At 34.8% G+C, this 59,214-nt stretch overlaps 2 protein-coding genes and 1 non-coding gene across 3 annotated transcripts; 2 read left to right on the top strand and 1 right to left on the bottom strand.

The window, feature by feature from the left end:
* Positions 1 to 8,239: 8,239 nt before the first annotated feature.
* Positions 8,240 to 26,969, top strand: Phb2 (prohibitin 2). Its single transcript, XM_067283735.1, has 8 exons — positions 8,240 to 8,396; positions 19,708 to 19,789; positions 23,512 to 23,591; positions 23,663 to 23,787; positions 23,857 to 24,042; positions 24,353 to 24,460; positions 24,857 to 24,934; positions 26,676 to 26,969. Exons 1-8 carry the CDS (start codon positions 8,270 to 8,272, stop codon positions 26,787 to 26,789), a joined length of 900 nt encoding a protein of 299 aa, XP_067139836.1. The 5' UTR covers positions 8,240 to 8,269; the 3' UTR covers positions 26,790 to 26,969.
* LOC136986571 (small nucleolar RNA U85) lies at positions 24,505 to 24,797 on the top strand. The gene has a single exon (XR_010882498.1). It is a non-coding gene; the product is annotated as a small nucleolar RNA U85 (small nucleolar RNA).
* A 668-nt stretch (positions 26,970 to 27,637) lies between the features above and the next one.
* On the bottom strand, positions 27,638 to 46,401 carry LOC136986080 (kelch-like protein 17). Its single transcript, XM_067283539.1, has 11 exons — positions 45,913 to 46,401; positions 34,013 to 34,248; positions 33,808 to 33,929; positions 33,503 to 33,724; positions 31,415 to 31,531; positions 31,127 to 31,340; positions 30,918 to 31,062; positions 30,568 to 30,824; positions 30,429 to 30,502; positions 29,189 to 29,370; positions 27,638 to 29,089 (listed from the first exon to the last, which is right to left on the bottom strand). The coding sequence occupies exons 1-11, from the start codon at positions 45,972 to 45,974 to the stop codon at positions 28,876 to 28,878; spliced, it is 1,845 nt and encodes a 614-aa protein (XP_067139640.1). The 5' UTR covers positions 45,975 to 46,401; the 3' UTR covers positions 27,638 to 28,875.
* Between the last annotated feature and the right edge of the window lie 12,813 nt (positions 46,402 to 59,214).

The raw sequence follows: 59,214 nt of genomic DNA, 5'->3' as shown, positions 1-59,214 counted from the left end.
GGGTTTTTTTTATTTATAGCGTGGTGTCATCTATATTACTCGGGGACTGTCCGTAAATCACGTCTACCTTCTCCTGTACTATTTTAAATGCGGTTTTTTGCGTTTATGCGAAAAATCGAACATATTTTTAGATCCATCTAAAAATTCTCCAGTCACTCTCGGAAGAAGAAGACCTAATTCTTGCATCCTGTGAAAACGAATAAGATCGGCTATAAGCTAATATTCTTAATCTTTGATATCGTTACTTTTTGCCCGAGAAACGCCGGGCTCATCTGATAGTATATTAATAAAAACGAGCAAAAGTTATTGTGACATTATCACAACGTCGGGCTGCAATTTTTAATTAATTTGATTTAAAATATTTCATTACACTCAGAATATACTATTCTCGAAGTTTTTCAACAACATGTACTTTACAATTTACTTCGGTTTGGATGCACTTCCATCTAAACAAACGATTTAACATAGGCATATCGCAGTTCACACAAAATTTTCGCTGCCAATTTCGAACTAATCGAATTTCTTAACACGTGAATTTGTATATCAACGGCGCGAACAAATAGTACTGTTCGAATACACGAGGATTTCCTGTATTATGAATCACAGCAAAATATGCACTGTCCTAATTACTGATCGAATAAATTAACATTAACTACGCAAGTGTCGATGCAACGATTTTTTATTTAAGAAAGTTTTTATGTGAAACATTTTAATTATACATTAACAATTCGGATATTGAAGTTATGATAATGTGATTCAATAATAACGAAATCTGTATTGAACAAGCAATTACGTCTGAATATGAATATCGTGATGTCTTTTAGTTGAAACTATTCGGAAATTGGAAAAACATCGTTTTATTTTAAAAATCAGTTTGCTTACATCTTTCGATCATTCTACGTCAATATAAATTAATATTTTTTTTCGAAATTTTTCTATTTTTAAGTGTGAATATTCTAATGTACTTTTGGATCATAGTTTTAAACAAATTTCGCTGGTCATAAATTAACATTCATACATTCATTTTCGTGTGTCTCCAGTGTGGATCCGAAGGTGTTCAATTAAGATTCCCTTTCGTGTAAACTTCCGTTTACACTCGTCACACGTGTAAAGCTTCTCTCCTGTATGGATTCTTTCATGCCATAGCAAAATTTGTTTAGTTTTGAAATTCTTCTCGCAGTATTTACATGAAAATGTCTTTTGGTTCCCTTTTCCTGCAATTAATAGAATTGCTTTAAATAATATTTTATCGATATGTAATAAAAATTTTCTTACATAAAAAAACAATAATTAAAATCAATAATATTTTAAATATAAAAATTATTATTTAACTAAAGAACATTTCTGTATCAAAACAAAAAATTAATTTGAGATAATAATGTTAGTGTATAAATATATTATATGTTACTAATATTTTCAATAACAGCAAATCAGAGACGACACATTGAAGTAAACAATTTCTATAAAACATTTTAAAAAGGTGTATTTATATCTTCATGAATTTTCTTTTTATATCCCTGCAGTAGATCCTTTGCTTCTTAAATGAACAGCATTGATGTAGGTAATGCAATATATCTAAATATACACTTTTTTCTATAAACTTGGAAAATATTTTCTTCTAAACTGTGTTTCGTCCAAAGAACAACTGAAAGTAATAACAACACACACAAAATAAATTGCATAAAATTTAATTTTTCATGACTTAATATTAGAATGTATTATTCATATTCTTACTCATTCGTATTGTTAAATGTAAACTTGTATAATATGTTAGATTTAAAATTTAAAAAATATATTGTATTTTTACAAGACTTATGTTAAGTATACTTTCCTCATAACTCCTCGATAAGAGGAACTCACAACGTTAGAACGTGTGAATTACAAATTGTTAAGAGTGAATCGTGGATTTCATTCTCGCAAGATTAAAAAGAACGAAATTCAGTTTGTTTTTGTATTTTCAGGGTGAAGATTACCTAAATGGAAAAATAAAAACGATCTTAATTAAATATCAGACAAATTCATATTTAATGGATGCTGTACAGCGATGAAAATTTCTATTGTCTACGCTAAATTATTTAAAATATATATAAATTCTATTTTTAAATTACGTGATATTTACAGATAAACAGTGTACACATTTACTAAAATACTATTATAAAAAATTATTAAAGTGTAATTCGTGAATTTTTATAAAAATTCTTTTAAAAAGTTGTCTATACGAAAAATGTCTATACAGAATGCAAACGGTATGTAAAAATAAGTCTATATTCGAATTATTATTGTAGACGTTTACGTCGACTGTAATATGAAACAGACAATAAGAGATTATGGACTAGTTCAAACTTGTAATATTTTCGGTCGACTGCAAACTTAACATTTCTTGCTCTGTTGGTCGAACTGCGAATTTATTCTAGTCACAGTTCGACCAATGAAGCCAAAAACGTTAAATTTGACACAAGCTTTTTCTTAAACATGCAGAAGGAAGTGTTATGGTTTGGGCATAAATGGTAGTCTATGGGGATGGAAGACGTGTGTTTACTGATGAGATATGTACGGATAATGTGGATATATTTCAAAACAGAATGTAAAAACTTTCGCTGGAAAACTACCGATCTCGAATATCTTCCATTTTAATCGTGATAATGATCTAGAACACAATGCTGTAAAGTAGCTGCTGTACATTTGCCAAAAAATGATTGAGTTATAGACAGACTTTAATCCTAAATGTAATCGATTATTTCTAGAATGAATTAAGTCGAAAAATTCGGAGACTTAAAATTACTAACAAAAATGAAGTGAAAAGCACGTTGGAAGAACCACGATCAGAAAATTGGTGAACACCACAGAAAACTTATTTTAATTTAAAATTTATCTTGTATACTAGTACTTTATCAATTAACAGGACTTATTATACTGAAATTATGAATGCAGATATTTAGTCTTACAGATCTGTAAGACTAAATATATTTTTTTATTATTTATTTAGTTCACCTGAACACATACACTTTAAACTTGTGTTTCGGACTTGTTCGTCTCTCCTCAGCGGGCATTCAAATAACACTTTCTGTAATTAACAATTAAAAATTTGTTTGTTACAATTATAATTAAAAATTAATTTAAATCACAATAATTTCCCCACAATAAAATTCTTACAAATTCTATATTTCCGAACTTCTTCACAATTCCAAATAAACTCGTGATCCACATTAACCATATAACTTGATACGCATGCCTATGTTTTTTTCTTTTTATACATTATAATTAATCAGATTAAATCTATAAATTTAATTTTTATTTAAAACTTACATCTTTGATTATTCTTTTTCACTTAATCTATATCCCAATTCATTCCGATCTCTCCTTTTATACTTTTCCCATCCTCCCCCTTCCATAATGCTTTTCCATGATTGGTGGATCTCCCTTTCCGTGTTGTTATTTATTCTATCGGTTTGTTTAATTATATTTATGTGTTCGTATAATTGTCTTTTATGATTATATTCTTCTTTTTTTCTTGTTTTCACTGTATTTAAATCAATTTCGCAACCTTCTGTATAACAGTGTTAAGCCACTGCTGAATTTGCATAATTTCCTTTAATTGCTCGGATATGTTCGTATTGATTTTAATTTTATTTATTTCTCCAATATATGTTTTCTTTGGGTTACAATTACAATTAAATGAATACACCATACCTTTTTCCTCTGTTATATCATATTTTTCTTCTTTTCTATAACACAAATATTTTTTAGTTGAATTTAGTTGAATAAATGTGATCTGTTCTATTACCATTGTTACGTAGAATTGCCTAAAATTGTTTATTAGAGGCGCATTCCCCAAGGAGCATAATCAGTAAATCTTAGTATTCGAATGCGGTTTATTGAATAGAGTTTTGACGGCACGAAATCAATCTTTCCCTTCACGCTAATGACCCTAGCTGCGAGACTTCAGAACATCATACAAATTTTTCAGGTCTTCTAATTTTTATATCATGGATTTAGTATTTAAAAATAAGTACTTTCATTCGCAATCATAACTGGCCCGTTTTTATATAGTTGTTTGTGAAGAGTGAAATTTTAAAGTGAGGCCCCACTTGCGCCTCGTGGTACATGCGGGCCGTACCTAATAAAAGGGGCTGTGCGTAAATGACGTCCACATTTTTCTTCAAACTTTTACTTCCTCTCCCTCATTGTTCCAGTTTGTCCAAGTTTCCGTAACCTCTCCCCTCTTTGAACGTCCAACAAAACTCAAATCCCCCCAAAACTTTTATCACTATACATATAGGGAAAATCGACAGTTTCCGACCCGCGCATCTGCTTCTGATAAGCTAAACACTCGATTTTCAGTAAGAAGCCGACTTACAGGGGCAATCAATTAATTGCGCTTCAGGGCCCGTTGTATTCGTTTGTTCGATAAGCCAGTAAAAACCGTATACTTCTTTAAATGTATTTTTTAATAGATTATCTGACGTACTTAATAAATAAGAAAGTTCAATATACATTACCTCCGTTATTAGATTCAATAAATTCCCTACGCCCTCTAAATGCCAATTCTCGCTTTGAGAAAAAACATATAACGTCTATTAATTTAGATATATCTATTAATCGTAATTATCTTGTTATAATTTTCAATATTTATTTTATATTGTCTACCAATGCTAAATTCTATTCCTCTTTGATTTCCAAATTGCTTCAATTTTACGAAAGAATCGTCATTCGTCATAAATTTTATCGTCAAAATGTCGAAATTTTTTGTCGACGTATTTATATTTAATTTAGACATTGGTCTTTCTCTTTTAATAATGTTTTCTTTTTCATTATACGGTCTCGAGCCAAAACTTTTTTAAAATAAATTTTTGAATCACTAGCCACGATATAAGGGCTAAAATTAAAATTATCAGAAAAACTTACTTGGTAAAACAAAATGTGTGACGAATATACATACCTAGTACAAAAAATTCTTCAATTGTATGAATATACTTTTAATGAAACTTATAATTAAATATAACTTTGTGAAGAAACGTACATAAAAATAACAAAATATTCTTTACTTTTTAAATCTTAAAACAATCCACTTAGTGAAATAGCTCCCTACGAGTGGCTAATGAATGGAGTCGGAGACGGTCCAGGTAGGTGTGTTCGTGCCAAATCCCGAAGGGTGCCGATACCGGTCAATGTCAAATGCCTCTTTTGTCGCGTCACTAGTATATATCAAAGGACGCGACGAGGGTTGTTGTAGATTTTAAACGTTTCTCACCATAGCTGTAAAAATCTAAATATGTTAAACTTAGCACATTGTCCGTCGTTCGTTTTCTAACTAATTCGTTTTAGGATCGTGTGTTCACGGAAATTTCCAAAATTTACAACTTTTCGGTCACTCTCATTGAACTGGAGAAATTTCTGTCTTTATTACATCTAATATTACGAAGAGATCAGACCCCACTGTACTCGGCAAGAGATTGGTTCTGTTAAGCTTTTGTTGAAGTAAAATTCTGGCTCTTTCAACAGGGTTTTATTTATGTCCCCATTCCCTAATCTCTTAATTATTTAGTCACTTCTTAAGTAGAAATAAGTCGAAACCAGTTACTTTGTACCTGAATATCTGTAGTCTTGGGAAAACATTGGAAAGACAAATTTTTATGACAATGGATATATAAATCGTAAATTTAAGGAAAATAAATTCTAGAGCTTTCTTTTGTACCATTGTACGTCTCATTCATTAAATTTGGTTGTAAATGATGCTGCCAAAGTAACAGTTAATTTTTAACACTGTACTAGAATTGTACACGTTTTTTCTGCATCCCCTTACAGATGGAACATACTAAATCGTAATATCACCGGTTTAACATTGAAATCCGTAAGTAATATAAGATGGGAGAGCGGAATAAACGCGGAATAAATATATCAAATATTTTAATGGATTTTTTTTTTTAAACTCCTGTCAACTATACAGAACTATCATAAAAACATGCCAGTAAACTCCTATCGGTTGGGTTAAGTTATAAATCTAGTCCAAGGGTGGGCAACCTTTTTTATAACATGGGCCAGAATAAATTTTACGTTTTTTTCCGCGGGCCGTAGTAGTTAATTGACGCCTTCTTGTGACTTGTAATTTTTTTAGTCTGCAAATACGAAATAAATAAATAAAAAGTTAATTACTACATTCATTTCTCTTATCGTTTTCGAAAATTACAAAGAATTGGAAAAATAACTATTAATTAGTTATTTTTCCAATTTAATAATCTATTAAAGATCTCGCAGGCCGGATAGAAACTTTTCGCGAGCCGTAGCTGGCCCGCGGGCCGGGGGTTGTCCGCCGTTGATCTAGTCTGCTCGTGATTCACATAATCGGACGAGGGTGGCCGAATATCTAGCAGGCGGCTAACAGCCCACAACCGCTCCGGGATATAAAGTCGGACTCTTTACGCGTGTGTTGCTTCTACCAGCTAAACCGTGACGTTGGTGCTCTGTAAAGCGCATGCGCCAATGCCTATAATCTAGCTGCTTGGAAGTTGACAGGCAGGCGGCTAACAGCTCAGAACCGGTCCGGGATATAAAATTGGACCCTTTACGCGTGCGTTGCTTCTACCAGCTAAACCGGGTGAGGTTGGTGCACTGTAAACCGCGTGTGCTAATGCCTATATAATCTGGCTGATTAGAAACTGACCCGGTTTCGACATTCCTTCCGCCACTGAATTATTCGAATATACAATAGCAATCTTATCGTTTTTTTCACATGTAGTATAGAAATTTGTAAAAGATACATAATGCAGTTATGAAAAAATATTAATTTTAATTAATGCAAAGTACGTTAAAATATGAAAATTTATATTTTATAAAATACAAGGGAAGGTCATTGGAAAGTGGAATCGGCGCTTCCATCGCTTCCAATGACGGCACGCCACTGATATAGGGAAAATCGACAGTTTCCGACCCGCGCATCTGCTTCTGATAAGCTAAACACTCGATTTTCAGCGGTACGTTATAGGAACTAACTGAAATTCAAACTCCTAATCAGAACTCATTACTAAATGGTAATTTTTATCGCTCGAGATACTTCGAATTAGCGCTACACTTGATTCAGCGCCAATCTTACAGCCGAACAAACAGTGGCACTATATCGAAGTTCAATTACACATTTAGGCATGTGCCGCTTAACGACGAACCCAATCAGATTATGACAGAGTCTTGGTAAGTTTTAAGAGTCCCTAAAAATTCGGTATCCGCCTATAACTTTTCTGTATTCAGATGTATGTAAATGCATAAATACTTACCATTGTGTTACGTGTAGCGTATAAAACTCTATACGAATAGTAGAATATATGTATCATGTAAGTTTGCCTACTCTATCGTGATCCCTTGACATATATCTTGGAACATATACCCTTCGTTAAGGGGCATACTGTATGTTATATGGACTATGTTACTACAGTACGTTAATATATATATAACTTTATTATAAATAAACATTACTATAATTTACCTGTTAAAACAATGGCACAAAATCGTACAGAAAAGTCCAACCTTCTTCAAAACCTATCAATAAACAGGTTTGATGTCCAGAAATGTCGGAAGAGCCGCCTTCTGAGGGTTCTTCTTGTTCCATGAGGCCTTTCATCCTCTTATTATTACGGAATCTAAAATAGTCCAAGTTATTTAGATTGACCATTCCGTCCATCTCCACGCATCCATTTAATCTCGCCCCAAATGTGGAAAGAGAAAATTCATAATACAATTAAACAAATTATCTCTTAGAGCCTTGTACTTTTCTATCTATTTGGAAGAAGGGAAGGGCCCTTTTTAAATCATAGCTTAAGACCCCAACATGTGTAAATTCTTTTCTGGTTGATGGCCGGATGGCCGAGCGGTTAAAGTGACAGCCTACCGCTCTAGGGGACCCGGGATCAAATCCAAACGAGTCGGTGTGGTCTGTTCGGATATGTGGGGCCCTGTTCCTCACCCATTATGGGTCTGGCCGAACTCATAATGGAGTTACTGAAAGAGGCCCTCTTAGTACCCACAGAGCGGAAAGAGTTAAAAAAAATAAATCAGTACCCACAGGGCGGTATGAGTAATGAATAAAAGAGGCGAAAACAATTTTAAAAAATTATTTTTCTCATTTAGAACTAATAAAAAATAATTTACATAAATTTATTTGTAATATTTAAAAGTAGTAATTTAATAAAATAGTTTAATATTTATTTATTACAGATGCTGATGCAATTTCTTAAAGAGGGAGCGTCATTCGCACATGTGCTTTGCTTAGGAAGACAAGATGGCGGACAAGCTGAAGGATTTTATGGGAAGGTTTTCTAAAGGTCCTAGAGGACTTTCCACCGGTTTAAAGTTATTAGTGGCTGCCGGTGGATTAGCTTACGGCGTTACTCAATCTGTATACACGGGCAAGTGTCTTATTTCCTTTCTAATTCTCCCAGAAAGTTTTTATATTGTTTTCGTCCTTTGTAGTTCTGAAGATAAAATGTTACGCGAGTGTATAATGGGAACGTTCCTTATCAGTTCCAGAATAATTTATATTATTACAATATTTTCTATAATTGAAAACAGGAATTGAGTAGAAACAACCGATGAGGCTATACGTTCGGAGTTGGTAGAAGTTACCTTTCTGTACATTATTTATAAATATACACTGTACGTAGACCTAAACGTAACGATAAGATTCCGCCTGAATGAAACGGGTGTGATCTTATCAGAGCTGTAGATCATGCCCATAAAATTTCGGGGCTCCAAACCTTCCGTTCAGAACAGCAATTTTACCTGAAAGAGTGACTTGAACCAGTTTCAAAAGTAAAATCCATTCCCCTCCAAAAACTCATTAAAAAACTGGCCCACCAGTGGCCAATCAGTTCCATTCCCAATAACGTATTCGTCTGTAATGCCTAAATAGGGGCCAGTTACCCTTATAAAGAACTGGAAAGCATTCCCCCAAGTGTTACATTGCCATAACTTAACAAACATTAAAAAACGAGATGAATAAAAGTTGTGAAATATAAACAGACTTTACCATTTCTCAACAGGAGTTATTTGAAATTTGGGTTGAAGTTTACTATCTGGGACCATCATGGCTGCCCTTCCGGAATCTCTAGTACAGACGCGATTAGAAATGGTCAGTTTTGGGAAACAGTGGAAGGACACACGTTCTAACCAAACCTATTCTATTCTAATAATTTGGTTGGTAATAATTATGGTAATTTATTAGAATAGGTTAGGTAAGAATATGTGTCCCCACTGTTTCCTTCTGTTTGCTGGAATCAGAGACGAGCTACCATTTTGTCCATTATAAGTAAATTTAACCATTTATTTATATTTGTAGTCTTAATTCTGTAGTTGCACTCGATAGTATATTAGAATAAGTTAGGTTATTTTATCGCGTGAATGCGTTAGGTAGTGATGATGATGGTCCCAGATAGTAAACTTCAACCAAAAATCTTAAAAGGTAAACTTTGGGCACTGTCTTGTATGAGCTGGTATAGCGATACGAATCTTTAATAAAGTAATGTTTTTGGTCATCGAATATGACCGAATTGAATCGATTATGTGTATTAAATTAATATAATAATGTAACGAGAATTTTATAAATCGTAAGAATTAAGAAGGAAATCCTAAAACTGTTTAAAAATTGGTAGAGAAGTAACAAAACTTGTCTTATGTTATAAAAGCTACGAATTGAAACGTGATCTATTTTTATTTTTCTAATTAAATCTTTTTGAATTTATATGTAAGTAATTAACAATGCTTCTGATTAAACAAGAATTAGAAGTATTAATTAATGACTTGCTTAAAGGTAAAACTACAGGTGTTTAATTCCCATTTTGAGAGAACTGCACTGTTAATGATTATTTATTATTCTGAAATAGAAAACAGAATGACACATGACCTGATGCGACAACTTCATTAAGATTTTACAATAATAATATGCATTTTGAGTATCTATGGCATATCGGTCATTAATCTCTTAATATAGTTACAAGTTCATATAACATCTCTTGTTAACAGAATATACTTCTGTTTATGAGAGATGTCATAAAAATGTATTATGGGTTGTTCGGAAAGTAATTTCGTTTTTTCCATAGAAAAATAAACACAATATTCTTATAATAAATAAATATTCTATTGAATTATATATTGACCATTTTGGTCAAATACCTGTTGTCATTGTTTCTGGTAGTAGCATGATTTCACATTCATAAAAATTTTGATCGTTTACAAAAAAATGATCCAAGTGATTTTTGACATTGTCATTTCAAGTAAATGTCTTACAGTTAAAAAAAATTTGTATAGACCGGAACAAGTAATAATCTGAGTGTGCCCGATCTGGCGAATATGGTTGGTGTGATAACACATCCCATCTAAGCTATAACAGTTTCTGACGAGTTACCAAACTTGTGTGAAATTTCGCATTATCATGGTAAAACAGTACACTTTGTTTGTTGATCGATTCTGGCCTTTTCTGTTTGATGATATTACTCAATTTGTTTACTCAATGGCAGTACACTTTCGAATCAATTGTTAAATTGTCTGGTAAAAGCTCAAAAACAAATTTCTTTAAAATCCCACCATAGAGAGCATCTCTCTTTAATAACATGTGGAACCCATATATCGAGCTTTGAAACGAAACCAATTCGTTTTAAGTAATAATAAATGGTTCAGTTTAACAGATTTAATCTCTTAGTGATTTCACGTGTTGTTGTACGGCAGATTGCTTCAATCGGTACCTTTATTTTGTTTTCATTGGCTTCAAATGGCCATCAGAATGTGGTGTTTCTTCGATATTAAAATTGCCAGAATGCAATTTTGTAAACCGGTTTCGGCACTGTCTTTCTCTCAACACATCTTCTCCAAACATGTACCACAATTTTTTTTTCTTGTTTGAACAGCATTTTGGTTTTTTAGTTATAAAAAGGCAAAATATGCCGAAAATGATGCTTTCGATTTTCCAAATTTGACAGGACACCGAAAAAAAACAATTGTACAGAATCAAACAAAATTTTTTACAAATAAGCCTTAAAATGTCAGCAAGTATATAATGAAAATGTGGTTTAAAATAATATTGGCCGGTAAAAATACATCTAATTCCTCTAGTAATAAAAAAACGAAATTACTTTCCGAACAACCCAATAATTACGTTAGGTCATGCATTGGTTCTGTCTTTTATTTCATAAGAATAAAGGTAAAACTACATTTGATAACTGTATCAATGCTTATAGAACAATCACTAAGGTGTTTGCCATTTGTATTCCCTTCTTTATGGCAGTAGTATAAAACACTAGATTTTCAATTTCAATTGTCTTCTAATACTAGTTGGTATATAAATGTCATTTTTACTTATCCTCTCTTATAGCCTAACAGCTGGGAAAGTATGACAATATGGTCAAAAAATGACCCCCATTATTATTATTATTTTTGTACTCTGACCTTGAAATGTTGAGAAATGCAAAAAAAATTTAGGGTTTTTCTGTATGTGATGTTAATGTGCATATGTACTACATGCACATGTGTAGGGCATGATTTTGTTCACCCATTTTAATAACTGTGTCTTTTGTTGAAAATTTCTGAAATTCTGCATGAAGGTTTGTGTATTAGGAGCATTGATGCTATTAAATTTTGGTGGTTAAAGGCTGAGTAATGCTTTAGAGTGACCACTGCTTGGTTTAGTGCTGTCTGGTTAGGCCCCTTTTTTCTGGTCTCAAAGTTCTGAGCTGTAACAAGCTTTTGTAATAAGAATGTTTATTGATGCTACTATTTGGAACATTGTTATGATAGGTGCTGTATATAGTAGCAGCCCCTTTCGAAATCCCAACGTAAACATTTTTTTGATGTTTTGGAGTAGGATAGTCTTTGAAATGAACAATCTCTGAACTGAGTGTTGAGTAGATTCTGTTACACTCAGATGTTGAGAGTCATATACATACTAACAAGTATGTTACAATGCCTGGTCGGAGTGCTGTTAAATAACAGAAAGTGCTCTAAAGTCTGTACAAGTTAAGAGACACTGAATAGAATGTTTTCTAAATAATAATGTCTATTTTTATTGTTCATTTTTATGTCAATTTGATATTATTCCTTCACTTTTACTACAGGCAAGTTTAAAAACTGATTTAAACGTGCTAACAATGTACATGGAACCAATAACTGGTGTGAAATAGAAAAAACAAATGCAAATGTTTCCAACTCCTTCCGAGTTCTTCCTCGGGTGTTATAATGGTTGCCAGATGGAACGTCATAAAAGCTTTTTATGGAATATAAAATTTATACAAGCATTTGAATTAAAAGTCAAAAAATTCAAAATAACTAAGTTGTGCATGCATATTTCCGTGTTTAACCTTTGGTTGAATATCTGTTAAGCACAGGAATACGCATGCGCAACTTAGTTATTCTGAATTTTTGTACTTATAGTTCAAATGCTTGTTCAAATTATATATTTCATAAAAAGCTTTTACGACGTTCCATCTGGTAACAACTATAACACCTGAGGAAGAACTCGGAATGAGTTGGAAAACGTTTGCGTTTGTTTTTTCTATTTCACACCAATTATTGGTTCCGGTACATTGTTAACCGCATCCTGGTGTGGTGTGTTGTTATGTAAAAGTGCTATATAGTAACCAACCAAACAATATTCCGTTGTGATAAATTGAATACTTACAGCTGATAAAATGTTATAACAATTGGAGCAAGAAATTGGGGACATTTGCTGTATTTTGCAAATCACATACATGAATAGAATGATATAACACAAAGGATATAATAGGATGGTCGAGTTAATTTAGATGTCGGCCTACCTCTGTGAGGAATTCAAAATCAAATCTTTTTGGGTTGAAAACCCAATCAGGCTTCATCCTTCACCAGCTGACTGCTCCATTGTTGACTTGACTCGATACCTTTATCAATTACTTGTGTATTATTTGTGTTTCTGCCATGTAAATGCCATTTACTGTTTTTTCATTGCTATGCTCATATTAATTTTGTATCATTAATAATGTTCATGTATTAATTTGTAAATATGAAGGTCATGTCACAATTATTGATCATTACTGAATAAAAGAGTATTAAGTCGGTTTTATTTAAATTTTTATAGGCCTTCGCATAGTCTCTGACTACGTAAAGCACCTGTTTCCAAATGTCCAGAGAGCACTTTACTCTGCTGGCAGAGCCATTTTCATGGATAGAGCAACTGGACTACTCTATTGCAGCTAAAATGGCATCTGTCAATGGGAATCATTGCCTTTGTAAATACTTAGTTTCTGAAACAAGTCAAAATTACAGGGAGACACGTCAAGTGAATAAGGCAAATGTGCAAGAATTGCCCAACCTTATTTCGGTTGCAGTTAGGGTTTGGGAAGTCTCGACATTCTCAAAGTCCCGGGACACGAGACAGCAAGTCTAAACAATTCGTATGTTTAATTCTTATAATCATAGATTCATTTTTTGGCAGTAAAATCTTATAATTATAAAACCAACTTAGTAATCATACTAATCATTAATAATCATCACCTATTCTCTATTCATTAGTCATATAAATAATATAATGAACTAGCAATTAGACTTCTTTTCTGATTTAATAAAATAGGCATTTAAAAAAATCAGAGCATTTACAGCTTTATCCGATAATCTGTTTCTGATTTTTGTGATAATGCCTCCGGACAAGGAGAACACACACTCGTTTTTAACAATGTCGGTTTTATTGTGTTTAAAGCTTTATAAAGTAGTTCCAAACTTTCAGTACGTTTTCCGGTTGCTTCAAATAATTGGAACTCTCTTTTAATGTTGCTTTTGATCTTTTTGCAAGAATTTCGGGTACATTTTCTTCGATTTTTTTTTATTGCCTGTTCCATTTGACTTTGAAACGACTCATCGGGTTCGTTGTGTACTGTAGAGCTACTGGTACTGGGTTTGGCGTCCATTATTTCCAAATCTGGCGTTTGGATACGAGGGATATTTTCAAAAAGTCTGTAACATAGATCTTCCGCAAAAGCAATAAGTGCAGTTTTGTTCAAATTCGAAGTAAAAAAATCCATATTTTGCGACAGCTGTGGTGGCCAGTGTGGCAAATATTTTAACAAACATATAACCCGTTGTGACCTTTCTTCTAGACGGGCTTTCAATGTTTCAAAGAACCATACTGCCAGATTATTATTTGTCGTCGTCGATTGAATTTTTTTCAGTAAAACTTCAATTATTGCTTCGGCTGTGAGTAACGAAGAGTTTAGTCTGCTTAAGGCTTCTACAGCTATCTTGACTGGCTGCAATAAAGTAATGATTGACTGCAAAAGAAGAAGATTGTCTTCATTCCATTTGTCTAGCATGTTTAAATCAATCAATGCTTTCTTTATGCAATTTTTGAGCTTCAAAAACCTTTCTGCCATTACAATTATAGAATTCCACCTCGTTTTGACATCCAGTAGTAAACTGAGTTCTTTTCCAAATTTTGATTTAACATATTTCTGTAATTGGCTGTTTTTTAGTGGACTCTTTCCAAACAATTTCACTAGGAATCAAGTTTCATCAAGCACTCTTTTAATTTCATCAATTGGTTGTAATTGGCAGTTTGTTTCGTAGCTGGCATTGCAGTCCTCTTCTTTATCAGAATAGTTTTTGTTCTCCATGATTTCATCATCACTATCTTCGGTGGTAGAAGTTGCGGATGTGGCAGTAGCCTGATTTTTTTATTATAAAATGTGTCTACAACTCTTAGATGTATTGCGTGGTTCAAGCATAGGATCATCTCGCTGGGACTATCCCTTCCAAACTTCTTCATTACATTTGGACCATCGCTGGTGGTGGCCACAATATGTTTTTCAAAATCCAATTGAAATCTTTTCAATGTATCTTCGACTATTTGTCTGGTCTCTTCGGCACCGCACTTTCTGGATATATACACTAATCCCAAATTGAAAACTTCTCTGTTCACACCATGCAGACACAAATTAAAGTACCTCCGGTTTCGGACGCTGGTCTATTCGTCAACTGAAAGACTGAAACGTGTACCAGAAGCAACAAAATCTTTTAAAATCTGAATCATTTCTTCTTTTCTCTCTTCATAATAACTCAATATGATTTTCACGACATCAGTTTTATTCTTAGGCATTTTATAACCTCTCTCGATAATACTCTCACGAATGAATTTACTCTTTGTGATTGCCCTTATTGTAAGTTTAATAATTCCCTTATTGTAAGTGTAATAATTTCCCGCTTGGAGGCAGAGGATGCTCTGCCGCCAAGTGGGAAATTATTTCAGGCAAAGACTTTTTTGCAGCATATCCTATTATTGTAGACTGCTTTTCAGTTTTTATTTTTTTAGATTCCATTTTGCAAGATGTCCCAGGTTGTGTAACTGATTTTGATTTTTTCGACTGATTTACAAAAATATTGTGAACTCTTTGCAGGTGCCTGTCAAGGCCTGTAGTATTCGATCCTTTACATGAAATTTGTTTTGGACATAATGAGCACTGTGCGGTTGATTCGTTTATTTTTTTTATAATGTTTCCACACTTTTGCTTTACGTTCCATATTAAATGAATAGATTGGTATCTATTTAAATTTGTTGACGATCTATAACAATAACAATAATCCAAAATTAATGTTATTTTTGTTTACTGAGTATCACTATCATATTAATTATTTTTTTAATAAAATAACAATCTCATCCAAGGTAAACGTCCAACTGAAGTAAACAAAATGTAGTGTTTGTTTAAACTTACATAAGATGGGCGTCGTTTCCACAAGAGCGTCGCAACACAACCGCGCACAGCACTTCACTTCATAAAGTGAAATTGATAACTGACTGAACTGACAGTGCTGACAAAGACAGCCACAAATATCACAATCTCATAAACAAACATCACAAAATAACAATATGGCGGCAACATATTTGTAAAGATTGTCTCTTAACAGAGTAAGGTTAAGTCACACGGCCTTGTAAATTACCCCCACCTGTGTTGTTTATTTGTAAACAGGAGGGAGAACAAAAGAAGTATCGCTGGGTTAACCTTTTTAAAATAAAATTATTACTATACAATTTCGACAAGCGTGTCTTGAGTTTTGACCCGAAAGTCCCGGGACTCTAGACAATTAAATTTAGAAAAAGTCCCGGGACTTCGAGACACGAGACGTCCCGGGACCCAAACCCTAGTTGCAGTGTTGTTACCACACTAGCAATATGACAATAAGTATTGTTGAGTAATAAAATCAACTGTTCTTGCACAAATACAAGTCTCTCTTGCCAAAGTGTGTGTGTTGTAAATGAGGTTTAAAGAATATTTTGTAATGCTGTGCATTAGCTATTGTCTCAGAAGATAAGCTTGTTTGAAGATAACAGCAGCCACATACAATGATAAGCATCGTTTTACATCTTTAGGATACTGTATAACATTCTTGGGTATCTATATGATAAGCATCACTTTAACGTTACTAAGAGATTGCCTGAGCTGCTTTGCTCTAGAATGGGTCAGCAACCTTTTCGGAGTGTTGTGCCAAATAATTTTTACAAATGTACCGTGTGCCGACATGATTCTACGAATTTTATTTTGAAACTTTTTGTTCTTAGAAATTAGAATTCTCAAAATTCTGGTTCATTGAATAGGACAGGTTTGCAGTTCGTGCAATTTGTTACAACGGCTTTATTAATGATGGAAACCAGTCATTTAGGTGTTAAAAAACATAGGATAGCAATTATAAATTACATTTTTAATGTAATAAAACATTGAACATAGTTTGAATACAAACAAATTATCAAAAAAATCTGTTATTAATCATTTTCTTTATTAATTACAACTATTAATCGATTAATGTGAGCCTTGTCCCTGTATTTCTTTGCTTGATTTCTCAACATCAGGTGTGTAATTTGTCACTTTTGGCTTCATGCAGGTTTCTGAATGTTCAAGTGGTAGACAACAACTTTGTGAATTCAAAATACCTGTCATATGTGAGAAAATTTGTTCATAGAGGTAAGTTGAAGTTAGTAGAGCACAATGGATTGTCTTCAAACAATTAAAACTTTCAGGTAAACATATCCAACAACTGAAAATGACAGCCGGCTTTTTCGGGCAGTCACTTTTGAGAGTTTTCCACAATTCTGACAACATTAATTCTATAAGTTCCATTTCAAAATTATCAGTGTCCATCTGCTCAAAAAGGGATAAATCAAATGAGACCATTTTTAAATCAATTAAGTTAGGTTTAATAAGGAAAGGAAATATGGGTGCATGAATTTCAGTCTCCATATCGTTTGGAAAATTCTACTTTAAGACCTTCAACATACATTTGTAGTTCATCTTTATTAACAAACCTTTTTTTCTTTTCTAACTATTGCACGGGCGGCATCAGTAGAAACAGAAAATATTTTTTTATATTATTATTCTGATTTTCAAAATAATTTTAAAATGCTGTGGTAATGTCTTGTCCTGTAGTTGTACCAGTAAGAGGAATCAAACAACATAATTTTTTATAAATTTGATCTTTCCCACAATATCGAGCAACTATTGCTAGGTGTGCCACATCATTCACATCAGTGCTTTCATCAATGGCGACACTGAATATAGAGGCTTCATGTAATCCAGTTTTCTGTTTAGTTGTCACGTTATTGCCCATATCTGTTATTTGTCTCTCAATTGATCTCGCAGAGACAGATATAACTCGAATTCGAGACAGTATTGTCTCTTTATTTAGTAAATCACTGATTAAAATATTGGCACTTTTCAAAAATGTTTGATGAATTCACCATATGTGAAAGGTTTGCCTTTGGAAGCTATACATTGAGCAATTGTACAACTACATTCGGTAGCTTTATTTTTAGTTCCTTGACTAAAAAAAGTAGTTTGTTTTTTAAAACTGGAAACAGCTTGTTTAATTGCTTCAGTTTTCTCATCAGTGTTCGTAAACGTAGAATGATGTTTGCTTTGATAATGTCTTTGTATGCTCGAAGTACAGCACACAACACTTTCGTAACATTAGGAACAAACAGCACGACCCTTTTGTTGTAGAAATAAATCCATATTCTTCGGTCCAAATGTCTTGAAAAGATCGAACGTTAACTTTTTGTCTTTTATGAGCCATTCTAGGATGGTATATTACTTATTAATAACAAGCAATTGGGAATAGGCAAATTGTCCGGATTCAGACATGCAGAATATGCCGACTATTGCATGTCTGGCCTCGGTAGACACAGATAAGAACACAGAACATGAACTCATGCGCATTACATATGCAAAATGTAGCCGACATGAACGCTTGCTACATAATTTCAATACCATTTTAATTCATTCAGCATGCCACTGAAAATGGTCTTGTGTGCCATGTCTGGCACGTGTGCCGTAGGTTGCCGACACCTGCTCTAGAGGAACTGGAAAGTCATCATTCAGCTAACATATCTCCCCAGAAACTAAAGGAGCCTTTAGGAAATTAATGATTTCTAACAACAGATGTCATTCTAGCTGCAATAGAGTGGTCTATGCAATCTAGCCATGAAAATGGCACAGCTCTGCCAACAGACATTAATTTATTATTCATTAATAAAACCTGTAACCTCTTACAAAAGTATAAATGTATTAAATTTGTCTCTTAAGTTCTAGTATGACAATCAAATTATCTACTATTGGTACTATTTATGTGTTTTAGGGAGCACTTTATTTTCGTTATTCTTACTAATTCATTTAACTCTCAAATTGAGGGTAGGTATTAAGAATATTTATTTATGAGGGATTCAGAAAAATTTTGTTATAGCTCTTAGGATATGCCAGACATTTATATTGAAGTGTTCAGAATGAACATATTTTATAAGCTGTGTTTATACTGTCATACAAACCACTATGAAGAATAAAACAAACTATTGTCTGCATCGTACTACGCAACACAAACTAAGTCGCGACGTGATTGGTTAAACCAGTGTTTCTCAACGGGGGCGATTTTTCCATGTTGGGGCGATTAGTAACAGTTATATTTTGGGGGCGAAAAACAACTTTCTGCGGGCGATATAGTAAAACATTATATTCAGAATAATTAGATATTTTATTCATTATATCATACAATAATTAAACAAATAGCATTCCTATAATCCTTCTTCCTTCCACTTTTAACCCTTTTTGTATTGTCCAAACAAAGAAATCGGTTACAATTAACACAAAAGGTGATTTACGATTACTTTTGACAAATTTCAAATCAAAGGTAAACAAATTGGCCCAACTTAATGAGCCTCAAACTTTGCGCTAACAATAATTTTTCTATATACTTGTAACACTTTATTGAATATAAAATGTTTGTTTTATTATACAGTATTTGTTAAATTTGTTAACACTTATGTTAAGTTTGTTAATTATATTAAAATGTAATACATATTTTGAGTAAATAAATGTTTAATTTTTTACAAAGTATATAATTATCAAATAAACCCAACAAAATTTTTTTCGAAGAGAATGGGGCGATACTACGTAACGGTTTGATTGAAGGGGGCGACGATTCGTTAGAGGTTGAGAAACACTGGGTTAAACGAACCGCAGTTTGGCAAAAGTTTAGATATTCTCAACTCCTAATGTGAACCACTTAAACACTTACCAAAAGATAACAAATTGGCAGTTTGTATCTACATTTTGGTGATTTGTATGCTAATGTAAATCTTGCTTAACTGGAGAGATTACTCTATTTATTCTTATAGTTTGTGATTAGTCATTTAATGTAAAAATTTGACGTATTATAAATTTTCAGTTGACGGTGGTCATAGATCCATCATCTTTAGTCGTATTGGAGGCGTTCAAAATGAAGTTTATGCCGAAGGATTACATTTTAGGTGAGTTTTGTTTTGTTTTCTAAAGATAATTAAATAATTTTTTTTAAATGTTTTTCACTTTGTGCTCAATACCACGTTTTAAGAAGTCCGTCGTGGGTTTGATCACGACTGCGAAGGGAAAGGTTGAAAAATGAGAGACGGGACCCGACACACTCGGATCTGTGCACCTGTATATATTTCTGAGAATTATCTTCATCTATAAGTCCCATTGTTACCGTAATTGAATCTGTGATGAGAATAAAAATAGCATTTTGGATGCTTAAAGTGGAAAGGATTCAAATAAGATATCAAATTTATTTTTTTGAAGTGAATACCGTCATTGGCTTGCTTTAGTATGGTCGACAAATCTTATACTCATTAATATAAATAAGCTTCAAATAAATTATTGAGTATCACAAAAGTATGTGGCACCCCTAAAGCCAGATTGGAAAATCAGCTTTAAGGATGCCCACAGCACAGATCGGAAAATCGGTGTTCTAACACTCTCTGAGAATAATTTATATTAACTCGACGTTGTATTTTCTTTCAATCCAAAATCACTGCACATGCACACAAAAGGGAGCTACTTTATATGATTTCCAAAGACAGTGTCTCGGAGATTCACTACTAAGTGTGATCACTTCAACGCTCGTGGCGGGTCTCGTTCTCATTCTCCAATCTTTTTTGGTATCGCTAGTTTTGAGTGCGATCATTCAAATTTCCACGGCCATGAGGTCATCCACAATGCATTTTTGGGGAAATTAACCTATCCAATTTCAAAATTTCTCTCCGTTGCGTGTTGCCCCCAGTTGAATTTTTGTCAATGCCTAACGAAAATTTCCCATTTTTGAAAGAATAATCATGGCTATTGTATTGTTTGAAATTATTTTTTTATTTTGCACAAACAAAAATAAATAAATATATATATATATATATATTAATAAATGTAAAAAGGAAAAAAATTATAGTTCGGAAGTTAGTTTTGATATAAAATTATAACGACCATCGCCATCTACTTTCAACAACGTTCCAATGCCGAAACGAGATATCTCAGGTCAACCAGTCAAGATTAGCGGGTCGCAACCAGAGATATTTTGGGAATAACATGGGATAGGTAAATGGGTTTTTTCAAAGATTTGTTTGTCAAAATTCGATTTTGCAATGCTTGCATTTCCAACTTCCCAACAAGTAACGCATGCGCAAATCTCGCACTAGTGCCTGTTTGTAGAAAGAGTGTCGCCATTTTGTATTTTACTTTAACTCGGTTCTCGATCCCCCGAGTACCCCAAGTATGGTTTTTTTATGCGTGCATGATTTAGGCGCCTAATGCTCTTTGCCAAATTGCAACTCCTGACATGTACTTCTTTATACCTCTAAGCTGGTAAGCCAGGACGGCACCGCAATTTTATAAACAAGACATAGTTTTATCGTCTAAAACATTATGCCAAGGTAATTGTTTATATCCTAACCGTATTGCTGCTTCATGTTCTGTTGAAAATGTCTAGAATTTTACAGGAAAGATTGTGTATTAGGGGATCGATGCTGTTAAATTTTGGTGGTTTTAGGTCGAGGGGTGGAGAGATAGAGGAGGTTCGTGTGTTATATCTCCAGTATGGTCACACTTAATGCTAATAATGAGTAAAATCTTTTAGTTTTTTTTTATAAAACCCATCTTTGACTTCAAAATTAAGCTTATTGCTGTTTTATAATAATTAATAATATAAAAAGTTTTAAAATAAAATATCGTAACAGATGGCACCGTATGCAATTTTAAATGTTGTTTCCGAGATAGTAAATTTAAATTGATACGGGTGCTCTTTACTTACAAACAAGTTAGGTCCCTGAGGTTTTGTTGTAAGTAACCTAGAAAGTATATTTGTACACATAACAACCACTTATTGTTAATATTTGATTGTTTGATGTACTTAATAAAATACATTACGCTTGTTTATCCGCTCTCTACTGCTTATTAGTGGCTGTTTCAAACACGGATTTTTTCATCCAGCACATTTTGTTTTGTAATATCAATGTAATCTATTTCCACTGCTAGATTTACTATTAAGTTTTGGACACATTTTTGAAGCACCAATAGTAAAAAATTATAAAAATTGCAAACAATGGTGATGAACAGAGTTACTCTGTTATCAACTTCAATGCCACCTGACGGGTGATGATGGAATGTCAGAATTTGCACAAAAACAAAAAAATGACAATACTAATAGAAATAAATTCTCATTAAGTATTCATTAAAAATTGATTATTTATTACTGGCCAAAGACTGACATTGACACAAGTGCCAAGAGAAAGGATGTTTGTTTGTTTGTTTGCTTGTTATACATTCCTAGGCTATTCAACCGATTGCTACAAAATTCGGCAGTTACATTCAAATACTTTTAACTTAGATTATGCCGTACATCCCACCCCAAATTATCGATCGGATTTCTATATATCGATTATTTTCTGTCTACATTTGATTGCTGGCTTTATGTGTGGTGCCATCTATTGGAAAAAATTTAACAAAATAATTAACTAAATATAATTCTTACAATAAAAGGATATAATTTTAAAAAGTATATATTATATTCACTGAATTACTGCGACAATGGTATAGCATGAAATAATGTGCTATTATGCCTTTACTGCGACAGGTAGTGCATAGCACTTGCCTGCATGAAATGTAGTATTTTGCCCCCGTTTTTCATACTTAGTTTCTTAGAGTTAACATTAGAAAATATTATACTTTAGACCCCCTATAACATGGTAGATACGTTCCGTGTTATATGAATTCCATGTTGTACGAGTCACTTAGATTTTACAAATACATGAGCCATTCACAGCCCAGTACTTATGCAGTTTAGGAAGTACAACTGTTTGAAAGGTTTTCTTCCATAAAATTAATCGATTCTAGACTAATTTGACTCGAACATTTTCAAAACATGTATAATTTTTTAGGAATAATCCATATAAACTATGCTATAAACAAAAAATTGTAGGAATACTTACCGAGTGCGCACCGTTCGAAGACGCCATTGCTTAAGCTGGTTTTCGTCGAACGGCGGACGCGTTTACTGATAAGTTATTTTTCTGCAAACTTTGGAGACATCGTTAATAGAAATATAATTTTTATGGCCGTTGAATAATGTGTTTTAGTAGGTCCGCTGCTTGTTTAAACCCATTTAAAGGTAGATTAAATTTTAAGCTAAATTTACATCAGTTTTAGCTGGATATTAGAGTATTTGATGACACCTCACAAGCATGCCAACGTGACTTAGAGGTTACATATCTTAATAGGAATCGGATCGTGCTTTCTTGTTTGTATGTGCCTAGTTTGAGGACCTACTTATCTCTCTTTTGAGTGATCTTGAAGGATGATTGCATGTTTCCAATAGTACTCACTAGCCACCAGTACACGTAGTAGCAACTGAGAAGTTGTTAGATATACATGTCCACTACAAAGGCCATTACAAGGACAGAAATTATCTCGCCTGACTGGAAGCTCCTTTGTCTGTATAACAGCATGGAGAATAATTTATTTGAACTAAAACACGTGCATAATCTATTAATCCTACTGTTGTGTCCAATAAAATTAATGTACCTTATATGTCCACTTTCTCGGCACATTCTAATAGCATCCGAGAAAGACTAGTTTTGTCTTTTACTTTTTATTTCTCTTTACAAAATTTTTTGTAGTTTATTAATCATGTTATAATTTTATTTTAATTAGTTTCTTTTTATATTTCTAGAATTCCTTGGATTCAGTATCCCATTATATATGATATTAGAGCAAGACCTAGGAAATTATCGTCTCCGACTGGAAGCAAAGGTATTAAAATTCCTTTTATAAAATAAAAATTTAAAAACTTCAACTTTAATAGATACTCTTTCTTAATTTAGATTTACAAATGGTTAACATCTCTCTTCGAGTTTTGCAACGACCCGATTCAAACATGCTGCCCCTTATATATAAGATGTTAGGAACCGATTACGACGAGCGCGTGTTGCCTTCGATATGCAATGAGGTCTGTCTTTTTTTTATCGTAATAATTAAGAATTATATTCGAAAATTTATAAACGTGCTTTTATTTTAGGTTTTAAAGAGCGTCGTAGCTAAGTTTAATGCTTCTCAGCTGATAACACAACGACAGCAAGTATCTTTATTGGTCAGAAAAGAACTGACAGATAGAGCACGGGATTTCAATATTATTCTCGACGATGTTTCAATTACCGAATTGAGCTTTGGAAAAGAGTACACTGCGGCAGTTGAAGCAAAGCAGGTTAGTTTATTTACATTTTATATTTTTTTGGAGCAACTTTTCTTCTAAAGTTCTTCCGAAACACCAATCGTAAATCTCGGGCTTAGAACATTAATTTTTTTCTAAGCTCGAGGTTTGTAGCTGGTTGTACTTTGACACAAAAAGTGACGTTCTAGTCATCAAAAACTTCAAATATAAGACCAGTACAACCACCAGTACAACCATAAGACAGTACAACCTGTACAACCATTCATGAAACATGAAGTTTATTTAGGCATAAATTTTGAACAGTTTACTACCTGGAACTTAAAAAAGTGCGTTTCTAATATAGGTTGCCCAACAAGAAGTTCAACGAGCCGCTTTCGTAGTAGAGCAAGCCAAGCAGGAACGACAACAGAAGATCGTGCAGGCGGAAGGTGAAGCCGAGGTCGCAAAAATGATATCCTTTAGAGTCCACTTTTTTTATTTTAGATTTGATTTCCCACCAAATGATGAAATCCAAAATATGAATGCTGCCACTTAATTTTACAAACCTGAGCTTTTTATTCTGTATGTTTGTGAATCTTGGTGCCTGCAAGCGAGAACTTTGCTAGCATTGTAAACGCAAACTGAACATTATGTTCACTTTCTTGAAATTCATTGAAACTACAGATTTGTTTCTTTGTTTAAAGCAAGTGATACAGGTTTCTCTCTAATTGTTTGATTCAACTGGAGAGAAACTATTTACTTTCCTGAGTGGCAGCAATATTGATAATATCTTTAGTAATCTGATGGTGAAAACGCGTCATACTATTTCAAAATATTACAAAAGTTTGTCTCTTTAGCTTTGATTTACTTAGGAGATGCCATTGCCGCTAACCCGGGATACTTGAAACTTCGGAAAATTAGAGCTGCACAGAACGTGGCAAGAACGGTAAAAACATTTTAACTGTTTCATCCAATATTTTAAGTTAATATAGTCGAACGATCTTGCAAGAACATTGTATGTGGTGTATGTTAAAATATATCAGTGTTCTTTCGGGATCTGACTTCACCAAGTAAATAAAATGCTTTTTAATTTAACTGTAACTGCAATTTATCAACAAGAGTTATGATTGTTAAGTTTGTTAAGTTACGGCAACTCAACGCTTGGACGATCTGTCTAGGGAGGATGCCTTCTGGAAGATCGCCTTCTGGGAGATCTTTTTAAGGGTAACCGGCCCCTATTCGGGCATTACAGACAGAAAAACACCTGGTAAACTCCACGTAGTCAGTCAGTCCTGGCGAGGCACAAACCCACGACAACTCCCAGTGTTCAGGGAATGGAACTGCTTGGCTACTGGTGGACCATATTATTATTAAGACTCAAAGACTAATTCTGTAAAAGTTATACAGCATTTTGTTCAAACAGCAGAAAAACAATGACTTAAACTGAATAATTTTCATAATCATTTTATTCAGTTTTTGTTAACACTTAAATGTGAATGGAATTAATTGTCATATAAAAGTAATTTACTAGATAATATGTGGCAACTTAAATAAGTTTCTTTCCTGGCTTGTTATAATGTAACATAACAAGAGAAAGTATTGTAATTGTGTCAAATTTCTCTCTCCGATTCTTTGCAAATCTTGATATTTTATGATTCCCTGAACTCAAAAAAAAAAAGAGTAAGAGAATTCCGTGTGTTTTGTTGGCATTTCTTTCATTTAACATCTCAGGATGGGATTAAAGATTAAGAAATGAAATTTGGCATGGTAACTTGTGTATAAGGAGCATTGATACTACTAAATTTCGGATTATGGAACTCGAGAGGCTTGCGTGTCATATCTCGTGAGGTGGGACCAATGAAAACTTTACTTGTTATTGGCATTTACAAGATATTATTAAAGATGAGATTTAAAAATATTCTAACAGATGGTGCCTCACATAATTTTAAGCTCTTGTTACTACTAAAATTTTGTATTATAGTATAACTGAAAATTATCAGACTTCCTAATGTTCCCATTTGAGAGCCAGGAAAGTTGAGCAAGAGCCCTTGCCCCCCTTTCTTTAAGAGAGAGAAGAAATTACGAGATTATTACCCAGAAATCCAGCGTGATCTGAGCAGAGAGGTCTTAGAATATGTAGTTAAGTTTAATATTATGAGCCCAATGTGGGACTAGCTAATACAAACTAGTCTGTGTGGAGAGTCTTAAAGTTGCGTGTGTTTGTTAAGTAAAACTCACGACCCCTACATATTTTATGAAGTTTTTATAAATCAAATACTTGCAAACCTTTTCCGGATTGTCCAAGGCAGCAGCTGCTAAACCACTGCTAGACGGATCTAGCAGTTTAGAATAAATGCCTTAATTTTGGCAAATATTTATCAATAATTTAGTTATTCTTCTAAATGTTCCTTAGATTCTCAAACAAAAGCTTACAAATAAACTTGTTGGCATTTTACTATGGTAATTTTTTTCAAGCTTCCTCTAAAAACTTGTGACATCAATAGTTGGCTTACATGTCAATTTGACAGAACTTGTTTCTTAAATTAAACAGTGTTTTATTCCTGATAAAATTCCATCTTCAGATTATTCATTGGAGAGAATAGTTGTTCTCTCCAATGGATGATCTTAAACTTATTTAGAATCTTATATCTTATGAAAATAAATAATCTTTTTAATATACTTTTCAGATCGCTGCTTCGCAGAATAGAGTGTATTTGAATGCAGGATCGTTGTTGCTGAATATTGCCGATAAAGATTTCGATATAGTTAGCACCGACATTCTACCGGGAAAGAAGAAATGAAGTTAAGACCGTAAATTTTTTTCGTACTTTAAGCAAAATATAACAAATTATATGGGAATTTACGTTATGTATAAAGGCAGGACAAAAGTATGAATTGTACGAGACCTATACTTGTCTCGATATGCAGAAATCTAGTTTAAAAATTAGCGAATACAAATAAACCATTTTTCAATAAAACTATTTGATATTGCGTAACAAAGAGAAAATTAAGAAAATACAGACAGACAGACACACGATTAAACAGATACAACACACTTTAATCGACAATTTTTTTCTTCTTATCCAGACAAATTACAATTTACTTTATGTACAGGATCGTGATCACTTTTAACAAATTAACATCGTCCGTTTTTCTATCACCAGTATTTTACACCACTTTGTGGCCGTTTTACATTAACACCATTTTATAGCAGTTCTTTACAAGAATACGTAATCTATTTATTTATTTATTTTAATACTGTCGCAAACAAAAATAGACTGTATAAATCACGCAAACACAGATGTTTAATTAAATCTACGACAACTACGGATATTGTAAAAATACAGTATCTGTTAGGAATTAAAAACTTGATTAGCATTCATCCAAATTGGACCCACTTTTTCAGGACTGTGAATATTGTTAAAATTTTACAGAGAATTTTTCGTTTTGGGAACGGGATTTTAGCATTTAACTAGATGACGACTGCTGCATTCGTTTGGTATATCGCGGAGTTGATGGCAAGAAATCTGTGTAGAAGTGGGTATGCAGAATTTTGGATGAGGTGCACGTTAAATGTAAGTTAAGTATACAATTAATCACTTTAAAATAAAGATATGTTAATTAAAATTAAAAATTTTTAATGATAATTTATACATAATATAATACTGAGATAGTTGATAATGTATGATATGCAGATTCAAACGTTTAACTTTCTCCTTTCTGATAATTTAAAATTATCACAGTTTATGCTCTGGCTTACTGTCGATCAGTGTAAATTTGTTGTTGTTTAGTATTAACCCCTTGAATTATGTTTAAAAATGAAATTCTTAATGATCACGCGATTAAATTTCGTACGGGAAAGTGACAAATAGTGATAACACGAAGATATAGTGAGGGTCTATAATGCCACGAGGAGAATTTTCATCCACAACAGACAACATAGAGATTTAACACATAATCAAAGGGTTAATTTTTCATTTTTAACTTACTAATTTAAACAGTTCGCATCAAGCAAATTTTCACACCAATAATTTTTAACAGATAGCAGCTTTAGAGCATTTTCTGAAAGACAAAGGAACACTGCATACTTCTAGGTAAAGAAATGAATCACGCAAGACTTTGAACTGTTTCGTATGCAGAGGATGTACGTATATAAAATTAACAAGGTAGATTTTAACAAGTAATATACTAATCTCAAAGTTAAATCACATCACACACTAGTCTATGCACCATAGATCGTAATTGCATAGTAATGACGACATGCTAATTTATCCTAGCATAGTAATCATAATTAGCAAAATTCTTTAGCTGTTCTAATTATTTATGTATCATTGTGGCACGACATACACGTATAAAATTTAAGCAGCTTTTGGCTGGATTTAACAGTTTGAACGAGAGGTTAAAACTTTTTTTTTTGTAAGAGCATAAAATTTTAAGAATTTTTAATTAAATATGCAAGTAGTTTTACAAATTCTGATGTATCAAAATGTTTTTTGTTGGCTTTCGGTTTGTCTTATGAAGTGATGCCATGTGTTTAGTTTTGATCGTGTGTGAATGAATCGGTCATCGTGATCGATCAGACTTATACAAAATCTGCACTAAATTAACTCGTTAGCACCACGACAGCTTTACTTCGTAAATAAGGAAATGTTTAGAGAGTAAGGCAGTGTTGATTAAAAGTCGTACTTTACAATAAAAATGACTATCACACAAATATGGCTAAATGTAGAAAATTCATAAACTGTACACTAATATATGTTACAAAATATAAATAAATAGGAATAATCTAGTCTTTCCCCCTCAGAAAATGTGGTAAAGAAAAAAAAAACAACCCATTCTCTGATTTTTCAACTATACAAACGTGTCTTATAAAAATTATATTTTACTTCACTGACCAGATTTACGTGTTAATATTAATTCCATGCAAGGACTGTCTACAACTGCAACGCCTACGCTGCTTCGTCGTAAAGTCATAGAAGTAACGAGCATCCATTTGTTGTGTCGAGGATTGTAGCGCTCGACCGTATTTAGACTGGAGCTTCCGTCGTTACCCCCGACTGCGTAGAGATAACCTTCCGCTTCGATAACTTCGTGCGTTGTTCTGAAATTGTAAAAGTTAATTCCAATTTTTTGCAGTAAAATGGAATTTCCATTGTTACCCTGATCACATACACTGGATTGTCAAATCAAATTTACATACCTCCTGGACTGCATCGAAGGCATTGCTTCCCAAGCATTTCTCACTGGATCAAAGCGCTCCATTGTGCACATACACAAACTGCCATCGTTTCCTCCAACTGCATAAAGCATACCATCTAAAGTAGTGACTCCACAGCTACTTCGTCTGTTAATCATTGTCTGTAAAGGCCTCCATTTTCCTTCCTATGATGAATTTTGTAATTCAAAAATAAAATGACGACTTGAGAATAAACAGAACCAACACACAAGTATAATTTCTGCAGATTTAACAGTAAATTTAATATACGAGGGCTATTTTTTAAATAAGGTTCGTTTGTGAATAAGAGTGAGAATAATGTGCAATCACGGCAGTACGCATGCACTTCTGCTCTGAGCAAGCTTGGCGCGCGTTTTGACACCATTTGCAGCCATATCGTCTGTCTGTATGCTGAGCTATAGAAGTTTAAAATGTTTAAGAAAATTGAGTCTCCCGCCGACTAAGAGATATGATCTGTTATTAGATTCTTGAGTGCAAGAAACTTGGCAGCAGCGGAAATTTACCGTCAGATTTGTGAAGTTTACGGTGATAATGCTATGAGTAACAGTAAAGTTCGAAAATGGATAAGAATGTTCAAGGATGAGCGAGTTAATGTGCACGATGAACCACGCCCTGGCAGACCTTCTCTGATTTCTGAAGATTTGGTTCGTGATGTGGATAACAAAATTCGAGAGGACCGACGATTCACGATTTCAATGTTATCAATTGAATTTCCACAGATTTCAAGATCAGTTTTGTATACCATTGTTTCGGAGAAACTGAATTATCGAAAATTGTGTTCTCGGTGGGTTCCAAGATTGCTTTCTGACTATCACGAAACAAAAAGATTGGACAGTGCTTTATCATTTTTGACTTGATACGATCATCCACGCAGTCCAGACCTTGCACCCAGTGACTTTCACTTGTTTCGGTACTTAAAGGAGTTCCTTTGTCGTCAACGGTTCAACGACGATGAAGAAGTGAAAACTGCAGTCATGGATTGGGCTTCTTCACAGGCGGCAGATTTCTTTGAAGTCAGAATTCAAAAAATTGTTGAGCGGTACAACAAATGTTTAAACAAAAATGGAAATTATATAGGAAAGTAGATAAAAGTATGTAGAATATGGAAAAAAATATATTTTAATGATATTTACAGTATTTTTCTTCTTATTAAAAAATAGACCTTATTTAAAAAATAGCCTTTGTATATTTCTTCATTACTCACCCTTGGATCATATCTTTCGATTGAAGACAAGTAATTTGCACCATCGTAACCACCAACAGCATATATACATCCATCTAAAATAGAATACATGGGTATTGTAAATTTCTCTAAAAACTTATATATTGTTTGTGTGATTTACCTAAAACTCCTAGCCGACAGTATCTCCTTCGAGTTTCCATAGCAACTACCGACGACCACGTCCCGACTAGAGGATCATATCTCTCCACGCTGTTCAAACAAGATGCACCGTCATATCCTCCTGCTACATATATCAAACCGTTAAGTGTAGTTATACCGAGACAACTGCGCTTTGTTCCCATTGCATTTACAGGAATCCATTGACTAGTGTGGGGATTAAAATATTCTGTCGATGCCAGATCTTTAGTGCCGTCGTATCTATTAATACAGAAGCAGTATTCTTGGAAAGTTTCCATCGACAGCAGAGACATAATTTGGATCGATAAAAAGGCAGAAATAATTACAACTTACCCACCAACGGCGTAGACTAATCGATTAACTGCGGCCACTCCCGCTCGAGATCTGCGCTGCAAAGTCGGAGCAGTGGGATACCACCTGTCGGTTCTGGGATTGTAGCATTCACATTCGGAATGTATTGTGAATAATGAACCACCTCCTTGAGAATATTTACTGAATTAATGTTTAAAAACAAACGTAAACTATCGTAGAAGAAATCTTACCTATAGCAAATATGTAGGGCCTCAATTCTTCGGGTTTTCGTTGCGTGGTACGAACAGATATCATGTTAGTTCTGTGTTCCGGCATTAGATGATATTTCATTGCTTCAATTAGTAAATCTTTACTCTCTTGATTCGATTGGATAAGCGGTTCTTCTCCGATCTGCGTGAGCAGAAAGTCTCTGCCGATTAAAGGAAGTCGTACATGCTGCATCAACTGAAACAGTTGCAATATATATACGTAAATATATAAAATAATTAATTTTAAAATTTCTAAACTACAGAACTTACTTTTCCTAAATATTCTTCTCTCATAGTTAAGTCATGTTTTATCCAAGTCATCACGGCATTATATACACATTCTTCGGAAGGAACGTTGAGTTTGTTACTCGACATCAAATCTTCCACCTGGAAGGAAATTTCAGATTTTATAATTATTTTAAATTAATTTATTTAACTTAAAATTGTTCTGTATTTTATCATAATTTAGTGTTTTAGGATAATTAACTAGTCTTATGTATTATTAAATGTGATCGTTTGACGATATATCGCCAGTTGAGCATTATGGAAAACAGTCACCTGACGATACGTCATCATTTCAAAAAGTATTTGATTTTAATATGAAATTCCTCTCTAAGATGGCAGCACTATATTGCATGTTATTCTGTAGACTGCGTTCCACATACTTTCAACCAGGTGGTACCATTTATCAGTTTATATGTAACTTTTTGGGGCATGGAATTCATTTAATACAATATTTATCAAAATGTAGATAAGAATATTCTCCTTAATGCCAGAAATTAAATATGTAATCAAATTGATTTAAATTTACGAAAAGTTACGTCATTATATATTATTTTTTTCTTAATACTTTTTATTACTAGCGAGTACAAACTATGCTGCCGGAAAGTAACGAGTATGATTGATTTTTTTCACGTGTCTGCGATAAAAATTGAATTTTCCGTTAATTTTTAAAACGAGACATCTAAAAGTTTACCTAAGAGATGTGAAAAACAGGTAGATGTGGCGTACTTTGAAATCAGATAGGTCAATATTTACAAATCTTATATCAAAATGTAGATAAGAATATTCTCCTTCGTGCTGGCTTGGTGCCAGAAACTAAGTATGGAATCGAAAATTTTTTATCTGTTGATAAAGTTACGTCAATAATGAAAATAGTTACTATACTGTCAAAAACCTATGTAATGTAGTGAATATATGTGACTTTATTTCTTATGTGTACGACGAAAACTGGATTTTTGGCAAATTATTAAAATAATATACGTAGAGTGACCTTTAATGAGTAAAGTTTGCCAAGAGTGTTTTGCAAAGTAACGGTACAACCTGTTGATTATATATAGGTTAATCTCACTCTTAAATTAGAGATTAACTGTTAGTACCTACAAGGTATAAAGAGAGCTTTTTCCCATGTTTGTTATAGGTTTTGCTAAATGGGATGGGTCCAATCACATTCTAGGACAGATTGCCGCAAAAAATTTGTAGTATTGCTTTCCCGAACTTGATCTCGAGACCTCTGGAGTTACCGTGGAATTGGCCTTGGCTACCGTGATACAGAGAAGTGCTGTTTTGTTTGTTAAATATTTTGATATTTCTAAATTATTAATTTTGTTTATTCAGACGAAAAACATTGAACTATATTACAATCCAAATTCACTATTGTGTACAAATCGGGCAGATAAACTGCCTGTTGTTGAATTAAATCTAATAATTATTTGTGAGTCCTACTGCTCTTGGGCAGAGGGTACCTTACGGGCTTGACTAATGTTTCTACTGGATGATCAAATGGAAAGTCCGGTCGTGAGGAAGGACTTGGTTGATGCTCGATCTTTCTTTGACTGTTACTGCATCACAAGTAACAAATAAATTACTGGTGTCCGAACTTCTTGCACATCTCAGACTCGACAATGCCAAGGAATTAATCCCTCGCAAGTAAACTTTAAACACTGCTCTTGATCTGTAAAACCTTTATCAGATAGTCCAAGTTAAAACTTATAATACAAACCGAAAGATGACCGGATGGTCAAGCGGTTAAGATGGCAGCATACTGCGCTCAAATCCAGATTGGTTGAAAAACCCCAGGAATTTTTCATGTGAATAATTTGGGTCCCATTCCTCACCACCTGGCTGCCCCATTGTTGGCCTGTCCAAACCCATAATGGTTTTGCTAAGAAGGCCCTCTTGGTGCCCATAGGGTGGAAAGAGTTAAAGGACAAACCGAGAATTCGGGCATTACTTGTTTTGTTAATTTGATTACCGTGCATTTCAATTACAGTTTTATGGTCGTCCGATTATTAAATACTGGCTTCTTGTTCAATGTTTATATAGAATGAATTATTAAGAGAGAACTAAAATAGTAACCTGACTAAAAGGTAACAAGAGGAATTCTTCCGTCAGTGCAACTTCTTGAAAATTCTGTAATGCATATTTGTGAGATTTACGCTGTAACTCTTCACAAGCATGAGCATCAGCAAAACTTCGTATACCTAAACAATTGGAAGGATGAAGTTGCCTGAGCAAAAATTTGCAACAAGCATCTCTCACTGTCGAAACTTGCAATAAACTAGCTACAGGAAGAAGTGCCTGAAAACAAAATCTAATATAAAATTTATTTCGCAAACAATATTTAACCGTAGAGAGTGGACGAAAAAATGGCTAAAACCAACCTGAACGTTTTCTTCGGTAATGACGATTTCGCCCGTGTATGCAAACTCTATTAATTTTTGCAGCGCGGACGCGTCGACGTCGTGCATGGTGATTTCGGATTTGTGCTTTTCTGCCATTTCATCTGTTGGAAAAAAAGTTTGTCAACTTAAATGCTAATTCTATTTGTATAGAATTTTTCTTTATAAAGAACAAATTAGACCAAACTGTTAAACATTGCGTGAAAATAGGCACTGGAAGCAGCGAGAACGACTTTATGGGCATGGATCATTTCGTCTCCCACCTGGAGCGATATATCACATAACTGTCCTTTCTGGCGCATGCAGTTCATAGCAAGAAATGCGCTACTCTGATGATCCGTGTAGACATGATGTATACGATGTGGATGCATTGTATTTCCATTAAGTGTTTCCATGGTGTCTCCATCCATTACCATTTGATAACTGTATAAAACAGAGAGAGGAAAAAAATGATTATTTACATAACAGTATTATTAAAATATTTAACTTTAAACAGGAAACATCCTAAATATATTTTTGGAGTTTATAACGACAACAAGTCATATTTTTGAAATGATTAACAAAATTTGGAACTAAACTCTTACAATTGCACATAAATCAAGGAATTAATTTAATTATATCTGTCAACTTAAGGAACTGATGCATTAAAACTACAGGGTTATCTGTAGTTTTGACAATTACGAGCAGACCTGAACTGTGCTGGAGTGGGCCAAGGTAGAGTAATGATGCCCCTACCCTTTCATAAATTATGCCATCTGGAATGGACCTGGAGTTTGATATTCGTTACTGCTGGACTTTGATACCAATTCTTTCAGACTAGAAACAATTAGAATAGCCAGTCATAAAAATTCCGCAAACATATCGCGGAACGTGTTACCAAAACCGAGACATTTCCAACAGAGAATTGACTTATACATTTAGGAAAATGGCGATGTCTTTGAACATTGTTTACAATAGAAGAAAATGTGAAGAGGCAAGGAGATTCACTAATTACAATTATTGTTTAGGCTCTATTTTATTCAAGTATTACTTCAACTTGTTTGCAGTATGACATTTTACAAGCTGCTAATTTGCTAGAGATTTTTATGGTGAAAAAGTAGCTTTAAAGTTCATTACTATGAGAAAAATGATGGTGTATAGCAGAGGAATAGTGATTTATAGAGAGAGAATTTATGAAAATAAATCTGATATTTATAATGGAATGCAGAATTTAGTAGAGTTATTGGGAAATGAGATATACTTTGGACAGGGAAAAAATCAATCACTAAGGAATGGTTATCAATGTGATTGTCCAAAAAATTGCATAGAAATGTGTTTTTTTTATGGCTGCTAGAGGCTTAGAGTAAATGTCACTTGCTGCCTGTTTACAACAAAATGTGTTAGCAATATAAAGATGCACATGAACTTTTTGACCAATAAAAGCATCTTGCACATCTTGCATCCACCGAACAGCCCAGATTTGGCACCTTACAACTCTCTCGGCACCAAAGTAGAAGTTACGAGGAACCCAACACCGTCCACAATGGTAGCGACAAAGCATTAATGTCAATTCTGAAGAACGTCTCACGGGACGGGCTACTACACATTTTTGAGGACCGGTAGAAACGATGGCAGAATCCACAGTAATCAATTACTTTAACTATAAATTCTTGTCTTTTTCTTAGCGGCCACAAGCTTTTGTCATAGATGTGTTAACTTCGAGGGGACCACACAAGACGGCACTGTGGGTTTTGTCGTAGACGATGTTAAAATTGGTGAAAATGGGTACCGGTCAAGTTTGTTTTCTTAAACTCCCAGTTTTTCATTGCTTGTTTGTTTCTGCATAAACAAACTGGAAGATGTACTCAGAAGTTAAAAGCTTTTCAACTTTTACGCAGCTGCCACACCTGTGGATATTTGTGAAGTTTATTGAAAAATGACATGGACCAGTAGAATGGCCCCCAAGATTGCCAGATATGACTTAGTCTGGCTTTTATTTGCAGGGATATTTAAATAACGTCTATAAATAGGAACCAATGGCCAGAGAATATTGTTTCAAACAAACCACCCGACATATTAAATACGATTATTAGATGATCAAACAATTTTCTTGCGTACAAAGCTTGACACCAAGTCTTTGAAACATAAGTATTGTACATTTTTTCAGGAGAGAGAGAGCATTTTATACTTTGAAACAGCATAGATTTGGAATCTATTAAACGAGTCATTCAAAGATGCATAGGTAATAAAATATTTAAAACCGTATTTTACTTGTTGCGCCGAAATAACAAAACTTGCATTAAATAATGCATTTTAAACTAGCTAAAAAAGTGTTATTCACTCTCACATTGCATTTATGATCTTCACATTTTGGGATGTCTGTTGTGTCAGAAAAGCAAACAACCTTCTGCTACGCACAACTTTAAAGAAAAATACAACAACAGTAGCAAATTTCCTACGTATTATGCCTCGTTTACTTTGTTTATTTCCTACAGACTCGAGGGATATCATTTGAAACTCCTTGCTGGCATCATATTTATTTATTTATAGTAGTAAAGTTTTTAACTGATTACATAAAAGTAATTGTTTATATAATAATAAAACAGAGTAGTCATAATGCTGGAATGCAGTTCTTTTAATTTAAAGAAATCGTGCGACTTCCACTCAGGACCATAAGTTCGAATATGGAGCCTCCAGCTCCTAAGTTCTCTATATCTGCTCTTTATTTTCATCTATCTAACTCTGTTAACAAAGAACAGACAGGCAGACAACAGTAGGAATATATAAATCTGTCCTTTGTGGTAAAGCTAAAGAATGAAGGAGACAACTCGATATAAGAAAAGTGTTAATTTTTAACACTTAGCTGATCCAAGAAGCAATGTTAATACTGCATATGTGTTTGGTTTGTTTTAACTAATTAGCACGCAAAGATATCGTTTTAAATACTTTTCAGTCCGTCAAGAACAGTGTAAAAGTTCGAATTTGGTTTGAACGGTGACTTATATTCGTTAGGAAGCCAGAGCCGTCGTAAAATGGGACGTAAATGTTCCTTTTCGGTAAATTTAAACAGTTGGGTTACCTGAAATAAGCATTTAATATGGATAATGTATGAGAAAAAGGTTCTAAATATTGAAAAAATTTGCTCCTTTTTGAAAACTGTTCATTTTTAATTTACCATTTCTCCTATCTAAACCAAAAACAAGAGCATCCCATCGTTTAATATACGACAGACGAATTCCGAGTGACAGTTCGTTAATTAATGTTACGTCATTAACCACAATTAATCGTTAAAATTTTATGCATTTATGAACATTTAAATTTTAATAAATACGAACCTTAAATCCCTGGCGTACGTTTTATAAATATAAATGGTTCTGTAATAATATGCTTTATTACGAGTCTGTCGATTTAATTTTGAATCAAGGAAAAGATGCGTCCTCGTTACTTATACGATCCCCAATCCAGAATCCTGTTCTCTTGACTTTGAAGAATCTCCCCCTGCCGGTCAGATACCATGCTGTAAAATTGAGTTTGATAAGGAAGAAAATGATAATGATGACAACGATACAGCAATGCAGCATAAAGGAGATTCCTATAGAAGGTCCTTCTGGGAGGTAATCGCCCTTACTTAGGTGTTAAGCAAATTATCATACTTAGACAAACCTATATGAGTAGTAGAATGTTACGGTTGTGTTAATTATGGCATATATAAATAGTAGTGTCACATGTAATACAATTGTAACACTATAGGTGCAGGTAGCTATGAATTTTTCAGCTCCGTTACAATCTTATGCGACTTTGTCATTAAGTGGCATACCTTAGTTTTGTAGACGTCAGAGTTTATTAACAAGGGATTAGATCTACTAAGCTACTTCTATACGTTAGAAAAATAAGGAAAATAATTCAATTGCTAAAGATTAATAATAATTAAAATTACAAACTGTTTCTAGAAGGTAGGCACTCGATTAAAGAACTACTCGTTTTAAAATGGATGCCATACGAAGAGCTGTATTTTCTCTATTATAGTGCACTTTACCATGCGAGAAAGTATAAAATTTAAATACATTCTTTTAGAGTCTAAACATACAATTTACATGTGAATAAATGAATTCTTTCTGTAAGAACAACGAGGATTATAAAACTTGAATGCAGAAAGATACATCTACATTAGAACTAATTAAAATTAACCTTGTAAAGGATGAATGGGGAAAAAGAATAATGCAGTGTAATAGTAAGATGTAATAGAAAGTAGCTTGTTTATATGAAAATGGCTCTGTATATAAGCCAATGGTGTAATAAACTTTAGTTTGTATGGATTTTTGTCTACTATTCTCATTAAAAAGCCATGAATTTACATATATAAATGCTTCAACCATTTACAATTTAAACCCTTTTATGAACATTTGATGTGCATAATGTTAGTTTAAAAAAAAATTAGCTATCTACCTTATAGACACTAAGAGTGCTTTCTTTTCGTGGCCATTGTGTATTTGCCAGACTCGTAATGCCGACAGCCGGGTGATGAAGAATGAAACCGACATTTCGGGTACAGGTAGACCGTGAAAAATTCCCTCGGTCTCTGACTCGGACTTCCGACCGAGTTCTCCCGAGTGGTACGGTTGATTTCGTTAACGTTGACGGCCGAGGCAATAATTATTACAAACAACTTAAAAGTTAATTAAAATGTATGAGTCATCAAAACCTGAATAAATTTATTACATAATCCAATAAATGCATTTTTTGAATATATTTGTAATCTGCTTACAAGTTTTATGTCTTGTCCAAGTGTCGTCCTTCTAAACTTTAGAGAGATTTTTATTTTTCCAATTTAAGTGACAAAGAAGTTATCTCTAAAGCTTGGAAGAAGAATGATGCTAGGGGCACTAAATAGCTGGGTCTGCTTAAACGATTCTGATAGGAGATGGCAGGAGTATTTTACTTGGGATGTGGACACAAAAAAGATCTAAATTTCAGTTTCCTAATGAAATAAATTATAAAATTAGTAATTTATAATCAGAACATAATCAACGTCTCCTTTGGCATTCTCGCTCTCTCTCTCTTTTATTCTGTGGAGTTACTATTTTTTCTGTATTTGGATAGATTTCTCGTTTCAACTCTCTCATTTAATTTGAACTTGGGACCCTGCCACATTCTGGGGTTGGTCGACGGCACTCGTCATTTCTGTGTTGTCTCCGACTGAAGTAACATCCCTTGTTGCTTTATTGAGAGTACAAGAACTGGTTCGTTCGGTGAAGACTAATCTTGTTTATGCATATTTGTCAGCAAAATAACTGATCATCACCTCGAGGCACCGTATAATTCATTGTATTGTCATTCTATGACAAACACTTAAAATTAAGTTTTCCTTAGATATATGATGCATTTCATATAGATTTTTATCTCATTTTTAAATTTTCTCCTTGCGAAAATTAAGAATTAATACATAAAAAGTTACAGTTTCTTAGAAAAAAATAGTCATCAGATATGTTTGATAATACATAACATAGTGTAATTATTTTAACAGTCTCAAACAATTGGTTGAGAAACATCCATTACTATTTAAAATATTGGTGCATTGAATTATTGCACTCTCTCTTCTATATGCTTATCATCATCCACTGTTTGTAGACTTACAATTCGTCAATCTGTTAACTGGATTTGAAAAAACTGCTGTATCAGGTAATCTTAACATGGCAGGAAGAAAAATTGGTTATCATGTCTCTCATATGTTGTGGTCTTTATTCTTTATAAATACATCAAATCTCACTGCGTACAGCAGGAGGAGGAAGTAGATGAGATGATGATCTTACCGCCAATTTGTTGGATGATAGCTGAGGTGTAATAAGCGAAGATCGAATGTTTTCGTATCCCGTGATTCCTTTGTTTTTGGTGTCACATAGTTGGCATGTTTTGCTTCTTCAAGCTTTGTTTACTCCCCATAGCAAAGTTGTTTCTAAGCATTTCACATTCGTGTTGGGAAAAGGAGTAATAGTTTCTATACTATATACACGCCTGCAATGTAGTGGCAATATTTTTACAGTGTGTTCTAGAGGTCCAGGGAATCCAAAAATCACCTATAAACATAGCCAAGTGCATTGTTTTGGCACTAGTAGTGGATTAAAGTTCAGACTAGCTACCTCTTAAGATACTGTCCTGCAGCATTGCTAATTGCTGCAGAGCAGCATCTTAAAGAGTAGTAAATTTGTTTTGGTGCTAGAAGGGGTTAAATGGGTATTTATGTTTTAATTTAATTAGCATCTCTTCCTCCGACATCAACGCACTGTATACTTTTCTTAGCGTTTATAGATATTAGTGAATAAAGATTGGTTTAGTCTCAACCATTTCATTATTCATTTCAAAATATAACTTGCAATAATTTGTAAACTAAGTAAAGAAGTTAATTTTCTTTATTTCAAAAACAATTCATAATTATCAATATCCTAAATTTGCAAACCTAAAATGAGACTTAGAACTTTTCACATCACTTACGAGATACGTATTATCATGTGACACGACATTGACACTCAGACCAACGGTATTTCTTGTTTTGCAACTGCGGTAAAAAGATTTGATTCTTTTTTATCTTTTGCAAAGAGGTCATTACATTTACATACTATTTTTTTTTTTTCTCTCTCTCTAAAATTTAAATACGAAAAGAATTACATATTTTCTTATTTAAAAACTCACCTCGAGAACTTGGCAGACTTATGCGAGAACTCTACTCCGCATACGTCTTCTTCGATTGAATTTCCGTGAATCTTTTTAAAATATTGACAAGTGAAATAAATGGTTAAAAAAAAGAGAGAAATGGGGGTAAAATCAAAACCCGAGTATAAAATGTTTTAGTTAAATTAATATTTCTCATCTTATAGCTGTTGTATAGTTAGTTCTCTATACGGGCTCTTCGGAAAAGAATGCTACCATTTTAAATTATTATAATTGAGTTAATTATTATCTGAGAATGTCGTAACATACACTAAAACACTGGAAAACCATTTAGGTTTCACATTTGCCCATTACAATTTCTCGGTGCGTGCATCTTGCATCGCACGGCACACATCCGACCGATACTCAAATTCTTCTACGTTAACTATGGCATACCCGTTGTCATTTCTCCCACGGCAGCCACAGATTCTGCAGCTTCTACCGATTACTCACATTGCATGACGAGGAGTAGTTCTGACTTTGCAAAGTGCAGAACATAAATTGCCATTGCGAGTCACCATTTTCATTTGTTGCATTTCCTAGAGGTAGAGGTGCTTCACTCAAACATATCATCTGCTGATGATGAGATGTTTGAATGAAGATGGGAGATAAAACTCGGATGGTTACACTAAGGATTGGTGTAAATTGCATACTTCTCAGATAATAATAATGTTAATTATAGCAATTTAAAATAACAGAATTCATTTTGGAAGACTCCGTATCATATAACTACCGTATAACATATTTACTATGTTTTCAATTAAACATAAATCTAAATGAAGGAATTACAACAATCTTCTGCATTTATAACAATCTTTTAACTTAATAGTAGTAATTAAATTAAGTATCATTAAGAAGGGAAGCATCGCACGCCAGATCAGTTCTCGTGTAGAACCATAGAGCTCCCGGAAAAATATCATCAGCGTAGATTGACGGTCTACTAAAACTTTATATTTTCCATTTGAATGTATAAAGTAATTTAAAAAATTACAAATTTGGAACTTCGGAGTGATTTAAATTCTCCATACAAAGACAGAAGGTTCACTTTATTATGCAGTAACTTCATAATAAAGTTGCAATTAATTAAATGTACGCAAGAATACAGTCTTCCCACCTGTGGCAAATGCACACCCCCTTCTAACACACCTGATGCTGTGCGTGTACATGCAAGCGCACCCTTTCGGTTAGTCGCGTTTTGTATCTATACTTGAATCGCCCTATAGAATTACAGTCTTATTTAATCTTAGACTTAAATACTTCTTTAAATTTAAAGACAGGTTCTTTTTAATATTCAAAAATAAGCTGTGGATTCTTACGTAAAAGAGGGAGGAAAAGAGAATTCCGAGATGAGTAATCAGAAAAGGACTGGAAGAAGACCAAGAAAAAGAGGAGTTTATCCCAAGAGAGAGAGAGAGAAATGGTCAGATAGATCGTCGATCGTCGTCGTAACCTTGAGACAAAAGGGAGAATGATGATGATTCTTACAACGTATTCAAAAGAAAATTCGGAAAAAATTTAAACCTTCCGTACGTGTGCAACAAATTTGCAAGTCCTTTAAAAAACACTACATGGTAGGTATAAGGCAGCTTCCATATTTATTTATTTATATATAAATTTCAGTTACATAACTAAAAATTAATTTTATATAATAAAATCAAGTGCCACTTAAAAATTTAATCAAGAGAAATAATTTTATTTATTACGAAGAAGAAAAAAAATAATAATTGGTTAATTCGATCGTGCTTTTTAATTTCGTTCCAAATTTAGACTTTGTTATATTTTTATTCTTTAATACAGGTTTAAAAATATGCTAAAAGCTTCTAAGTTTATAAAAAGAACTTCGACTGGGCGTTGTCAGCAGTAGCTCTAGAGCCCGCGGGGCCTTAGATAAGTCATTTTGAAGGCCATTACCTTGAAAACATAAAAATACAAATTTAAAATCATTAAAATGCCAAATTTAATGCTAGTAAAGTCCATGGTGTAATGAAAAAACAGAGGCCCTAACTCCATTATTCTAATTAAATTTAGAGCCACTGACGAAAAGCGATGCACCATTTTTGCAAAGGCACAAAAAGAAAATCTACTCTTTATCGAAATTCGAAGAGGAGTGCAAAGAATTAACTTTTTCTGAAGAGATTTGCAAGGCGAGATTACAGTGAGGAAAAAACGCAAGCTCTCGTAACATTTTCTCTCTTGTAAATAGAAAAATCTCCAAGTAAATTGGGTTCTAAAGAAATCGTGAGGACGTCATTTCGATGCATACTTCTATGCGAATGAAGGGACTTTGGTTACGCGACAAGTAAAAATATACATTCTTACATTTTATAGATTAAAAATCTTTTAAACAGAGTACCAAAGCTGGAATTAGCCTTTTGGAAAGGTACGTCCTTTAGATATGCACTAAACGGGAACCTATAAATGATGACATTCACATTTTTTTTTAATCGAAATACATTATAGTTAAAAATTGTTACGTAATTATTATATAAAAAACCAGTGCCGAACGCCTAGTCTTGATTTATAAGAGCATCGACACATCATTTTGAGAAGTTGTCATGCCTCTGTCCAATTTAGATGCATTGCTCTATACCTGTATGTGTGTAAAGATATTGGAGACTTGTTTCAGTGCTCATTATTATTAAGGCAAGGCCCCCGGCCTCGATCAGACATGCTCGTGCATTAGCCTAGCTTGTTTAGATTGTCATATAGCAACAAATTGCACACACCCTAAATACAAGTTGATGGGTTTGGTGCATCAATACCCTCAACATAAGTTGGTAGCGTTATTATCTGTAGTGTGGACACACACCCAACTTATCATTGTACAAACTTGTCGCGTTCACATTATTAATTGCCTGACTTGAGAGTAGCTCCCGACTGTCAAACAGATTTTTGTATTACAAGAGAATTTACCAATAATTATCAGTCGTAATCTAAATTTATGGCAAAATGCCGATTAATCAGTAGACAACGTCCGAGTAAACAAAATATTTAATTAGAAAGTTATTAGATACTATATAAATATTTACAAAATCGGATCAACCGGTATTCATTTCTAACATAATAAACATTACAGTCAGCATATTTTACTTTACATTTGTTGATTTCCGATAGATTTCGAAGCGTCTGCTTGCGCATCTGTTCAAGTAAAGGGTCTAAGATTCAGGTAATAAAACAAGATTTTGTTCAGAATTCCCTCTTTGGATTTTAATTTTATGATTTATAACAGAATTTACACTTTGCTTGTTTTAAAACGATTAAAAAAGGCAATTTTTTATACCAAAATTACATCACAAACCTGCACAATTATCAGAACTACTACTTGAAAACACAACAAAAAGATATTGAAATAGCTTTGTTTGATACTTTTATCCATCTTAAATAAAAAAACCTGCATTACATAACCAGATAATTATGTTTAGAAAGTTAAAAAAGGCAATCCTTTAATGTTAAAATCGCATTACGCATCCACATAGTTGCTGAAATTGACACGAAGACACACAGAGACGATCTCGACTCTTCTTAACCGCATAGAAAATGATAATCATGCGGATTTACAGTTTCTGCGGATGAAAAAATGATTTGAATTTATTTAAATGAGAAGTTTTCAAATTAATACACCGTTCAAATACAAAAAAATTGTCCACCTGTTAATGTTTATGTACTTAAGCGTTGATATATTGGAGGTCTATATGCAATTTGTTTTACTTTCTATATTATTTATACCAAAAAACACTTTGCAATTAAGTTAGAAACATCTAAAAATACCTATTTTTCATTTCCATTTTGCTCGGATGTCCTTGGGAGGATAATTCGGACAGAAAGATGTCACATCAGTTAGAAACCTTTCACTTTATAATCCCATTATAGGTTTGCATTTAGGATATTGATTAAAAGAAAATGCACTTTTTTAAATTAAATTCTACAATTACATCATTTAATTTTTCTCAAATTTTATTAATTAAAAATGAGTTAAGGTACATACAAAGCTTACTCGAGCCATAAGTTTACAGTTAAGGCGTTCTCGAATTGGCAAATGCCACCCAACCGAAGAAAAATCCTTTTCTTTTTTGCATTTAGTACCGTTTCGTAAGCAGAAAACTGGATATTTTATTTAAAATATTAAATTTTAGATGTGCTTACTTTCTGTAATTTTATATTTACTACAAAGTTAATCGATACGGGGCATTTCGAAAGGGTCGAATTTGATACAAAGGCAAAATCTCTATCCTGTTGGATAGAATTTCATCCAGGCACAGAATTATTATTATTCTAAACATTATTTGTTTTGTTATACTCTTTTTGGTTTCTTTAATTAAAAATATGCACGAGGTATCACAGTTATATAGCGAAGAATAACTTCTGCAACTCAGAAAATATAAGTTCCGAACGGACGAATCGCAGATAAAGCTATAAAATTAAGTATCGATAAGCTTCGTGCATCCGCGTCGAACAGATAAAATTGCTCTTCGAGAGCCGAAAGAGCGATAACCTCTTAGAAATTTATTAATTTAACCTTTCAGTGAAACCGAGTGTTCTATTACGATAGAGAAACAATCTCCGAAATTACAACTTTGGCCTTACGTTCAGTTTCTCAAATATAAACAGTTGTAATTCAACTTGCCAAACAGCAGGATTTTAAATTTTTAAAATCAAGAAGTTCATCAGAAAATTAAAGAGAATGGAAACAGTGTCGATAAACGGCATCCTCCGTCGTCTGCTAAACGACGCGGAGCAGTTTGTAGGACAGTCTTCCAAGGAATCCCAGACAATTCGTTAAAATAAATATATCTTATATAAATGGTGCGCTTTGAATATCGACTCTAATTTAGTTTGAGAGATCTATCAAAAAATACAATCACTTTACGAAAATTATGCATTTAGCAGTAACTAGAATTGTCTTAATCAATCAAAAAATTAATTCCGACGCTCCTCGGCGAAGGTTTTAAATGAATTATGAGGTTCCGCATTAATAATTGATAGTAAAACAACAGGAAGAATTGAGTACATACTCTTACAGAAGAGCATAAATTTGCATATTTTTATGCAAAAGGAGCATAAATTTCTATATTTCATCCAGAAATTGTTACCTTTTATGCAAAAAAGAGCATAAATTTCTACATTTTCATCCAGAATGAGCCTAAGTTCCAAAAATTTTGACAGCCACAAGTGTATTTTCCCTCACACCATGCACTTTTTCAAGTAAAAAATAAAAATAAAAAACATACAAGTCTGAAAGAAAAAAACACTTATCCAACTGTTTACTCCTTAAAAAGCACACTAAATGAATAATTTCAAAATGATCCCAAGCCAGGAAATGACAGTTTTAACACCTTACCTACCCAATTACCAGCAGCAGTTTGCATTACACACCCCACACACAGTACAGTACATTAAACTCACCTCTTGTTTTGTACTCCGCCAATACAGGAACTAACCCATCTCAGCAGACAACAGAAACTCATTATTGACCCAGATTCTTCATTTTGTCAGTTTCCAGACCAGAAGCCTCCAGAAAATAGAGAATATTCTCTCTCTTCCTCTTATAACAAGCTCATATATAACTGGGTCGATTTGCCACAGGAGACTACTTTACACACAATAGATTTATCCTTCTCCCTTCACAGCTAGCTAAACACTGACTAAACTGATGAAGAAACAGCCAATCAGACGATTTATTGATCCGAATACAACAGCTACAACGACTCCTGAGAACCAACAGATCGGAAACAACACAATCCACCATCTTGCCGCCTTCCACAACGTTTGTCTACCCCTTTCGCCGCTGACGTCACTTTATATCGACCGGTTTCATTGGCCGTCCGACGCGCGAGACGGCGCCTTCCGCCAATGGCGCGCGCGGTAACGCGTTAATTGTCGCAATCGCCGTTTTTTCCCTCGCGCTAGCGTTTCCCCCCTCTCCCCTCGATGTAACGCGGTTTATCATTCGGCGACGGAGGGGGAAGCGCTTAAATTAACGAATTAAATACTTTTTTCTTTTTTTTTGTTTTTTTGGCTTCTCCGCAACGCCTTTCCCGCCGGAATTTTAGGGTTTTTTCGGGGGCTGATCGATTTCTGCGTCACGCGGCACGAGGTAATTGATGACAGCGCGTGAAGTTAACGAGAATTAACTCCGGAAAAGTGAATTAAACTTACTGGAATCAATTAGAGACGTGGGTTCGGCCGGCGGTTCCACCGACGACGCTGGCAAAGTGTAAAGACATTTCGGACCCAGACGGATCGACCGGATTCGGTCATTTTCAATACAAGGTCATCGAACTAGTCACGTGAGCGCGCGCTCCCTCTCACGTTTCCTCTCTAAATTAATTTAAATCCGTCTCCAACTTTCTCGGGGAGGCGAGGGGGATTCGACGAAGAATCGGCCGGCCAATCCGTTCCGCTCCTGGCGCCGTTACACACGTCACACGGACGACTCCCTACAAGCCCGGCTTATCACGTGCCTGTTTTTTACCTCCCCGCGCGCTTATTTTCTCATTTTCAAGGTTTCTCTTACGAGTAAAAGCCGCCGAAACAGGATTTGTATCGAGCGGCCGGCCCCTGTAAATGATACTTCTCCTGTTGAGTCGGCGCTATGCGGGGAAGCAACCCCGCCGCTTTCCCACGTTTCTAACGTTTCCCGACGATGCGGGAGGAGCGATTACTTAAATTTATGCCCGGAAAAACGAAAATTGACGACGTCTGCGTCGTCTCGCTTCCGATACGGCGCTCTGTCTGCAGTTTAAACGGTGATTTTCCCGAATTTTTCGGGGGAGTTACAATACGTAATTAATTATACGATTCTCTCTATAAATACACACAGAATTTCCTATTTGTGTGATCGGTGTAGGGGTTGTCTATATATAAAAAAAAGGCGACTTTTGGGCCACCCCTCTGACTGCGCAGAAATATAACGCAAATAGAGAGGTTGCGGCCGACGTTTGCAACGCGAAAACGTGTACATCGGACGTTCAGCGCCGCCTTCCTGCAAGCCTAGAAGTTTGACAATGGCGTTTAGAACGTCCAGCATGATTCCTCTGACGTTCCAAACACCATTGTCAAACTTCTAGGCTTTCAGGAAGGCGGTGCCGAACGTCCGACGTACAAGTTTTCGCGTTGCAAACGTCGGCCGTAACCTCTCTAATGAGTTACTCTTACGAACTGATGAATCATTGCACGAGACGATCTATCAATATATAATTGTTTCGTGGGAAACAAGAGCCGTTACGCCACAGGAAACAAGAAAATTATGCAAATTTCTGGGAAGAAAAGGGGGTGGAGCTCCCACTCCGAAGCTCTCTACCAATCGGAATTGACCTGACGTATGCCAATTTAAACGCAACTCACCTGTGTACAAACAAATAGCACGTGCGGTGGGGTGGTAGGGTCACGGTCATCTGCCTTAACGGACAATGCACCTCGTTTAAAGATTGCAACAGCGTAACACACACACATATAGCTTGTTGCTATAGGAACACAAAAGATACAATCCACTCATTGGGGGGACGTAAGGTCATTGTCCTTAATAAACGGGTTGTAGGTGATGTTTGAATGGCGTCACAAGTAAAAACGTGTTTAATCACGCGTGTAAACGTTCCGTTTCGAGTCTGATGCATAAAGAGGCGTAACGATTTTCCATCAGCAGTTCGAGGGGGAGGAGGAGGAGGAAATTCTAACTTTCCACGTAACAGCTGTATCACTTGTATAATGGTTTTACCGAGAAATACAGCGATATAGAACCGATTCGTAAATTAATCAGTTTCTATAAAACCATCCGTTACTCTGTGTTACGTTGATTTTTTTTTCTATTATGTGAAATTACGCTCGTTTTGAGCTATCGTAACGATGTTACGTATTGTACTGTACGTAACAAATGCGCGTAACTTATAGGAGGAGACTAGTGAGTTGAAATATACAAAATTCTTAATTTTTTCGATTTGCTGAGAAACCAGCGAATAAAACCTCTGAAAAATCCATTTTATTCAAATAAACCCCTATTTTTTTAAAAAATCATTTATCAAAAATATCCTTCAAAATTATTTCCTGAAATAATCCCTAACTCCCCCCTCGTTTTTTAATATGAAGCCTTCAATTTCCCCCTTAGAAACTTCTAAAAATTCGTTTCTCAACCCCCAAAAACTACTTTTAAATAAGTTTTCAAGAGTAATTCTTTAAAAAAATATTTCAAAAACCCCTAAAATCCCCCAAAAATCCTTTAGAAATTTCACGTTTTTTAAAAGAAACCCTAAAAACTTTCTCCGAAAAGAAACCCTAAAAATCCTGTTTTCAGAGGAAGAATACCCCAAAATTTCGTTTACAATTTTAATCACCGTTTCGGACGACGATACCACTACAAAAAAAAAACACGTGTTTACACAGGAAACAATGGATTTCGGAGGAAAATTTGGAGGATACTCCGAACTTTCTAGTGGTGTCTTCTCAATTGTACCCACCGAAGTAGTCCTCTGCAGCACACTCCTACGTAGGAGCGTTCCGCGATAGTGATATAAGGAATATTTCGGGTAACGGGAAAAGTCACGAGCGCGTACCGGTGTGCTCTCGAACACCCCACCCACCCTCGAGACGTGGTTCGGTCGGTCCCACCGCCTCTCCGACTGCGGGTTATTATTTAACATCAGCATCCATGATCTTCCGCATCACCTCCGCAACCGGAACGGAATATAAACACTAAAACCATCCCCCAGTTAAACCAAAAAAGGTTCCATACCTGATTGTGTCCCTTGTACATGATTCTCCTATCTTCCGATAGAACGAACGAGAGGGGGGTGTTCAGGTAGACATTTTTATAGGACTCTTACACACGAATTTCTTGTTAAATCCCCCCTCTTGTGTTTCACCGGTTAAGCGGCGGAACATTCAAAAATCTGAACGCTAAACCGTGCAAACATGGCTCGAGCCATCTACTCGGTACCGGAAGTTTCTTCGATCTGTCACTCCAGGGATTTTATTGATCCGTCCTCCGTTCTACGTTGCAAGGTCGTTCACCTCTTTCGCTTCATCTCGCCGAAAGGATCCGAACCTTCCTTCCTTTTAATATTGTTTAATCTCTCCCTCTGCGGATCGTGTTTCGTCCGTCGAAACGAGATTTATGTGTAATTTAGCGTTGTTTCGGGGGTCCCTTTTATAGCAGTTTACGTGTTAAATTCGACTCCTACCCGAAAATTACGCGTGGTTAGCGAGTGGCGTGGGTTCGAACCGACTTTTGTCTTCGTAGAATAAAAGGGAATCGCGTTAAACGTGTAGATGGACCGAACCCACGTCTTCGCCTTCGCTTTCTTTTTGCGGGAAATACCCCGAAAATCCTTTTAAATATATGTAGATTTCATCCCTAATGCGGGTTCGAACCGATTCTTATATCCAGGATTTGGATTGTGTCCACATAACAAAGAAGAATTACATACAAGAAATAAGTGATTAAAGGCGTGGGTTCGATTCTTTCTCGAAATCGGAAGCAATTTTCTGTATGGATTTTCTTGGGAGAACATGATTGGGATTTTCTTGGGAGACCCATTCAAACTGTACGTACTGGGGCCTTAGTGAAGACTTTCATCACGTGGTGAAAGACAATAATGGAGGCCCCGTTATTCTTATTAGCACCCATTATAAGAGGCCTCTGAAACAAGAAACCGTAAACTAAATTTCAGTTTTAACATATTTTAACTGAAGAGCAAAGATCCCATGAAGTGTAAAAGAAGACCAAAAAACAGGACAAAGGCCCCCACGGAGCATAAAAAAGGGCCGAAAACAGAAAATAAAGGGCTCCCCGAAGTATAAAATAAGACCAAAACGAAGATCAAAGGACTCGAGAAGCATAAACGAAGGTCGAAATCAGGAGGGTAAAGGCCCACTAGGCATAATAGAAGATTTTTTTTTTGGTGTTTACAGAGTAGAAATATTATTCCATGAAAGTTAGTGTCGAGGCGAATGACATCCAGGCAAACAATCAATATAAAGTCGAAAAACTTTCCCGAAAAAGTAAATAATGGGGTAGACATGGCGACTATAACAATGGGAAGGCAACTATCGAACACGCAAATTCAATTTTCTTTCATTAATAATGTTCATTTTATGGTAATTATCGAGATCAACGATCTCTTAAATATATATATACACTCACACACACACACCAAAATATGCAAATTATTCGTATATTAATTACAGTATTTTTTAAATAACTTACGTACAGACAACCGGACGGACGAATAAAATACGGTTTGATCTATTCTATTAGCTGAAACATTAAAGATGAAATTCTGCCTTCGTTTTCAGCGATCCGTTTGGTTGTCTGTCCGCATAACTAAATGATGGATATAATTATTAAAGCCTGGAGGGCCCCTAGAGCTTGTGCATAGGCCTACAATGGAGGAACGCGGTCTACAGGTTGATGAGATAGTGATTTTTTTTTTAGAACCATTGAGGCTTATTCCCGCGAATTTCAGGCAGATCGATACGTAAGCCGGATAACCTTGTTAAGAAAGGACAAGTGAACTACTCGAGTGTGTGACACTCGCAGTCGATAACCCACTTCAGCCGTCCTCTCGAAACTACTTTCAGAAGGATTGGATTTCCGAGACATTAAAGGGCACCCCCTTTACCATGTTGTTTATGATTACGTATTATAATCCAGGCTTGAGGTGGGGCCTCTTCGGATCCCCGATGGGTATACAGGGCCCTATAGAAACGCTCCAAAAAAGGCATAATAAATTAAGGTAGAGATTCGCCTCTAAAGGCTTTTTTACGTTAAAAGAGAATCGAGATTTTGGGGCCTAGCGTAGAGGGGGCCCGAGTCGAATGGCCCTTTTGCTATTCCTATGTTTAAGGCTTTTTATAATTGTGCAGATAGGAGGTCGTTTCGTGTGTTGAGTCAGAAAATGGTGGCCGTTGTCGACGGGTTGGCCCGAATTAATTCGTAATTATAGGGTGTGAAGGCATAAATGCCACTTCAATAGGCATACAAGATTTAAGTGGCATTTATGCTTTACTTTCGGAGTGTTTATGCCTTATGCTTGTAGGAATTTATGCGCTTCATCAGAAAGTGCCTTTATGCATTTAAATCCTGCGTACCCTTTGAAGTGATCAAAGGCCCTTTTCTAGAGGCATTCCGCACGAGGAACTTTCCAACCTCCCCCCCCCAATAAAATGCAATTAAGCGAATAAGAAATGAGTTAATTCCGACATAACTCAGTTGGAATGATAACTAAACACTCCGTTTTATCCATAATTAATTAGCGCACGTGCATAATTGATGCCCGTCACGTGACCCGAACGACTAAAAAATTAGGTCGTTCATCTAAATTTACATATAATTGGTCATAATGATAATGAAACGATGACGTAAGACCTGATCTTTCAATTAAATAACCGCTTTCACCTCGCCTATGATCGTCAAAATTTCTCTTCAATTATTTAAAAAAAAAAGAAAAATTAGTTTGTCGATCGTTTGTTTGTCTGTCCGCAAGATTTCTAAGAAACTGCAAGTAACTATAGATTTTGTTTTTATTTTTATACATTTGTTGGCCCGGCTGTTGTCTGCACGTTTTCTTGGCAACTAAAGTGATTAGAAAAGTCCGTCCAAATGTCTGTCCGCAAAATTTCTCCAAAAATAAAATGGAAATTATATAAAATTAGTGTATTAAGAAATTTAAAACCAAACAAACAAGAATGTGAAATTGATTTAGGTCCTTTGGCGATTAATCAAGAAAAATAATAACGATCGATTTCCCGTTAAAGTTATAATCGATCATCATCAATCAGGATTTTTCATGTTTCTCCTAAGTTTATCTAAATCCCACTTTAAATGACTTAGAAGAAAAGGGCTTACGTTAATGTTCAATCCGTCTGGCTGTCAGCACGCTTTCGATAAATATCACGAAAACGGTTGCAGACACAAGCTTGAAATTTTCAGGATAGCTTCGATGATCTTAGATAAATCCTTCGGCCGAATTCGATCGCGATCGAAGCATTATACGCGCTCGTTTGTCCGGTTGTCTGTCGGTATGTCTTTAGTTAAATATCTCGAAAACGGTTCGAGATACAAGCTCGAAGTTTTCAGGATGGCTCCGATGTTCTGAAGTGCCGCGTTGAGCCCAGTTTGAACGGGATCGAAGTATAAAATACGTCCGTTTGCCTGTCCGTTCGTTCGTGTGCTTTCGTGAAATATCTCGAAAACTATTCGAGATCGAAACTTGAAATTTTCAATATATTTCCAAACACGAAAAATGTAATTTCACCTCAAATTTCATTCAAATCGGAGAATTTCCAACGCCCTAATTCCGAAAAAAAAAGGAAATCATTTATACAAGTATAAAAATCCATTAACAACACTGAGCTAAGCTCGCTTACTTATAAAATTGTGAAAAACACATGAAAAATGGCTTCCAAAGAATAAAATGACGGGTAGAATTTCGTAATAATATACACGAGTGAAATTCTAAACTAATTAAAATACGTTTTAAAGTTCGCCCTTCTCGATTTATCATCGCCTCTCTTCATAAGTTCTATAAAATTCTTTAATGAAAACTTCAAATTTATTAAATACTTTAAACTGAAAATCTCGATTAATAATGGCGAAATGTGAAAAAGGCCCTCTTGGTTCCCCGTGCATACTAAAAGGGGGCGTTTTTACCAGGCCCACAGGGCACGACACCATCGAGACAAGTCGTTCATGAAAAGTTTCGGGGATTCGATCCTGGATCCCCAGATTGTTAGACCCTTTTCTAATTTAAAACAATTATTTATAAAGAATATTTTTATACATTATTTAAATTAAAAGTTATAAGAAATAATTGGTGATTAAACAAGAATATAATTTAAAATAATGCTAATAAAGTAATCATATTTTTTTCTTCTTCTTTTAGGAATAGGCAGATGGCGCTTTAAATCATCGTTCGATCGCCGTTATATTGTATAGCGTGAAGGGTCGAAGTTGAAAACCTCTTAGCGCGTGAACTATTCGACGTTTTCGAATTTTTAAAATATCTTGGTAACGTACTCGTCACTCCTTTTCGATTGCGCTATTTCGTTTCTATTCAGAAAGTTTACTTCTACTGAAACTTCGCAGTTGAAGTCTACGCGACACGCTTTAGCGCATCGTAGATTAGACATGTTGTAACATGTTTAATATTGTTTAAATTATAGTTTAGTTGCGGCAGATAACCTTCAAATGCATAAATGTGAAATTTATACAGTAAAAGTAGCGAAAATCGATCGTAACTACTACTTTTTTTCTTAGGAATTAATTTAAAATCGATTTTTGTTGATCCCATCTTCTAGTGTAGTGGAAGATTGGGGATAAACTTCCACTAGAGTAGAAGATAGTGTGATGGATGCTGATGGAGTAGAAGATATCCGGGCTATAAAGTTGGAGGAAGTAGGCCCCAGCTGACAGGACAGTTTATCTCGAATCTCGGCACTAGTGGGCCCCAAAATTTAGTTTTCTGTGTAAAAAAAAAAAAAACATCAATAACTTTCGGAGTGGGATAGAGGCCCAATAGTTACTCTGTTATGCAAACGGTTTTTAAGAAAGGTCCAAAAGTTTATTGTTTATATAAAAGATGTGACTTTCAGAGAAATTTATGTCCTAAAATTTAGTTTTTATTGTAAAGAAATGGCTTCAAAGAGGAATAGAGACCCTAAAATTTAGTCTTCGAAGAGGGGCGGTACCATATTCAGTGATTCCAACTTAAGGTTTTCCCCCTAAATTTAAGGGAAAAATCAGCAGGATGAGGGTAATTTAGAAGGAAAATGTAAAGTCTATATATCAGTGGAGCGTCGAATAGGAGCATTCTGTTAATTTCAGGAGAAATTTCAGGTTTGTTTAAGGGTTTTTACGACAGACGGTTGGCAACACTGGCCATATTTGTATGAAGCCCGAGTCCAACCGGATTCCCTGACTAAAATTTATTAAAATATTGATCGATCGAATAAATTCCTTAAAACTGGAACATCAAAAGATCCGAAATATGCATCCATAAGAACAATAAAAATGGCGAAATGGACACGAAATGATTTAAAACGTGACCCTAATAGCTAAGAACGAACTTTTATAAGGATGTAAGATAAAATTTTCGTCATTAACTTTTATGTTACAGCACTAAAACGTTAGACAAATGAAAGAACTTTTGATCTAAAATCTATTAAGGTTAACACGTAAGGTCGGAAATGGCGGAACTTTATCTAGTCCACGTGTGATAAATACGTAACATCGCTGTAAGTGTTGCCATCAATCTCATAAAATATGAATTTAGCCTAATTAATGCACCAATGGTTTTAATGAAAGTGGTAAAATTCTTACATTTTAACAAGATTTAAGAAAAAAACAAAATTAATAAATAAAAATTAATGTATAAAAAATGACATAAAATAAAATAATTGACGTTTTTAGTTCATTTAATATCAATATTTTTTTAAAAAGTGTATAGATGTCGCTTTGCTTTTATTTTCGACTGTCGTCATTACTTTATGAAAATTAAGATAATTACTGTCTATAATTACTAAGATAATTACTGTATAAAATCTATATATTAATATAACATAAAAAGTATAACTATAAAAAATATTAGATTTTATTAATATGAAGTATCGGAATTGAGGGAGAGAAACAAAAATGCGGAACTGCATTCCTTTTTGCAATCGTGGGTATCGCCATCTAGGAGCACTCGGAGAAACTATATGAAAATAAGCATAGGGAGTGTTATATAATACTGTATATAAAAATGCGTGCATTGTTATTATTCGAAATTTAAGAACAGAAAAAGAAATTCATAAAATATAACTAATTGTTTAAGTTTTTGATTTAGAAATACAGATGTAATACTGATCATACCAGTGGCGTAGCGTAGTAGGGGCGGCAAAATTTCACAATAAATAATAATATCATGTAAAAATACCTAAATAAGGGGGCGGCGAAATTTTCCTCCACCCCGGGCGGCTGACACCCACGCTACGCCACTGGATCATACAGCACATCTGTATTTCTAAAAAGAGTGAAAATGGAAGATTTGCCTTACGTGATTACTAATTATACTCTCATCTAATCATCTTGCATAGATAATACGCTTTGAAATTTATGCGACTTTAACTAAACTATAAGATTTTACAGGGCGTATATCATTTGAACCCTCAAATCACCCATCAACTATAATGGCCGCCATGGATTTGGCCGAGATCCTCGAATTTGTTTCCATAGGACCCACCAGTGGCGTAGTGTATAAAGCCAACAAACACTTGCGGGTTTGCGACTGGCCAATCTGCGTAGTTTTTCGGGTTTTCTAACAGCTATGGGCCAAATTTCTGCAGCCATCCACCTTTTGTGGGCCAAATTTCTGCAGCAAATCTCCCGTGTTGTGTTACCTTACACCATAAATCCTGTAATTCCAAGATTTCGTGGGTGCAGTTCCTTTCGTGGGCCCGACAGAATTAGCGAAGAGAGCGGCGAGTCCCGACGGCGCTCCATTTTTGAGGGTCTCGAAAAGTTCACATATAGTCATTTTGGGGGGACTATATCTCGCGAAGGCGCGCACGTAGACGCATGGTTTATTAGACTTTTTTTTGTTCCTATCAGTATGCTCTACAGCTCTGTTAAAGTCCCAACCGCGTCATTCGGACCTAGAATTATACCTTAATGTTCATTATTCAATTTAAATTGGATGCAACAACCAGAGGCTGGTGGGAGCGCTCACTTAAGGGTGATGATATTCCTCCATTGAATGACTTGATAACTTTAACTTTAAGATAAACTTTAGAATTTTTGAAGGGTCATGTTTGAACTTTACAGCCGGTTAATGTTACCTATGGTAGCGAAACATGGCGACCCTTCCGGTCGCCATCTTGTTTGCGCACGGGCATATGGTAGCGAAACATGGCGACCGTCGACATTAACCAATACGCAAATAGATTTAAACTTTTTTTTAAACTAAAACATTTTTTGCTACTTACTTTTTCCTGGCAACGAGAGGCAACGTTTCCACAGATGTTGGCTCCTGCAATCCACGCACACCTCGCCTTTCATGTGTCAATCGCATTGTCTCATGGCGTCGGAAATCACGAGAAACATATCCTTTTTTTTTTTAAACTCTTTCCGCCCTGTGGGCACTAAGAGGGCCTCTTTTAGCAAGGCCCATTATGGGTTCGGCCAGGCCCACAATGGGGCGACCGGGTGGTGAGGGACGGGGACCGACATATCCTGACGGACCACCCCCCGAAAAATTCCTGGGGATTATTAAGAAACACATCCTTGGTTATGACACTTTTAACACCCATTTAGCACATTTAATACACATTTAACACACGTTTAATACCCATTTAACACGTTTAACACATTTAACACTTGTTTAACACCCATTTAACACACGTTTAACACATTTAGGTAATCAACATTGGCTAAATTTTCCTACTCGTTAAATTTAAAAATATAGATAAAATTGTACAAACTTTAAATAACCACAGACACCTTTAGAAGTCCTAACAATACGCACGATCCATCTACATCGTAACCGAAACCGATATTCACAATATTCCTCGTGTGTCCAGAACGGAAAATTTTGCTGAAAATTTGCATACAAATTTATCGGTACGATAAACGCCATCTACATTGCATTTCTAAAAACTCATGCCGTCGAGATTACCGGAAGGGCCGCCATATTTCGCTACCATAGGTAACATTAACCTTAATAAAAAGATAGGCAAGCAATTCTGTTAAGAGCACTGACACTGAACGTTTCTCTTCATGCAGTCTATTTTGCAACTGTTTTAAAATGATGTCAATCCCGAAAATTTTGGGACTAAAAAGTGGTCGGGATCCCGGGATCAAATCCTCTAGTTACCATTTATCATTATAGAAGAGGAACAAAATGAATTCTTCCTCATCTACATATATACAATATCGTAAATACAAGTTGCCGCTATTCGTACAAATGGGATATTTGCACGGTTTTTGTGGGCAATGCCAAAATTTTGCCACGCATCCACATTGAATACACGTATGAGGAATGTTTAAGTGTACGGTCGTATCGTTGCATAAATGCTCAAAATTGATTAGAACGAAGTAAATTAGGTTATGAAACTTTAAAGATATTTCAAAAGTAAAGGGAGAGAAATAATTTCTAATTATAAAAAAAAAAACTGATTTAGAAATTACACAACACAGGAAATTTTTGTAACTTCTCTTTGACGTGTTTAAACTAGGAAGAAATCTTACTTAATTCGTCATAATCGGATGTTGACTAATCATTAAACCGATAGAAGGTTTTTTTTTCTAGATTTAACTTAATCTTGAGTTTTTCTTTTATTTAATTGGTGAAATAAAAGAAACAATCTGTCAAGAGGCACCTTCCGGACGGACTTTCGGTGGAAGTTTAGCTAGGTAGTCCCAATGGCGGCACTTCCGGTCGCCATCTTGTTTGTGAACGCGACGTCCACAAACAAGATGGAGACCGGCGCAGCTACTTCCTACACCGGCATTTAAAAAAATAATCTAACACTCACCGTTGACGTATTTTTAATTCCTTTTCTCCGATTTATTCGGTAAAAAACAGAGTAACTTTGTCCTTTTCCATGGTAGAACTTTCTCCGAATTCTTAACACACGTGTCTACATTCTTCCTCTTACGATTTTCGGATTTATTTGGCACTTACTTTCAGGACTAAAGGCACAATATCAAATTAAAGTACGTCTCGCTCCTGGATAAAACTTACTCTTGTGCCGAACCTTTTTCCTAGTTTTTCTTTTTTTCTTCATTTTGCTCAAAACAATCTCGTCGATTTCGACAACCTTTCAAGGTCCATCCAATTTTCGTTCTGGTAAAATTAGACGATGAAACAATCGTAATGTGTCGCGTGAAATTCGCCCATTCAACAGCTGTTCGACTACTCACGCTCACAGCCAAACAACTAACGCTCAACGCGCATTCTATGCAAATTAGATGTCAAATAAACAAAAAAAAGTAGTTCCCCGTGTATTTTTCGATGATGGACCGTCCCTCATCACCCGGCCTCTCCATTGAGGGCCTAAAAGAGTTTCCTTTAAAAAAACACCTCCTAGAAGTGGCGCGTTATCCTATAGGCAGGAAGGACAATTGCCCGGGCAGCAACAAGAGACTCCAAAACAATATTTCAGAAGGAAATATTTCCACAAAAAATTTCTCGGACATCGGCCATCATAAAATAGAAATGTCCTTTTCTCTGCAATGCTTTAACCGCTTTCGGAGGAGAAGTTTTGAATTCAAATAACGTGACTTCCGGTTTGCACAGAAAGTTCGTATATAGTTAATTGGGTTCTCCCGTCCCTAAGGTTTCCATATCTGGTCTCGGATTTCATCTAACTCCGTTCTCGAGATTATGACAAACGGAAAGGTTTTTCCGGTTTTTTTTTCAACATTAACTTTATCCAGTTTGGTCGCATTAACATTAGATAATAATTGAACTTCTCGCTTTCTCACTGTCTTCGTGTTTTCTAGGAACATTTGGGAGGGAGAAGAATCTCCCTCCCCAACTTTACCACGAAGAGGACGAAGTGGCCATTCATCATACGAGCGAATATTTACCGAAATCTCAGATGGTAAGACCTCTTTCGTTTTCTTTTCTTACACATCTCCGATCACACACACACACACAAACATATCACTGTACACGAAGATATACATCATATAACCTTTACTCGAATTCTGGCACTTGCACGTGAAGCGCCAAT

This window comes from Centruroides vittatus, unplaced genomic scaffold (assembly GCF_030686945.1).
Source record: "Centruroides vittatus isolate TY-2023 unplaced genomic scaffold, ASM3068694v2 contig_1213, whole genome shotgun sequence".
Lineage (NCBI taxonomy): Eukaryota > Metazoa > Arthropoda > Arachnida > Scorpiones > Buthidae > Centruroides > Centruroides vittatus.
This window is presented reverse-complemented; position numbering and strand designations above follow the sequence as displayed.

Bases quoted from the DNA above. Each gene is read 5' to 3' on its own strand.
- Phb2 (XM_067283735.1), top strand. From the start codon at position 8,270: ATGGCGGACAAGCTGAAGGATTTTATGGGAAGGTTTTCTAAAGGTCCT. The intron at 23,788-23,856 runs GTCTGTCTTTTT...CTTTTATTTTAG, and splicing joins TGCCTTCGATATGCAATGAG to GTTTTAAAGAGCGTCGTAGC. The intron at 24,935-26,675 runs GTAAAAACATTT...TATACTTTTCAG, and splicing joins CACAGAACGTGGCAAGAACG to ATCGCTGCTTCGCAGAATAG.
- LOC136986080 (XM_067283539.1), bottom strand. From the start codon at position 45,974: ATGAGTTTCTGTTGTCTGCTGAGATGGGTTAGTTCCTGTATTGGCGGA. The intron at 33,725-33,807 runs GTTGGTTTTAGC...TTTTGTTTTCAG, and splicing joins TTACCGAAGAAAACGTTCAG to GCACTTCTTCCTGTAGCTAG. The intron at 30,503-30,567 runs GTAAATCACACA...ATTCTATTTTAG, and splicing joins CTGTCGGCTAGGAGTTTTAG to ATGGATGTATATATGCTGTT.